Genomic DNA, 72089 nt, shown 5'->3' on the forward strand with positions numbered 1-72089 from the left:
ATCATTTCACGATATTTTTCAACAGTTAAAGCATAAAATACGTTCAGGAAAAAAAAAAAATGTGATTCATGTCTAAAAGGAGACTATACTACACATTATGGTGTTGTACTTCCATTATGTTCATGTATGTTTTTGGGGGACAAGTGGGGGGGCAAATAATCTTGATGCCATTATAAATAATATTAGACAGTCAGTCTCCTCATCAAGTGTAACAAAGAAAACACTAGTATAAAAGAACCGAAATTTGTGAAAGAAAGTATGCTAAATAATAAATAATAAATGCTAGTATGCAGACTTCTAAATGACATTGTAATTAATTGCATTACAGGGTTACACGACTCAGAGTTATGGATGGGCTCAGAGCGGTGGATCCTTTGGGGTCAATCGTGCGTGGACTGAAGGAACGAGTCATACCAATACGACAATACAACGTTGCTGGTCCTCTCTTACTTTGGCATATCGATGGAAACCACAAATTAATCCGGTAAGCAGCTTATAGTCTCTGTTATCAAGTATTGAAACGTGTCTGCTTTGATGAGCCTGCATAATTGAGAATTCCACCCTCCATACAGTAAAGAAAGGGGGGGGAGTTGCATCACTCGGTTCACACAGGTGTGATTTTTTTTATTTCTGTTCCTCTGTTGGAAAAATGTGTCTTTTTCTCTTTTTCTTTCAGACGAGGGGATAGATCAGGAAAGTTTCTTTCTGTTAGATGATTCCACCATCAAACAGCTGATCCCGAGAGCAGGCCCTAGGTTGAAGTTTCTAAAACATTTTAGAGAACTTGTAAGTAAATAGTTTATTTCGGGAAGATGGCATACACTTGCTTCAAATGCCAAAAGCTAATTTCAGGGGGTATCAAGGGTCTTCTCATGCATTTACGGTCTGTACACCATGTCAACTCTGTATCAACACATTTTCAGTGTAGTGAAAGTGGTTGTGGTCGGACATTTGGTTACATATGGTCTTATAGAAGACACTTGGAAAAGGAGCATGGAGATAGAAATACTCTTGATGACCCCCTTGAAGGCCCAGCCCCACGGCCCCCACCTGTAGGTCCAGCCCCACCTGTTGAAATGCTGAATGCTGACATGGAGCCAGAACAGGGAGATGAGGAAGTTGGTGAGGATTGGGATGAACTAGAACCAGAGTCCATTACTAATCGTGTGGCCCTCTTTTTAGCCCATCTTAGATCTAAATCTTCTATGACATTCTCAAACATAAACTTTGTGGTTCAGCATACCTCTAATTTAATTGGCGATATTGTCAGCCGACTGCAATCAAAGACCATGTCTGTATTTCGTACGTTACGAATATCACCTGTTTAGGCTAGTATAAAAGAACAGCATCTCGTGGTACTTCTTTCTTTCATGATGGATCCGTATATGCAGATAGCAAACAGTCGGGGTGGCAGTGTGCTGGTAATTGGGGAATTCCGTTACCTTAGGAATAAGGTACGGAACGACCGAATGTACTGGCGGTGTGGGAGAACAGGGTGCCGGGTGTATTTAACCACCAATGCCTTCGACGTTGATGCGGATGACCCCCAAATCCGCGTTATCAACGGACGGAGAGGAGACGGGCCAGCCTCATGCCCCCTATCCCACATACCCTCGAAGACGTGGCCGTTGTGGGAGAATGGGCTGTGAGCTGGGGGGGGGATGAGTTTCTCTCCAAGCACAACATCCCCCACGGCTATATTGTCTTCGGGACCGAAGACAATTTCGGGAAGCTTGCCCAGTGCCGCCAGGTTAGAAACCCTCCGTCCGTCATGAAACTTTGTATCCGTCACAGTTAAATCTATATAAGGTTAATGGAAATAATAGACTAATTTATATATATAGTCTTTGCATGTATATGAATTAAACATTTGAATTTTGTTTTAGATCTATATGGACGGGACTTTTAAAACGTGTCCTAGGCCGTTTTATACGATACACGATACATGGCCTGTACATGGGGAGGGCCGTGCCTTTCTGCATGGTCCTCATGAGCGGAAAGACCGAAGCCATGTACCGTAGCGTCCTACGGCACATCAAGCGCCGAGTCCGCCGAGTCACTGGACAAGAGTAGGTTATTGAGTGTCTGTCTGTCAGTCTGTTTGCACATACACTGTATCCTTAATTGCTTTATATTTTCTGGGAAATAAGAGTAACCCATTTTTCTGTCTGTCTGTTTCTATCCTTCATCACTCCTGTCATAAATCTACAGATGGATGCCAGACAGAGTGGTGACGGACTTTGAATTGGCAGCAATGAATGCTCTTGAAGCTGAGCTGCCAGGGGTCCGCACCTATGGGTGTTATTTCCATTTTTGCCAGAGCTTATGGCGGAAAATTCAGGAGCTTGGGTTGTCAGGTCAGTGGCAGTGTATTAACACAACAGCACACAACAAGTTAACGAGTCATTTAAATTAATGTTCCATTCTATTTCCATAAAACATGATCCTGCACCTGCATGCAGGCATAGACTGTTATGTGATCTTTATGAAAGCCTATCAACTTGTCCCAGTACACACAATAATATATCTGGAAAAAATGCACTGTGCCTCCAGCAGAATGGTTACATTTTAACTAAAAACGTTATTTCATATTTCTTCACATCTTTTGCAGGTCCATATCGGCTGAACCGTCACTTGAAGAAGTGGATTAGGAAGGCCATGGCCCTTGGTTTCCTGCCGCTGGCCGTTGTCAGGAATAATTTCACTCTCCTGGTGGCGTCCCGAGAGACCAGACGGCTGATGCGTGTCCACCCACAACTGGACGACTTAATCCAGTACCTGGAGCGCACGTACGTGGGGACAGTGGGGGCAAATGCCACCTTCCCCCCACGCACCTGGAACGTTTTTCTCCGTGGGTCTGACAATAGGACAAATAACCGCGTTGAAGGTAACTAAACTTAAAACTTATTACAAAAGAAATCCAAAAATGCCCCTTCACTCAATCTTTAAGGAATGCAAAAAATAAATATTTCTCTGACAAATTCATCCATGCATCTAATGACATTAAGTCCACGTGGAGTGTCATTAATCAACTGTTACAACGAAAAAAACAACAATTAATTGCTCCAGTTGAGGTACTAGGAAATGAAGGTTCTCCTCTCAATCAGGGAGAGATTGCAAATGGTTTAAATGATTTCTTTGTCAATATTGGCCTCTCGCTGGCTGCGAACATAAATGATTCTGATGAAATACCAGCTAGTTTGATTAAGGGTCACTTTTCTCCCCTCTGCAGTTTTGAGCCCCCCAGTATTGCTGAAGTGAGAAGCATTGTCTTAAACTTAAAGAATTCTGCTGAAGGGCATGATGGGTTCAGAAGTAGTTTCATTAAAGAAATAATAGATTTTATTATTCAACCTTTAACTCATATTTTTGGTTTATCTTTACAATCTGGTGTCGTTCCGCATGAACTCAAAATAGCAAAAGTTGTGCCGCTACACAAATCAGGAGACTCGAATAATTTTAGCAATTATCGTCCTATATCAATTCTTCCCTGTTTTTCAAAGATTTTGGAAAAACTTATTTACTCCAGAATCTCAGCTCACTTACTTCAGAACAACATCCTCTATTGCCACCAATATGGATTTCGCAAGAAATACTCAACTGAACAAGCTCTGTTACAGCTTGCCAACAATATCTCTTCTGCTCTAGAAGACGAGAAATTTGCTCTTGGGGTTTTCTTGGATTTAACCAAAGCTTTCGATACCGTAAATCATCAAATTCTTGTTTCTAAACTTAATAGATACGGCCTACAGGATGTTGCTCTCAAGTGGTTTTCTAATTATCTAGAAGACAGAGAACAATATGTATGTATCAATGGTTGTATATCTGCAAAGCTGAAAATATCAGTCGGAGTGCCACAGGGCTCCATACTTGGTCCTTTATTATTTTTTATTTATATTAATGATTTAACCATGAACTGCAATACGCTTCTTCCTATTTTATTTGCAGATGATACTAATCTAATTGCCTCACACAGGGATTTAAACACCCTCGTTAAACATGTTAATGATGAATTGTTGGATGTCTTCAAATGGTTTCAATTGAATAAGCTTACTCTCAATATAAAAAAATGCAACTTCATGATTTTTAGTAATATAAACAAAACATTTCCCAAAGAAAAACCTGGCTCTGAAATTTGCCAGGTTCCCCAAACTAAATTCTTGGGTGTCATTATAGACGAACATTTAAATTGGAAACAACATATTGATGCTGTATGTATGAAGTCTATGAAGATGCTTGGTATATTGAGAAAAATCTGCCCTTTTGTTCTTCCTTCATGTCATTTAACACTCTATTATAGCTTAATTTTCCCTCATATTAATTACTGTAATATTGTCTGGGCTGCTTCATATTCAACACATCTCACAAAATTACTGATCATTCAAAAAAGGTTTCTGAGAATGATTTCACATTCAAATCGGTATGAGCCGTCTGCCCCGCTCTTTATTAAATACTCGCTATTACCCATCGACAAAGTAAATGTTTTTCAGACCTGTTTATTTATGTTTAAATTTAAAAAATGCATACAAGACCTTCCGTCTTCTTTTCACAATTTCTTCCGTATTACTTCGGACATTCACTCCTACCCCACAAGGCAAAGAGATCATTTTGAATTACCCTATTGTCGCACGTCCAAATATCAATCTTTCATCAAATTTAGAGGCCCTCATCTATGGAACTCCCTAGATGCCTCACTTAAATCCTCATTATCCTTACCAATATTCAAAAAACATCTTAAGAAATATCTTATTTTTTCGTCTCTGTAGATTTCATGTTTTACTTTGATGTGTTATATTTTCTTTTGTGTATTTGTTGTTGTATTGTTTATTTCTGTTTTCTGTGCAGTCTGTGTTTTTATTTTCTTTACTGCACAGCTGCCCCCCTTTGACAACTTCTAGATTTACGTACTGTTCTTAATGAACTTTTAATCTTTTAAACCAATAACCACTTCCTTTAGGAAAGGATTCCATATAAGCCGATAGGCTTCTTCCTTTCCTTGCATTATATTTTTGTTTCTTTTATATGTTATTGTCATTTATTTGTATTATATGCTAAATAAACAAACCTAAACCTAAAACCTAAGGGAAATGTACAGAAACGGGGGGGGGGGGGGGGGGCTTAAGTAAGTATGTCATGATCTTATTCGGTTTCTTTGGCCTGCTACAGAAAATTCCCCCTAACTTCTGCTCAGCCTTATTCATGATGAGTGCGTAATTGTGCGTCTCCACCTGCATGTGAAAAATAGCACAAAATAAGAATGCATAAAAAACAGGCTTATCACTGACCCATATCCCGTGGATATGGGGGATTTGTGTGTTTTAGGAAATGGGCTGTGCATGCATCATTCTACGCCTATACGATTCAATGTATAATAATAAGGTATTAATGCCGTCACCAAGGCATGAGTTTACTGGTCACTGACAAGCTCGATCAGCTCAATAACGGACATACTGTATAGCCTATAACGTTGGTTGGTCAAAGACGCAGGAGTAGGCTATAGACAAGTTGACAGTGTTAAAATGTGACAATGACATTTATTTGTGTGTGTGTGTGTGTGTGTGTGTGTGTGTGTTCGATGGATGAGCGCGCCATGCAAGCCCGACAGTTCGTTATGGTACAGAGTCAGAGATAATTGTATATATAATATACAATTGTAATAAATAATCATTGTTGGTTTATTATTGGTTTGAATTATCAGTTCAGTTCAGTTTATTTATTTATTAAGGTAAGGAAATGTAAAGTACCGCCATTCCGACAATTAGACGTCAATGTCGGAATGGCGGTATGTCGGAATGGGAGGCGGTTACCCTTCTAACCATCTATCCCGCTGTTCCTCCACCCTTCCCTCTCTCTGTGTTGTCTGTCCAGGTGATGACCAAGGCAGAGATGATTATTGAGAATGAGTGTGATGTTGACTCACTCGACTGCTACCATGGGCCATGGGCCGTTGGCATCTGGAAGACCATCAGCACCTTCAGCACCTTCAACAAGTGGATTGAGGAGCTGGGAGTGGAGAACTACACCTTCGGAAAGTTTGTGCCCCAGGATGCCCTTCAGTGTATGAGGCAGACTGTGTCTGAGGCAGACTTTACCTCAAAGGTAAGCAAGGCTGGGTTGAAAGTAAACGACATCTTTTCATAGCCGTGGGAAGTACTTTACACTAGGGGGCGCTGCGTTCCCATGCACGCGCAAAGCGCGTCCATGGGAGAAATAAATGCGCGTGCACATGTTAAAATGTGCGTGCACGTGCAAAGAATGACCTTTTTTTTTCTCCCAACGGCGCCGGCGCGCCGCATAACAATGACAATATCATCCCTTAATTTATAAGACTATACATATAGATTTGATCATGACCAGACATACAGTGACGAATGTATATAGAACAACTCTGTAGCCTAAGGCAACTTTAGGAGGATGAAAGACATGATAATGAAAGTACTACAAGTTACAACTTCTCACTTTGGGTCCCAATTTATTTTTCGCACTCTGCACTCACTGACAACACATGAACACAACAACACTCACAGTTAACAGTCTTTGTATTGAGTTTGTGCTTGAAATGTAATGTAATTCTGCAAACTGAAATAATTTCAATCAATCAATCACAAGTTTCACAACTGCTCGGCAGCAGCATGGCAATTTCTTATAATATTATGCTTATAAGTAACATTAAACTTTTTTTTTTACATACCGTGAGGTGACGTGAGCAGCTACAAGTGATCTCGTATAGTATTCCATCACGCATAGTATCACCTCTGAAGGCGACTCCCTTCCTGCCCAGGATTCGAATTGTTCTGAAAAGTAGCTCCAGAACGTTTCTTGCTGTTTGTTGTTGTTTTGCGCAGGCATCAGACAAGATAGCACTGATGGGCACTTGCTTAAGTGCAACATGCTTCTCCACGGCGTGACAATGCAACCCTGATTTCTCATGTTCGTTGAACTTTACTTGTGCTTTACGCCAGTTTACAAATCCCCCATTAACAAATGTATTTCCTCCCCTCACACTGTCGTCTTTTATCAGCTTATTTTCCACTGCTTTCACGCATGCAAAGCATAGGACACGATCACTCTCCGCCACATAATGTATCCATTGCCATGTTTTAAACCAAGCTGGTTGAAAAGACCGTTTGTGTTTGTGTTTTTCTTTGCCAAAATGCCGGCCTGGGAAATCGAACTCTGGTGGCTGGAACGGCTCCTCAAATGGTATTAGGCTGACAACCATAGGTATGGCTGGCGGCGGTGGCTGTGGTGGATCCACATCGTTGTTGATGTTGGTGGCGGCGGCCGCGGGACCAACATTATTCTCTGCGGGAGCAGAGGTGCTGTTGTGGGGGGCAGCGGTGGCACTGAAACCGTGACAGGAGGGGCCGGGTCGGGGAAGATCATCAACAGCGCCAGCACCACTACTAGTAGCTTGAGCTTCTCCTTCTCTTCTAAGACTCTTTGGAGGCTTTGGAATTGGAGCCGGTTTTACAAACCAATCGGAAATGCGTTTTTGAGACATTAATAAACGGTTACTTTTAGTAGTGAGTTGCCGACATTTGAATATTGCCCAACTTGATCTACAATGATGCCCGGATGTAAACAGGAAATACACCTGTCTGTCCAGCGTGCACCGCGGCCCGTGATGACGTGAATTAATTATATTTTGTAAATATTGGACTAAATCCCCCACAAATATATTTTTTCCATTCAAAAAAAAAAAAAAAAAAAAAATACAAACAATTCCCCTCCAAACCACTGGGGGTGCTACAGCACCCTCAGCACCCCTACTTCCCACGGCTATGCATCTTTTCCAAGTCTGTTCCTACACAAAATCTCTTTGCTGTCACAGTAAATCTGCTATTTTCATTGAATGGTCACCTCAGGCTCGGATTCAAGGGGTCTATTATAAATGGAGCACTGCACAATAGTCAGGGTGGGTACATTTCAGGACAAATTCCATTCCAATGTGCAAATTGCCTTTGCAGATACCCCAACAACAACCAGTACAATGAAAAATATACTGTATTGGGTGACCTGTCGTATTGGCTTGTTTGTTTAGCAGCATTCTTTTGGGACAATATGATTGGGTGATCTCTTTTGACTTTAATGATGATTTTATCTTGGTTTTACCTTATTTGATTTAGTTTCATATCTTTAAACTCTCCTCTGTGACTGTCCCGTGGGCAGATGTACCCACCAGTGAGAAGGGTCAGTCTCACAAACATAGTCGTATACTACATGAAGGCAGACATGGAGCCGGATGATCAGTGTGAAATATCAAAATGATTTCATGTTTCCTCCTCTTGTTTCAGACATATACCCACTCTTCTCCAAATGGCTCGAAAACGGGACCAAAAACCTGCCCTTCAAAGTGAACCAGTGGACCGACTTTGTGGTCAGTGTCTGTTCACGCTCTTTCATGTTGTTTAACCCATTCTAACCTGAGATCAGATTCTAAAAATGTCTTCTACATCCTGACAGTTTTCTGAAAAAGCTATGTTGCTAAAAATAGCAGACATACAAGCTCGTAGCACGCCACTCGGTGGCGCGCTACGAGCTTGTAGATCTGCTATTTTTCAATAGCTAAAGCATAACATCAAAAGGGGTCCCCGCCCAAAATGGGTTAACTAATTTCAAACCGGGAAAGGTTCCGTGTTTTATTCAAAAACAGTAGTATTTGTAGTATTTTTTGACAAATCTTTGAATATGTATATATATTTTTTTAAGCAACATTTGAACTCAAATCTTTGCTTCTAGGAGTCCCTGGAATTAAATATTATGAGATGGGGAGATCCACAGCCAAATGCATATCATTTTGGGGGTCCTTGGACATGCACAAGTTTGAGAACCACTGAGCAACATATGTTGTTCAGATGGGGCATTTTCAGAATCTGCATCAGGCCTTAATTGGCTGAACAAAATAACACTTGTGTGAAGTGAGGAGCGCCTGACTTTTAGAAGCCTACCTATTTATGGCTGTAAACAAACATTAAAAGTCCATAGACTTGGCTGCCATGTGACGTAATTTCAAAAGCCAAACGTTGGCCCGGGCTAGTGCCCCTCAAAAAGAATCGGTGCACATTACTTGTCTCCTCTCTCCTCAGCAAGAGGCACACACAGCCTTCGAAACGGAGGCCGAAGCATTGAAGGAGGTTTGAAAATCATTACTTCTTCTTTTCCATTTCATATACTGTACCTTAATCTTAATCTCTACCGTTCTCTCCGTCATTTTGCAGACATGCTTTTAAAAATCTTCACATTCATTCTAACAGGCCTATGTTTAGCTTTGTGGGAACTCAATTTAATCACTTTTTTATAGAAACAGAAGTGGATGACGAAGCCTGATCACACAGAACTGGATGTGACAAAGCATGATTTTTTTCCAACACAATGTGTAGATAGACCTTCAAGATTTGTTGTCCCTGCGCAAACAAGGTTTTTCCTGCATTACGACAACACTATCAAATCATCAGACAATACAACATCTCATTCCACTGCTACGCAGATGACACCCAACTATATCTCCCTCTGAAACGCAACGATCAATCCACACTAAACAACTTAAATTTCTCTCCACACACGACCTCGAAATTGTCATTCATGCACTCATTTCATCCCGTCTAGATTACTGCAACTCCCTCTACACCGGAATCTCCCAGTCATCCCTATCCCGTCTCCAAATGGTGCAAAACGCGGCTGCCAGACTCCTGACTGGCACCAGGAGACGAGACCATATCACCCCTGTCCTTGCCTCTCTCCACTGGTTGCCGGTCCGGTTCAGAATACAATTCAAAACACTTCTCTTCACATACAAAGCACTAAACGGACTGGCCCCCTCCTACATCTCTGACCTCCTCTCATATTCCACCTCCATCAGGACCCTCAGGTCAGCAGACAGTAGACTCCTAAATGTCCCAGCGACAAGGAAGAGGCTCAGGGGCGACCGAGCCTTTGCTGTCGCAGCCCCCAAAATTTGGAACAGCATCCCACTCGCTGTTAGATCTGCCCCCTCCACTGAGAGTTTTAAGTCTAGGCTCAAAACTTTCCTCTACTCTCAAGCCTTCCAGTCCCCCTAATTTTACTCTTGCACTTTATACATAGGATGTTTTTTATTATTTTATTGTTTCACTGATGTATTGTATTGCACTGTATTGTACTGTTTTCTTTGACCTGTGAAGCACTTTGGTACGATGAGAGTCGTTTTTAAATGTGCTATACAAATAAATTTGATTTGATTTGATTTGATTTGATTTGTAGTCACCAACCTGGGTGTAAAAATGGACCCCCACCTTCGACCCCCATATTAAACACCTCTGCAAAACCTCCTTCTTCCACCTCCGAAACATAGCCAGACTCCGGCCCACACTCACACTCCCTGATGCAGAAAAACTCGTCCATGCCTTTATCTCCTCAAGGCTCGACTACTGTAACGCACTTCTCACCGGGATCCCTAGCAAGAGCATCCAGAGCATACATTCAGAACAGTGCTGCTAGGATCCTGGTGAGAGTGTGAAAATACGACCACATCACACCCATACTCCACTCCCTTCACTGGCTTCCCGTCTCCTCCTAAAGGAGCCTCCACCCGCTCCGGTACATCAAACACACTCAAATGCACAAGAACCAAACTCTGCACCATGGGGGACCGGGCCTTCTGCTCAGCTGCCCCTCGGCTGTGGAACACCCTCCCCGACCACCTGAGAGCACCACAGTCCGTGGACGCTTTTAAAAAGGGACTAAAGACCTTCCTCTTTAGTAAGGCAGTTGCCCAGTCAGACTTTTAAGCTGCCCTATGTGCTGTTTTAACTGTTTTATTCTTATTTCTATTTTACATTTTTTCTGCCTGTAGCACTTTGAGATTTGTTTCAAATGTAAAGTGCGTTATAAATAAAATGTATTATTATTATTGTAGTTGGAGTGTGCTGTTTGTCTCGTGTCTCCCGATTCCCCTTTCCCCGTGTCTTGTCGCCATTTTGCGCCATGCCTCGTAGGCGCCCCCCCGCTCCCCTCCCTGGTCAAGCCTCGATAGCGGCCTGGCTTCTGGGGAACAAGGTCGAGGACGAGACTGACTCTGAACCAGAGGCCTCTGGTTTCGAGGAGGAGAAGAACCCTGCCCAGGCTGGGCTCAGCCTGGATCAGGCTTCGTTGTGTGCTGGGACCAGTACAGATGTGGCGGCGGCGCCTCCACCACCGCAGCGTTCTTCTCGCGTTGCAGCGGCTGCTGCTGCTGCTCGTCCGCCGTCTCCCGTCGCTCTCTCCCCGGGAGAAAGTGATCAGGAGGAAGAGGAGCCCGTTGACTTCGAGGACGAGTGGAATCCGACCAGAGAGGACCTCGACGAGTATGCCGATGAAGGCGGTAAGAACCTTCATTTTGCAATTTTACTGTGGACGTTATGCCACGTTAGTTTACTGTGCTACTACTAAGCTAAATACTGAATCGCGTTTTGTTACTGTACTTTCTAATCTACTGTGAGTGAATCCCACTGGGAGAGGAGACCCTGTTGCATCTGAATCAATTATAAGACGAAAATATTGAATGTATTGTTAGCGTGCGTTATACTGTAGCTGCATCATGTCCCATAATGATGAAAGAACGTGTGTAGTCTAGAAGATGAATCAATTATATATATTATGAATACATTGTAATATTGATTATGTTTTCAGGCAGGTCAGACCACGAGTCAGACTCAGACGAGTGGGTTTCAGAGTCAGATAAATCAAATCAAATCAAACTTTATTTATAGAGCACATTTTAAAACAACCAAGGTTGACCAAAGTGCTGTACATCAGTGGCAAAAACAGAGAACAGGCAGGAGGAAACACAGAATATAAACGAGAAAACACAATAATAAAAATGACAAAAATATAAGCATGAAAGCAGAAATGGACTCAGGAGGGATTAAAAGCCAGGGAGAAAAGATGAGTCTTAAGGTGAGTCTTAAAAACACCAATGGAGGGGGCATGGATGAGTCTGCCCAGGCACCCCATGGAGGTATGAGAACAAAATGTTCGCTTCGATTATAGCACTATATATGTACTATATGATATGCATGCGTGTTCCTGCTCATTCTGTCCTTATCGACATAGTGTTATATATTATATGGCCTCAGCTGCCTGACTCAGTGACAACATTTCTGCATAACCATATTGATAACCATGACATGATTGTCTACTGCATCAGAAGGACTGACTATGTACAAGGACTGACTATGTACAATATGATATGATGACATCACTACTGCATCAGGGACTGACTGTATGTTCTGTATGATATGACGACATCACTACTGTATCAGGGACTGACTTAACCCTATATATATATATATATATATATATATATATATATATATATATATATATATATATATATATACCAGTAAGACGCGCAAACGCGGGAAGCGAACGCAGCTGAGACCCTGCAGATCATGCCAGTCTGTCTGTCTGTCTGTGTGTCTGTCCCGCTGTTACTGTATATGTGGACCTGGCCCCTTTTGTGCCCATATATGGAGCTGAGTGGACCTGGCCCCTTTTGGCCCATATATGGAGCTGAGTGATTGCTGATGCAACACACTCCATATTTGGATAGCGGGACAGACACACGGAAACACGGACACACAGACAGACAGACATGATCTGCTAGGTCTCATAGTAAGTGCTCACTGCGTTTGCAATTATATATATATATATATATATATATATATATATATATATATATATATATATATATATATATATATATATAAAGAACACTATACAAATGCTTAAAATCCTATAAATACAATATTAATGTCCATATGTCTTTTAAAAACACATGATTTTGAATAATAATGTCCATATGTCTTTTAAAAACACATGATTTTGAAAATCACCTAATTTAAATATGTCCCTGTGACAGTCACTACCCAGGGCAAGGAAGGACACAACACAGTGCAGCTTCTTAAATACTCTGGTTTATTCCTCTCAGTTCATGGAATAATTCACATTAATATTACTTTACACAGAAGAGCAGATAGCTCTCCATGGACAAAGGTGCACAGCCACACCCACCTCTGAGCCCAATTCTAGTTTGACTCAGGCCAGGTGTGACTGCTTAAATCAGTCATCCTCCATCTCACAGTTCTACTATAAATAACACACCAACTAAGCAACCAACACAGCAAGGACAATGGCGACTGCAGCGAAACGGACCAAATATGACCAAGCAGACACTCAAGCCCAACGATTCATCTTCAACACTTCACCAATAAAAATCAGCCGGAAGAACAGCAAATACTTCAACTTCACACTTCAAACTGGACCGGATCAATACACTGACTGCTGTTCTTTCAACATATCTCACCATCCCATCATATCACAAATGGACCAGGACAAAACCCCAGCAAAAATAACTCAAATTAAAAAGTCTATCAACACCTGTAAGTTGAATTGCCTACATTCACTCATTTAACATTTTCTATTTTAAATGCCTATATACTTACAGTAAAATAACTAACAAATATTACCATAATAAATACAATGTGTGCATTTTGTCTTACAGTCACAAATAAAGTCAACATACTACTCTTCAGCAACAGCAATATCATTTCCACATCAGTCCCCCTCTTCCCAAGAAAGTCCCCATCACTCCAAACAATAACCCTCAAAGAAGTCTCACGTCTTTCAAACCAGCAAAAAGTAAGTAGGCCTACTGAGTTTATTTTTTATTCTAACTACCACAATATAGAATACATTCACATAATGAAATGTAATTCTGAAGGTGGATTCTAACAATAGTTTTTATAGAGTAGGCCTATAAAGTGTTGTTTTTTTTTCTGTTTGAAAAATAAGCACCGCAATTAAGCTAAGATGACTTAATAGCCAATAGGCATAGCTTAACTTGGCCAAGACTGCAGTGCAAATGACAATGAATATGCCTATTCACTTTTTCTTATGGCTTCTTAGGCCTCATTCAAACACCAATCAAACAAATATTTGGTTGTTATTTTTAGGACACCACAATGCTTTTCCAATGGGACACATAGTTTGACCAAACATTTGTGTTTGATTGCTGGTCTGATCGTCTGTACCTTTGTTAAATTGACGTAGAATGATCAACATTTGCGCTACTCTATGCTGAATTGAAGTGGGGTTTGGGTACCCAAGGCTATACAACACTGACCATCATCTATCAAAAGTATAACTAAATAATATACTAACGTCTTTTCTTTTCTCATCAGATTGGACGGATCACCTTCACTGTAATAAAAATTCACCCCTGCACACCCTGACTCACACGCACCAACGGACCCATGGACCTACAACTCATCGACATCGCTGACACCACACACAAATCACAACTGACACTCTGGGACACACAAATAGACACATTGCACATAGACACATCCTACACCATCACCAATGTCACTCACCGCACATTCCCCACTTCATCACTAACCACCACCAAATCCTCCACAATCACACCCCTTCACACACCACTAGTCATTCCCCCCTCAATTCACGCACTTAACATAGACACCTCCCCGGCCCAGGCGGTGGCGTAACCGTCTGGGCACCCGACTGGTAATCCAGTCGCAGTGTGCCGCGGGTTCGACTCCCGAGCCTGACACGGCCTTTACTGCATGTCTTCCCCCATCTCTCTCCCGTTTCCTGCCAGCCTACTGTCTGTCCCTTCAAAAAACCAATAAAAGGCGTAAGCCGCAAAAAAATATCTTAAAAAAAACAAAAAAAATTGACACCCCACCAACGAGCACTATCACGGGAGATCACTATTGAATACACCCCATCACTTACTATTACATCCATCACACACTCCCAAACACCCCCAGAGCACAAGAGCAACAGCAACAGACCAGGGTGCAGCAGAGCCTGTGGCCGAAACTTCCACACAAGCTGGAACATCACATGCATCCAGAGATGAGCTAGCCTGGATCCAGCCCAAAGACCCCGCCCACGCTCTGAGTGGACTGCATCTCTTGAACTCTTACCAAGAGCATCCCCGCTTTTTTACTTCGGAGCAGTACTTTTTGAGACAGTGTGTAAGTATTACTAATAATAGCTTAATAATACCTCTCATATTGTAATGCTTCATACTGCTAAAAACAACAATAAACCTTGCCAGGTCATATCATGTTAGCAAATTGTGGTTTCCATCGTGTTTTTTGCCGATTCTGAACTATACTGTATCTAACCGACGTCTTCCTCTGCCCAGACAAACCAAAATGAACTGGCAACTTCAACCAGCAGTGTCAAGGCCCTTGGCCGCGGGTAAGTTTATTTTTTGTCTTTCACATGTGGCGAGTCACTTAATGGATTAATTGCATGACTTTTGTAGTAAAAGTAAAACTTGGGACAATACATTTCATGAAGGTGATATCCTAAAGATATGAAAAAACGATGTTCCAATTTGTTCTACATCTCAGGGGTATTGATTTAATTTTGAGGGAGACCAATAATACAATATTTTATTATAGAATGAGAATCAAGTGTATATTGTATGCATCAAATGCATTGTGAGCTTGTAGATCGGTTATTTTCAAATCAAATCTCTTGAAGCTTCAAGAAAGCTACAGTCTGATAATCAGGCTAGAGATGAGCAGCTCCTGTCATCAGACTCTGATACAACAGACAGTGATGACTGGGAGGAGGCCAGGGAGAGTCGGTCAGGTGGTCTGAAGAGACATCAGCGTGTCTACAATGGAGAAAAAACATTCGGCTGTCAACATTGTGACAAGAGTTTCCAAAGACTCTAAATAATGGGACCCAGTGCCTCCCTGCTTGACACTCAGCATCAAGGGTTGGATTGGGGGTGGGAAGTGAGGACGCTGGCGTCGACTGTTCGCCGCTTCACCTCCCAATGTATGAATGAATGAACCATTGTAAATCGCTTTGAGCACTTGGAAAAGCGCTATAAAAATGCAATTCATTATTCAGTCAGGTAGTCTGAAGACACACCAGCGTGTCCACACTGGAGAAAAACCATTCGGCTGTCATCATTGTGACAAGAGTTTCACTCAGTCAGGTAGTCTGAAGACACACCAGCGTGTCCACACTGGAGAAAAACCATTCGGCTGTCAACATTGTGACAAGAGTTTCACTCAGTCAGGTAGTCTGAAGATACACCAGCGTGTCCACACTGGATAAAAACGTAAAGATGGAGTGCTGAGGGTTTTCTTTTTATTTATTTATTGAGTGGCAAAGTGAGTTTAAGGTTACTTAATGCCAATATTCTTCCACTCACCTTGAGCTGAGACGTGGATACCTTGCCACTCTTCTCTACATCCCTCATTAGAAAAGCTATGCCAGTACCCCCATAAGACAAGATTTTTACAGCTCTAGCAGTGATTTTCAACTATATTAATTTCAAGGACCCCCAGTTTGACATGCATTAGTCCACACGGACCCTACAACATCTAGTGCCAGGGACCCTCCATACCAGATTTGTGTCATTAAAATGTTTCAAAAATATTCCACATTTGTCACTATTAAACTTATATTTACAGAATACTTGTTCTGGAAACCCAAACTAGTATGAAACTTAAGCAGCTAGAAGATGCCTGAGCCTATCTCACTCTTATTTCCTATTGTAAAGTTGCCCGAACGGCCAAGGCTCCAAGAATCGACACAGTCCAAGAATGTACATCTTTTGTTGTATTTATTTACCTCCAAAACTGATGAACAGCCCATATGACGGATTGTCACAGCCCGGGTCTGAGGCAAAACAAAATACTGCACGAATGATACTGGCCACGATACACTACACAAACCAAAAGTAATAAATAAACACTTGATAACTAACAAAGACAAAAACAACAAACCAAGAACTAAAGACACTGAAAACAGGCTATGCCTTCCCTGAAGACCCTGGCAGCTCTCCCTTGGTGTTGTCTCTTTGCTGTCTCAAGCCAACTGAGCAATCTCCCCTCAACATTTCCAGCCTCCCTTATATACCAGGTGAGACCCACCCACAATGATTAGTAATTGGACCAATCTACTCAAACCAGGTAAACCATGACCCATGAGTTAGACCAACTATACAATTACACATTTAGAGTCTGAATGTTTTCCAAGGCATCACATCACACAAAACAATTACAATAGAATTAGGCAACACAGATAAGGGTATATGATGCTACACATGGCCACCCCTCCAAGGAGCTTGATGACAGTCAATTAATGGAAGCATCTGTGCAGTGTGTGTTTGTCATGACCAGTTTTATATTGTAGAGTCTTCTAGGCCCTCATTTATCAATCGAGTGTAAAATCTGCCACAGATTCGAGTGCAGGTTTCGTAGTACACCCACGTCGCCACGGCATTTATAAAGTGATCGCAAACAGCTGATCCTTCCTTAATTTCGTCCTGACGTTAATAAATGTGACGGCTGAAATCTATCTGGCACGCCCTATGAAATCAAGCCTCGCCCTCGTTTTTGCGACTGAACACATGTTTACGACCTGTGGGAACCATGGAAACCATGGAAAAAAGGTTTCTCCCGTGCCTTTCCCTCACGCACCTCTCACACACACACACACACACACACACACACACACACACACACACACACACACACACACACGCGCGCGCAGAAGCACACGCAACTTGCAAGCCCACTGGTGTCTTGTTAAATAAAGAACGAACACCTGCATGAATTAAATAAAGTTGTAGGCCTACCCTGTCTGTTTTCCTCTCACCTCGCTTGCTTTGCTGTCATGTCCACGCATGCACGCATATACATGACACATCGACATCGCATCGCCATGAATGGAATTAGTTTGTAGGCTGGCCTATATTAATTTTACCCATTCGTGCGCAGTGCACGGCGAAGGCGTGCATGAGAGATAGGCTATCATGTCGTCAAGGCAGCTCACAATCAACGTTTATGTAGTGATTTGATCATTGATGAACGAATCATAAACATATGGATGAAGGCTTGCCGCTTGCGCTGGTATGTGTTGGCGACGCACGCCGCGGTCCCGTCCTCCCGACCCCCGAAAATGATCTCGCTTTTATCTGAACTGTCAAAACTGTCTAAGCACTTATAAATGGTGAATGATTAAGCCCCTTACGCCTATAGCCTGCTAGTACTTACTACAAATAGGCAAGCTGTATTGTATGCTTGTCATTGTCACTTGGAAATAAAGGCGTGCAGTCCATTCATGCCTTTAAAAAATAATAATATCATAATCGCATATGCCGCATCACCGCGTCCGCATGCGCTCCAAAATCATCTCACAAGTGCGCTCGCATAACAAGTGTTTGATTAAGCACAAACTAATACATTGTAAACATGTTATATTGTTTTTAATTGCGCGATTTTAATTACTTGTAAAGTTGGAAATCTCTCTTTTGTTTTTTACATACACATACCGTTTTATATTAACATTTTAGGAGTGAAAACATATGTTTAGATGCCTGTGACAGTGTCAGCAGTTCAGACAATGCTGCTCCGCTTGTGTAAGACAGAAAAAAATGCGTACACCAGCTGAGGAGCAAACGTGGATTTTGTACGTTGTCACGTTCAATTTCAAGCTTTGGCGGAAATGGTAAATGTCAAAAATGTCGGCAATTTCGGCGTGCACCCATATTTTGTCGTACGCACGGTTGATAAATGAGGGCCCTAGTGTCTATAGGGCACGGGTTGCCCCGTGACACCTATCATTAAATGTTCTACTGTACACGGTACTGTAAGGGGACACTACTGATTTAATAACCAGAGTACCCTAAGCTTTTGCAGCCTACTAAAAGTCTAATAAAAACATTTAAACATCACACAGATGCACATTCTGGCTCCTACAGCCTGTAGCCATGGCCCATGTCTTATGGCCTTTTACACATAATGACACTAACTTCTCCTGTTCTCCCTGACAGAATGCAGAACCAACCAGGCCAACCTCAGGCCCAGTCAGTCCGATCTCTGAAAGCTGTGAAAATCATTGCATTGTTTTGGGCATTAAAATGGGTTTGTCTGTTAGGCAAATAGCATGAATGTTCCTCATGGTAACAACACAGATAGCACAGCATCTGTTAAACATTTTTTGACAAATGTACCTTTGTGTGTTCAAATTAGTTTTAAGCATTTAGCCTGGAATGTACAGACCACCATAAGTGAAGATTTGTGTTCAAATGTCCAGAAGTTTTTAGAATGAGCTGCTACTGTGTTCAGGAAGTCTCAATCCAAACTGTCTTATAAAAACAGTGTGGGACGGATAGCACACTGTAATATATACAGTATCTCAAGGGCATAGTCTAAAATTCTGTTATTGTTTGACAAATAAATAAATAAAGTTTTGTATTTGTTTCTCTAGCTTGGAGTATACTATATCACTGAACCACATACACTAACAAAGGCCTTTCAAAGACGCATCTGATGCCATGAGTGCGACTTGAACACTTAGTCTTAGTCATCATATAGCCTCATTTTTATTTAGTTTAGTTTATCAGTGAAAAAAGGTAGTAGACTAACATTTCGTCGACAAAATCAAACACTGTGGCTGAGTAGCCTGTTGTTGAGGGGACTCGAGAAGTCACTATGAACATTTAGACCAGGAGCCTGTTTCATGAATCTTGGATTAACTAATCCGCGATTTAGGCCAAAGCCAGGCTTTTTAAATCCTGATCTTTACAGCCTGTTTATTCCGTTCCACTAAAGCCAAGCGAGGCTCAGAATTGGCGGATTTGGCGAGCCAGGATCAGCAAGCCTCGCTTACAAGCGCGTACACCAGTGGCGTGCACACGTAGACGCTAAGGGGTGCTTGAGCACCCCTTGGTGGCCCTCTCTGGACCAACATGCCCTTTTGTCAAGTCCATTTGATACACTTTTCTTTCCTTGTTTTGTATTATTTGTACGTGTATAGTATGTGGCCCATGGTGACATCGATCAATTCTGGATTAAAAGCTTATAATATATTTATTTATACATTTGTCATGATGTTGTATGTCTGCAGTTTACATCCAAAATAATGCGTCACTCTCTCGGTTCTGCACTGCTGTACTGGAGAAGTATATCACTGAGGGCAGGCAAATTTGCTTTTTGTAAGCGACTTCTTCATTCTGGGCTTGTGTTGTCTGTAACGTCGCTTGGGCTTGTTTTTCCATACCTGGTTGCTGGTTTCTCTCTCTAAATCTGGCGTGTACTGTGTGTGTGTGCGTGTACTACACGTGGTGACGCGCAAGTTTGTTTACTGTGTGACTAGTGTGAGTGTCATGGCAGAGCCCGCGTTTCAAATGGATATATTCTTCCTTATTTCCTTCAACTGCTCCAATCCAGCACAAAGAATAGTCAGAGTAAGTTGTTGAGTCCAATGCATATTATGATCCCATTCCCACCGCCGCCACGAACGTACGCTTAGCTTGATGCTAACGCGACCCCCCCCCCTCTCTGTCTCTCTCTCTCTCTCTTTAATGCGCGAATGCGCGATAGAGACGCGTCTCTCTCTCTCTCTCTTTAACATGCGATAGAGAGATGCGTCTCTCTCTCTCTCTCTCTCTCTCTCTCTCTCTCTCTCAGCAGGGAATGCTTCAAATTGACATTGGTTGTTCAAGTTAAATTGATGTGTTGATGTTATTATGATGTACCATGTACCATAGGCAATATGCCAATATTGAAAAAAGTTAAAATGACCAGAGAGCAGGCTCATCAAAAATGTAGGTTAGGCTGTTTCTGCTGTGCAGATCTGTTTTTGACCCGAAAATAATGACTTTATAATCGGAAATAACCGATTTTTTTTTATGTTGGCAATTGGACCCCTCCATCTGTGAAGTACTGGTACTGGTGCATGGTTCCACGCGCCAGATAAGGTGCCCTTTTGTTTCACTTGAGCACCTGCCCCTCAAAGTGTCTGTGCACGCCACTGGCGTACACGATTTCCTTGAAAAGCCATGATGCCGATTGTTGAGAATTTCCCCAGACAATCCAAATGGCAGCCTCTGGTGGACAACCCTTCACAACTCGCCTTCCACACCACCACTGCACCAATCACCCACAGGTGTCTGCCATCAGCACTCTGGGCTGATTGCCATTGTCAGCTCAGGTGTGCTCCCCTACAAACACTCACACTCACTCCACACACAGTTCACTCACACAGCTCTCCACTCCAGACCCATGCGTCCATGACAAAATAGCATGGTTTCTGGAATTATGGAGAAATAAAATGCAACAAGTCACAGATCCTGCAGTAAATCACATTTACCGGGCAGCTTCTCTCCAAAGCAACATCAACATCCTTGACCTGTAGTAGGCCCTACAGGTTATAGGCTACAGTACTGACTGAGGAACAAACCTTTTTAACAAAGATTGAACGGTGGCTTTGAGGTTCATTTTCTGCTCCAGTGCTCGCTCTGCCTCCCTTCGTTGGGTTTGTGAACATCATGGCCCCACCTGAACGTTCAACTTTATAAACAGAACGGCGCTGATTGAGCCCCCTCCATTATCTCAGAGTGGAGGATCTAAAGGACCTCGAAGTATTTATCGATCACTACTTCGATCACTACTTCGATTTGCAAAACAACATGCCGGCGGCGGACCCGGCTAAATCTGTAGCGAGCGATGCCAGTGCCAACAAACCAAAGAAAAAGGACCAGACCAACCCGGGGACAAGCAATGCGAACCCGTCAAAGAGGCAAAAGACGCATTCATCGCAATCATCGGCCTCCGAGGATGTCATGATGGAGATTGAAATATCTCTAATGAGATCAATAAACGAGAGGCTGGGCAAACTGGATATACTGGTCGAGTTGCAGACGGACCTCCGTGAGTTGAGGAAAAGCTTGGAATTCAGCCAGGCTCAAATCGAGGGACTGATGAAGGAGAACGACTCACTCAAAGGTACTGTGAACACTATTCAGAAGGAAATGAAGAATGTCGTGAGAGAAAACAGACAGTTCAAGGAAACATTACTTGATATGCAAAGTAGGTCTATGCGGGAGAATGTGATTTTTTCTGGGCTCCATGAGAGTGATAACGAAAGCCCAGAGCAGGCTGAGCAGATCATACGGGATTTCATATGCCAGAAATTAGAACTACCCCAGGAATCCGTTCAGGGCATTCCCTTTGTAAGAGTCCACAGAATGGGCAGGAAGGGGTTAAATAAAACGCGCCCCATCATCGCTCGTTTTGAACACTTCAAACAGAAGGAACTTGTGAAATCCCGATGGAAGTTTCTTAAAGGTACCAACTTCTGGATGAACGATCAATTCCCGACAGAGATTAATGACAGGAGACGGAAGCTAACTCCCATCCTTAAAGAATATAGAGCCAAAGAGCACAAAGCTGTCATAGCGGTGGACAGGCTATATATTGATGGCCAGCTGTTCAAGGATTCAGAGATCACTCCATGGCTGTTCTAATCTGCTGTGTATGATGATCTATGAAATGAAACAGTCATACAGATTATGAATTTACACCTGTCAAGGAAGGGATTGCATATAGCCCATGTTAATATCAATAGTTTGGTGAACAAGATGAATGATATATCAAATGTTGTACAGGGAAATGATCTGCATGTGCTAGACATTACTGAGACTCATCTTGATGAAACTATAACAGATGGACAAATTGATCTTAAAGGATACAATGTTATTAGGCGGGACAGAAATAGGAATGGGGGAGGAGTTGCCCTATATTTACAAGAGCACTTGCTGTTTAAGGTGAGGGAGGATCTGTGTGTGAATGGACTAGAGATCCTATGGATCCAAGTTCACCTACCCTTTCAACAACCAACATTAATTGGATGTGTTTATAGACCCCCAAAATCAAACATCCTGTATATGGACAAAATATTGGAAAGCATTGATTTGGCTTTGGCTGAAAGGTTTGATTTATACTGTCTTGGTGATTTTAACTTGGACTGGAAACATACTAACTCTGATGTAAATAAGATTAGGTTTGAACAATTTATTGAAAGTTGCAATTTATCACAAATGGTACAAGATATCACACGATCCTCAATAAATAGGTATGGGCATAGAACGGAAAGTACTATTGACCTGATATTGTGTAATGTGCCGAAAAAATGCTCAAAGGCAAAATCTACTCCTGTATCCTGGACAGATCATAATATTGTGAGCATCACAAAACATACTAAGGTGCCAAAAAGGCCACCTAGAGTGACTATAAGGCGTAGCCTTAAACATTTTAAACTGGAGGACTACAGAAGAAATCTGGGCATTGTTCCATGGGATCTGGTGTATCTTGAGAATGATCTAGATGATGCTGTTGATTGTTTTAATAAGCTGCTAACTGAGGTCGTTGACCATCATGCCCCTATAAGGAAAAGTACAATCAAAGCTAAACCATCCCCCTGGATTGATCAACAATTAAGAGAAGCAATGTCTCAGAGGGATGAGGCAAAAGCTACTGCATCCAGGTCATGTCTGGTTTCTGACCTTATGCTATACAGGAAATGCAGAAACTTTGTTGTAAAATTAAATCGTCAGAAAAAATCACTTTATTATAAAGTAGCATTTGAGAAATGTAAAAGCGACCCAAAACAGACATGGAACACAATAAATGGTTTGCTGGGTAGATCAAACAATACAAATCCTGTTAGTGTGGAGGTTGATGGAATGATCAAGACAAAACCAATAGACATCGCCAATCATTTTGCTGACCATTATGAAAGCAAGGTAAACGATCTCAGGTCCAATATGCATGTAAATGCCTCAAACGAAGAACTGGTGGGAAATATAGATGCACAGATTATGCAGGGGAAAGAATGCAGTTTTGTTCTACCACCAGACATATCTTTTGTCGAAATTGAGAAAATGTTGTTGTTGCTCCCTGAAAACAAATCTCCAGGGCATGACCTCATTGATAATAAATTACTAAAATATGCTGCCCCATTTATCACTAGACCTGTGAAATACCTATTTGATATTTCTCTGCAACAAGGCAAGTTTCCGACAATATGGAAGCATGCAAAAATTTGCCCTATTCCTAAGGATAGTAAATCCGCTTTTACTGCCCCAAATAGCCGACCAATCAGCCTACTTTCCTCTCTAAGTAAAATCCTGGAGAAAGTAGTTAGTGATTTATATATGGAAATACATGGAAACAAATAACCTATTAACTCATGCCCAACATGCATATCGTAAAAACCATTCCACTGAAACAGCTCTCATTGAGATGACGGATACCTGGCTGAATGCTCTCGACCAAGGTAAACTTGCATCCATTTTACTTTTAGATTTCACTGCCGCTTTCGATCTGATTGATCACACAATTCTTCTAAAAAAATTAAATCATTATGGCTTCAGTCAGAATTCTATCAATTGGATGAAATCCTATCTGTATGGCAGAAAGCAGTCTGTATATGTCAACGGCTCATTTTCCTCACCTCGTTCCACTTCCTGTGGAATTCCACAGGGGAGTTGTCTTGGTCCTCTATTATATATCATATACACAAATGATCTTCCATTAGTACTAACCAACTCAAATGCACACATGTTCGCTGACGACACAACCATCACTGCAGTAGCTGAATCACAAACTCAGTTGCATGAGCACCTGGCGAATGATTTTAAACACGTTGTTAAATGGGTTGAGAATAACAAATTAGTACTGAACACTAATAAAACTAAGAATATGGTCATATGCACCAACAGAAAAAGGAATAGGTTAGGGCCATGGAACTTATCTTATGGAGGGGTACAGATAAATGAGGTCACAGAAGTCAAACTACTAGGAATTAAAATACAAAACAATTTATCATGGACAGCTCATACCACAGATATCTCTAAAAAGGTAATGCAAATGGCAGGAATGGTTGGGCGAATTACAGGGCTTTTATCTGAAGAGACGTTGAGGTTAATATCCAGTAGTCTGATTTATAGTCACGTTAACTATTGCTGTGCAGTATGGGGCAACGCAGCTCAGACTGATATGAGAAAACTACAGATCACACTAAACAAGGCAGCTAGAATGGTCTTAAGATGCATAACAGAATGGGTTGGCCCACAGCACTTGAATGCATAAGAAAACAGTCTCTTGCATTGATTTCTAAAATAAAAACATCTAATAAACCAGTAAACATAAAGAATAAATTAACATTAGTTCGAGATAAACATCAGGTCAACACAAGATCAAGACACAAAGATACTTATGTTCTACCAAAAATAAAAACTAGTATGGGAGGCCGATCTTTTATTTCTAGGGCAGTTAAATTATGGAACTCATCACTATAGCTGAGATTGATTTTATTGATGCACTACATGTTGTGATTTCTGTTAAGCTTTGTTCTTTTTAGTTGTAGTTTCTGTGTTGGTATGCGGTCAGGTTTTCAGCTGGCTCAGGGAAGAGGACGACCCTGCCATGCATAGTCCACCATAGATAGGTGAATGAACTGTATCTGTCTGTGGGCAGGCATATGCTGTGCCTGTGTGTGCGTGAGTGTGTGCGGCTGTATGAGTAGAGGACTAGAGGTATAGGTATTTTTATTATGTTGTAACATTTAACTCACTTACTGTTGTAATTTGAAATGTAATTTTGAAATGAAATGTACTATTTTGTAATGTAATATAATGTATTGTGTTATGTTTTAATTTATTTCTGGACTCTTGGAAGATTAGCCGAAAGGCTAAAAGAGATCCAAATAAAAATCAAATCAAAAAACAAGTCAATGTCAATGGTCTTTAATTTGAACATTTTGGGTGGTCAGCAATGTCACATGAACAACAAACTTTTAATACCGATCATAGATTTCTTGAGCCTGACCAATCATGACCGATGAGAGCAAATCTGCAGGGAGAGCTGCGGCTTTCACCATTGAGGAGCAGGAACATTGAATGATCTATTATGAGGAAGCCAAGGATATTATTAAAAAAAGGGAAACACAAGCGTTATTAACAAGGCGAGGGAGAGAGCGTGGCAAACTATTGCCGACAGATTGAACGCTTAAATTGTAAAGCATATTATATATATAGGCCTATAGTCGAAGTCCATATAAATATATAATTCAGTAAACCTATAGCCCCGAGTTGTGGAGGGTGAGCTATAGTTCCAAACGGGCTTAAACTTTAAGGGCACTTTCTCGAAATAGCGCACAGATGCAAATGCAAACGCCAAACTAATAGGCGAGTGCGCTCCGGATTCGGTACGGTATGGAATTATATCCTACTAAGCTACATGTATTGTGCGCCATGAAATGTTGACATCACATTAAGTCTGTCTGTCTATCTGTCTGCATGCACTGTAGTGTCACGATTGCATGGCATGGCAATACCAATTTTTCAGAATGTGTTATTCCATCATACAGCCGACATGGCTGTAATGGATTGCATTTTGGGAAGTCATTCACTATTTAATTCATATGAACTTATTAATGTACAGCACAAACAAAAGAGGTGTAAGGAGAACTTGGGAGCAGTGCAAAGTGAAACATAAGGACATCTTACAGAATGGTAAGTGCCTGCAGTCTCAATATAAAATGTACAATTGAAGGATAAATCACTTATTCACTTATATGCTGCTCACTTTAATTATTTTTAGCAATAAAAAAGAAAAACTATGTTTGTGGCACGGGCGGTGGCCCTTCCACACAAGAGTACACCCCAGCAGAGGACCTGGCCCTATCCTTAAATAAAGGCAGGCCTGTGGTGGAAGGGATCCAGCCACAGACTCTGTGCCCCCCGAGCAGTCTACCTCTTTTGTAGCAGGTTGGTATATACATTTGTTCAGTACCCTACTGCTGCACATGCAGAACATAATCAACACCATTCAGTGGTATTATGTGGACTGGCTGATGCAAAGGTCTGACATTATTGTCTTGCAGTGTCCGGAAGGGGCATGATACTTATTGAGCCTCCAGAAGGAGTATTCAAAATTAATGACAAGCACCTGTCAAGACTAGGTCAATACCCTAAATTCCACTGTTCTATTGAATCTGCAGATTGAGGGCTTTTCTGAAGAGGAGGACCGGGGGGGGGGGGGGCAGATGAGGAGACTGTGTCGGTGGTGGAGGTATCATGTCAGATTGTCTATCATCTATTAGATAAATATATTTTTAGAAGTCAGTGATGTGGTTGTCATATAAAATATAATTTCCTAACAGGAGGAACCTGCATTCCTGCAGCCTTTTGACAGCCAGCGGGCCAATGCAGTGAGTTGGCCTATATAACTTAAGGACATTCACCTCCAATTCCTGCTGCATGCTGTACTAATTGATATGTGTTTAGCAGACTTCACAGACTGTGAGGAACCTATATGCGAAACACCTCAGAACGCAAATAGAGCTTGGTGAGGTCGAAATAGAGTACAAGAGGAAAAAAATGAGGAAGTTGGACCTCGAAATTGAGGCAATGGAGACAGCAAGTATGGTCATCATTTCAATGCACACTGAAACCATGACTGTAACACAATGTATTAATCATATTTTCTCCTCTCTCCTATAGGATACAACAGCTGAATAAAATCAAATTAATAAATGCATGTCATCTCTTTCAGTATTTATTGGTGCAAATAAGGATAACATAAAGTATGCTTTAGGCCTATACTGAAAGGTTTGTGACATTCAAATGCATAAAATAACAAAAAGGAAAAAGAAAACAGGCATGAAGAAGAGGGGGGAATCATAGAAAATGATGATGTGCAATTCGTTCCCTGACAACTGACCCCTCAGTTGTCAGGGAACGAATGCTACTATATACCTAGTTCAAGTCTCTGTCCCAGAGTGCAGGATCTAAATATCCTGGCGTCATGTGCCGACCCTGGCCACAGTGCCACAACATTGCTAACTAGAAAGGCAGTTCCTGTAGAAACTGCGTGGGCTCGCATAAATTGCAATGTATAAAGTTTTTGCCGTGTCAAGTTTGAAACTCGGGGACCGGAGTAATAGTTTTCCCATTGGTGGTCTAAATCCATAATCAAAATTTCGGGACTGTAGCATATTGTAAACAAAAGTAGAAAATGTATTAAAGCTGAAGTAAAAGTAAAAAAAAAGTATGAACATTTGGAAAAACTAGTTTAAGCATAAATAACTGCATAAAGCGGAATAAAGTATGTGGAAGCTGTAGAAGTGTTTTTAAAAGTTTTTCTTTAAATGTAAAAAAAAAAATCTTTATTAAAAAAATTCAAGTTTTTTCTTTTTAAGTAAAAAAAATATATATATATTTTTTTCATAAGTAAAAAAAAAAAAGGTTAAAGTTCATTTTTTTCAAAAAATTTCATTTTTTTCAAAAAATTTCATTTTTTTCAAAAAATTTCATTTTTTTCAAAAAATTTCATTTTTTTCAAAAAAATTCATTTTTTTCAAAAAATTTCATTTTTTTTCAAAAAAATACTTTTTTTTTCAAAAAAATACTTTTTTTTCAAAAAAATACTTTTTTTTCAAAAAAATACTTCTTTTTCCAAAAAATACTTCTTTTTCCAAAAAATACTTTCTTTTCAAAAAAATACTTTTTTTCAAAAAATTACTTTTGTTTTATTTTTTTGCGTGCGTGCGTGCGTGCGTGCGTGCGTGCGCTTGCGAGAGCTGTGTAAAGGCCAGCCAATAGGAAGACAGGGTGTGTGTGTGCGTGTGTGCGTGCTCTTGCGAGAGCTGTGTAAAGGCCAGCCAATTGCACAAATAGCAGACCTACAAGCTCACAAGGTATCGCAGAGCAACTCATTGAGATCTTGTAACTTTAATGTCAGCCCTGTAATTAAGCCCTTATATGTCTCAGCTGTGGACGTAAAAGACTTCCAAGTTCTATGCCAGTACTATGACTGGGAGATTATAATGGCCGTGAATGGGGGGAAACTATGCCCCGAAACAAATTGCTCTATCGCAAAAAGTAAAAGTCGAATGCAAATATTTTTTTCGCTGTGAGTGGCCTGAGATATTGAGGTACACCATGTGCGATTGTGGTGTTGGTACGATTGAAAATGTGGTTATAAGAGCGAGTTAAGAATTGTCAGCGCGATAATTTCCTCGTAAGAATTATACAATGGAGGTCAATGAGCAGATTGACTGTTTTTGTGTCACTTAAAAGGCCGTAGTTCACATTCTGTATGTCTCTGTGCTTTGGTGGTCACATTGTGTGAAAGAGGACATGTGTGGCTACAAAATGACCAAAGAACATGCGTGTAAAATGAATACTTTGGCCGGGACGACAATTTGTTTGGTACATTTTCAAGGAAAGAATTTCAGTTTCCACACTCTAGTCAAAGAGGCCCCGCACTCTAAGATGGCACTAATTAGCCGAAACGGCCTGCGATTGAACTGCGATTTCGGAAAAACCGTTCAACGTATTCGAATACGGTTTGAACCGTCCAGAGTCCAGAGTCGTGTGAGCGTTCTAAAGTTTAAATCACGTTTCTACGACAAAGTATGCCAGAGTAATGAGGCTGCAAAAGTGAGGTTGATTTAGAGATAAATCCCATTCATTGTCTATGGGAGGCAAAAACTATAAATAAAGTTAAATATTTTAAAAAGTATAAACTTTTTCAAAACAACTTTTTCACCAATGAAAGTTCAAAGATAGATGAACATTATAAAGTTTGAATGAAGTTTCAAAGTGAAAGTATGACGGAGTAATAAGAGCTCAAAAAAGTTAACTGTGAAAAATGGGACCTTTCTTCCATCGACTCTCATTATAAAGGATGTAAAAAAAAGTTAAAAAGTTAAAAAGTATAAAACTTTGTAAAAAGTTGTATGCAAGCCACAATCACTTCAAAGAGCTGAACAGTTTGAAGTTTGAACAAAATTTCTAGCATAAAGTATGTGGAAGTAGTAGTGTGTCAAAAAAAAGGGTGGAATAAATAAATAAATATAGGCTGGCAATAACTAGTGTGTGCTCGCTGTAGCGAGCCCACAATGATAAGGTCTGCATCACATATCATCTGAAACGGTAAAATAAGATGTGTTAAGTTAGTTGAATGTATAGCCTATGTAATTCATGTATATTTAACATGAACAATGAGTCATTCTTACTTGAACATTGATGCTGTGGTACCACTTGCGATTAACAAAATCCCCCTCATGGTCACCTGCAGGCTTTTTTATTTTAATGTGGGTGCAGTCTATAGCCCCAATGACATTTGGAAAGTCTGCAAAACGATATCAAATAAATAGTTAATTTCGAAAGTTACACATACACAACATTATACAAGAGTATCTGGAATTAAATTCAAGTTACCGCCAATTTGGTAGAAGTCCTCCTTAATGATGTTGAGGTTTCTATGGCCAGGGAAGGTGATGTTAGTTATGTGCCAATTCCTTAAGGGCAAGGTAGACTCTACTCTGCGGATTGTAATGCAGTGTAATCAAAATGAGTCCATATAGAACATATACGTTGAATTAACTGTGGAAAAAGTAATTGGTTTAAGATTGGAGTCATTGGATTTAGAGCCGTTTCACAAAACATGGCTTAATGATGAGTAAAGACATCAGGATTAGGTTAAACCTGGCTGTTAGCCTGGTCCGGAGCAGGCTAAATCCAAAGCATTAGTTTCCATGGTAACCTGGAATGGCCTCAACATATAAATTAATCTGGCAAGATCAACCAGCTTTCATGAAACCGGGATAGCACTGACCCAGGATATATTAAGGCAGGATATGCGTTAAAGCCTGGCTTAATCTCTAATCCAAGTTTCGTGGAACGGGCCCCAGGGAATACTGTTGCTTTAAGAGTGACTATCCAGAATGTTTATTTTTAGAGTTGCTTTAGTCTGTCCCCCCAGGACTAAAATTACCACAATGATAAGTGACTTGAAATGTTAATTTTTTGTTGTGATTATTTGTTGGATTATGTCCAACACACTGCTCTGCTAACTAAAGTGTGTATACTACTTTATAAGACTTTGACCACACTGGTCCAGCATACTACAGTACTTTAACCCATTCAAACCGGGAAAGCATCTGTCTTTTGGGATTTTAGCAATATAGCAACATATGATTTTCTGAAAACTCTTTACAACAGTGCATGGCTCTGAAAAAATAGCAACTGGTTACTGCACTGAAATTAAGGCTGTAGATCAGCCATTGTTGTGTATGTGGCCTATCAACACAACTAATAACAAAATAAAACACTGGAGAAGGGAGCTCAGGTTTATATAGTACTTTACTGGTCAAAGCCAGAACTAACACACACCAATCAAGGGTATACAATGCAGCTGCGCAGGACCTAAGAGCACCGAGCACACGGCAGAGTGGTCTGCCACATAAAGTAGTCCCTGGAGAAGCAATACACTATACAGCCATTATTTAACTTTTCTTTCAAACTATGTTGAATATTGAATCAATGTTCACTTCTGGGGGGTCCCTGGCACAAATCTTCAGATGGGGGTCCACAGCCATACATATCATTTTGGGGGTTCCTTGGCACTAAAGTTTGAGAACTATTACTGAAGGCATTGGTAGAATCAGGACAGCACAATTAGACAACTGGAAGCACCTGCCAGTGACTTGCACTGCTCTGATTCACTCCCCACTGCAATCTTGAGTTTACCAAAAAACTAATGCCAATACATAGATTTCATGGATTTAATTAACAAGCAGAGCGTGCAAGTACTTTCGACCACTGTAAACTGTGGAATCTCAGTATCTCTGTGAAGGATACACTTTTGATGCGTATGCAAATAAAACAGTACATTTGTGCCTGATTTGCTGGGACCAGATTACATAAATGACCATATTTATTACGTTATCATTGAGAGCTAGTCATACATATACACACACCATGTACTCTGGTCCCAGCAAATCAGGCACAATTTGCCATTTTATTTTACAGATTATATGTATGACTAGCTCTCAATGATGACATAAGAAATATGGTCATTTATGTAATCTGGTCCCAGCAAATCAGGCACAAATGTGCTGTTTTATTTGCATACGCATCAAAAGTGGCGGGTTGGCTGGGTCGGTGCATACGGACCGGGCAAAATTATGACTTGTGCGCTCTGCTTGCGCAAGTAAATATGTCTTAGTCACTCTCATGACATGCACTTCATTCAGAATGACTCATTTTAAAGTAGAATTTAAACTCAGGGGTAAATCAGAAGAATAACCAAAATTGGATATGTCAGCCAAAATGGAAGAGAAAAGAAAGGAGAGGAGCTAGGCAAGTCCCACATAGGACCATTCTAACCACTCTCAACTAAAAACATCTAAACTAAAAATCTAATAACTAACAGGACAATGAGGACATGCCGCTGTTCTGTGCTGCATTGACTGACTGAGTGAGAATTTGAGAAAACAGGAGTGTGGTACTGGAAGGCTTTTATAGGGGTGTTGGGCGGGGCAACACCTGCAATCAGGAATGAACAGCAGGTGTGCTTTTAATTTAACCCTAGCATGATCTGTCAGTTTCAATGTTTACAAGTTTCAAAGGGTTAGTTTTGTATTTGTTTCTCCGGCTTGGAGTATACTATAGCATTGAACCACATACACTAAGAAAGGCCTTTCAAAGACGCATCTGATGCCATGAGTGTGATTTCATATGGACTTGAACAACTTTGTCAAAAATTCAACAAAGGCCACAATCACATGGTCAGAATGTGACCAAAAGTAATATTTCTCTGCGTAACACCACTATTAACCATAGGGTTAGCTAGCTTATTTAAAATTAAAGGTCTGAAACACGTGCTTCTAAAGGTGCAAGCAAAATATTTCTCCGACATTTGGTTCAAGAGGTCTTTGTTTAATGTTAAAACCTTTTTATCCAAATGGGATTTCCTTTTTTCAATGTCCACAAGTCTCAGAAACTGTTCCTAAACCCCCAAACAGGTGTCTGTGAAGTTTGAACACCCTTTATATTGGAAACTTTGGCCTCTGACCACTAGAAGTGGGTGAAAGTTTGATTTTATTTTATTTAAAAAACTGCCTGTAGTTCCGTCCAGGGGCCTATTTCACGAATCTTGGATTAACTAATCCAGGATATAGGCCAAAGCGAGGCTTTTTAAATCCTGATCTTTACAGCCTGGTTTATTCCGTTCCACTAAAGCCAAGCGAGGCTCAGAATTGGCGGATTTGGCGAGCCGGGCTCAGCAAGCCTCGCTTACAAGCGCATGCACGCATTCCTTGAAAAGCCATAATGCCGATCATAGATTCCTTGAGCGAAACCAATCATGAACCAATCTACAGGGAGAGCTGCGGCGTTCACAGATGAGGAGCAAGAGAGTTTAATGATCTACTACGAGGAAGCTAAAGAAATCATAAAAAAGAAAGGAAACACAAGTGCTATTAACAAGGGGAGGGAGAGAGCGTGGCAAAATATTGCCGACAGATTGAACGCGTAAGTTGTAAAGCATATTATATATATAGACCGTGGAGGGTGAGCTATAGTTCCAAACGAGCTTAAAGGTATTGTAGACAAGTTTCCAGTGTTTGTACACAGCATTGATCGAGTGTTTCCAAACAAATTAAAATCTAGCTCCACCCCCCTCCCCCCGTCATTCTATTGGCTGAGCCAGGTCACTTCAGGCTATGGGGTTGTTGTTGCTGCTGGGAGGGACGCTATGGATATTGCGCTCGTATGGCTAAATATGACATTAAAAAATTATGAATTTCTATCGATATCATAGTTACAACAATGACATTGAGTTGACATGTTTTTTTAAGGGTAACTGTAGCGTAATCACAATATCACAAGACTGACACGACGAGTCCCGCAAATGAGGAAGTAGGAAGTAGTGGAGCAGACTCACTGGCTCTCAATTCAATTATCTTTCATTTGTAATCGTGCATATAAAACATATTGCCCCTCAAATGCCCCAGCCACTACAGCATCGTTCATGTGAACTACTTTGTCCACGGTTATTCATTGCAATGAAGAAAAATTGCTATGATGAGCGACGGCTTGTCACCGTTGGCGAGCACGGGTTGAATGCAAGCTTCAAGCCGGCCGGACCACCCAACCATGCGCTATACATAGCGATTCTCATAATTTCAACAGGCTTACATATTACATCATAAACATACTATTTCACATGAACAATGGTGAAACTAAGATATGGGGATAATATTATACTTGCAATGAAATCGCATTGCGTTTTCATTATAATACTGCTGGGTCGAACACACAGTCAGACCCTCGCGCTGTGATTGGCTAAGACTCCGCGTCACCCCCCACACAGACCCTCCTCCCAACACACTTCCTGACGTCCCGAGACAAAAACAACAGTGGATATAAACAGATACAAACACATAGAGGGAGACAAAGGGAGAGTGTATGTCTACAGGGCAGCAGCTCAGCATCAAAATATAGGGGAAGATAGAGGGAATAAGGCCACAAATATAGATAGATAAATATTTTGATTTTTGGCTGAAAACCTGCCTATATCACCTTTAAACTTTAAGGGCACTTTCTCGAAATAGCGCACTGAGCTCATTTGCGCAATGCAAACGCCAAACTAATAGGCGAGTGCGCTCCGGATTCGGTACGGTATGGAATTATATCCTACTAATCTACATGTATTGTGCGCCATGAAATGTTACATTACATTAAGTCTGTCTGTCTATCTGTCTATCTGTCTGCATGCACTGTAGTGTCACGATTGCATGGCATGGCAATACCGATTTTTCAGAATGTATTATTCCATCATAATTTGAGACTGAGTGGAAGGCACATAACCTACAGGCCTACAGCCGACATGGCTGTAATGGATTGCATTTTGGGAAGTCATTCACTATTTAATTCATATGAACTTATTAATGTACAGCACAAACACAAGAGGTGTAAGGAGAACATGGGAGCAGTGCAAGGTCAAACATAAAAACATTTTACAGAATGGTAAGTGCCTGCAGTCTCAATATAAAATGTACAATTGAAGGATAAATCACTTATTCACTTATATGCTGCTCATTTTTATTATTTTTAGCAATAAAGAAAAAAAACTATGTGTGTGGCACGGGCGGTGGCCCTTCCACCCAGGACTATACCCCCGCTGAGGACCTGGCCCTAGCCTTAAATCAAGGCAGGCCCTTGGTGGAAGGGGTCCAGGGGGGGTCAGCCACTGACATTTGTCCTCCCGAGGGGTGTTCATCCTTTTTTGCAGGTTGGTATATACATTTGTTCAGTACCATACTGCTGCACATGCAGAACATAATCAACACCATTCAGTGGTATTATGTGGACTGGCTGATGCAAAGGTCTGACATTATTGTCTTGCAGTGTCCGGAAGGGCCATGAATCTTGTGATGCCTCCAGAAGGAGCCCCAGTGAGTATTCAAAATGAATGACAAGCACCTGTCAAGACTAGGTCAATACCCTAAATTCCACTGTTCTATTGAATCTGCAGATTGAGGGCTTTTCTGAAGAGGAGGAGGAGGACGGGGGGGGGGGGCCCAGATGAGGAGACTGTGTCGGTGGTGGAGGTATCATGTCAGATTGTCTATCATCTATTAAATAAATATATTTTTAGAAGTCAATGATGTGGTTGTCATATAAAATATAATTTCCTAACAGGAGGAACCTGCATTCCTGCCTCCTTTAGACCACCAGCGGGCCAATGCAGTGAGTTGGCCTATATAACTTAAAGGACCACTTCGCCACTATTCAACCTAATCTGTGTGTTTTTTATCATTAGCATATATACTAAAATACCCCGGAGTATTATCATTGGTAGTCTGTAGCTCCGTGGGCGCACTTTCAAAGCTGTCGTCCACTTACGTATTTGTCCCAAAGTGACGTAAGTGGATGACCCTCGGTAGGCTCTCAGAAACTACAAGGGACTGGACAGGTAGGGTTGCCGTAGCTAGCCTAGCCGCGAAGGACACGGTCTCTCGCCTACACAACAACAACGAGTTGTGGCTACTAGTCTCCACAACAACAAGTCAGTATGGCTACTCCATGGGAGTTTTTGGACGAGATAATTTTAAATACATATTGGCAGAATCTGCGTTAGGGTCGTTATATTATGAACCAGAAATATACGGAGGAAGGAATGCATTGACGGGGACAACACTGCTAGTTGCTGTGGATGGACTGATGCCTGCTGGAGCGACCTAGCTATAGTAGCTAGTAGCTTTCCCTGAACCAGTACGTCGCACACACAAACTTTTCTGCCCAGGAAAAGCCCAGATAGTGTTGACTGTTTTACTGAGAAGTGGGGACATGCGTTCAGGATGCCTCAAACTGGAAGTTGCAACCGAAGCCCGATGGACCAAGAGGGACATTCAGATTTAAGTAAGTGTTCAATGTATTTACAGCTTATATGTGTGTGTGTGTCGCCACACCGTATTGTTTACATAAGTGTCAGAGGATATAGGCACGGCTTCAGCCTACAACTTTTCGGTCCAAACATCTTCTATTCATTCATTCAATTCAAAACTGTATGTATGGCATGCCATCTGAAGCAATGTACAGTATTAGCCATGGGCTCGTATGTTTCAGGGTTAGCAATGTAAACATTCAAGTGTTATACCTGTGTCCGTTCATTCACTTAGGTCAGCCCAGATGGTACTACAGAAGGCTGATGAAGCTGAAGATGTCTTTGATGGACTGATGGTGAGCCATACATACTCAACTCAAACTTCATACATAAAGCACATTACTGTATTTGCTGTATTTAGTTTGACCCCCTAGAAAACTAGAGGGAATATCATTTTCAATAAAGGTTCACATATTTATATATGCTTTTACAAAGACCAGTGGTCAACCAAAGTCCCGTAAAATGTAGTAAATATACTGTCATTTATACTATAGGCCTACTGTGTCTCACACACTGTTTCACACTGTAGTATTGAATTGTATCTGTAAATCACAACAGATGACAGCAAATTGACTTTTAACCTTTTGTAATATCTCAAAAGAAGAAATAAAGATCATTATCAAAAGTAAGCAACAAACTATACTATAAAACTGATGACAACATTGTGCAAATTGAAATTACTCAAGCAAAGTGCCTTGCACTGATTCATAATTAAACTATTTGTATAGCACCTTTTATGACATGCAATGCAGCTCAAAGTGCTTTACAGAGCAATGGAGAGAAAAACGCAAGGCATAAAACATTGAAATAGAAGGCAGTCATGTAGGTTGGAAGGTCACAGATTCCGTTGTTTTCTTTGGCAGTATTCTGCAGTCCAGAATTGCAGTAATCAAGCCCAGAAAAAACAAAGGCATGGATCAGTGTTTTTGCATCATCTACTGACTGACAGGCTCTGATTCATGCAATATTTCTAAAGGTAAAAAAAGGCAATCTTGGTAACATGATTGTGTGAATACTTTCTACAAGTCAGGTTGCCAAGTCTGCTTATTATTATCATTGATATTTGATATAGTTGTAGCCTACCTACTAATTTGGTCGGTAATCTTAACAGTCCAATACCCAAGTGTACATCACATGAAACATACTGCACATAGCCTACACACTCAGTCGTCCATTCCAGTAATCATTTAGTGCTTTCACCATTACTGACTCTTGTCTTGTCTCACCTCAGCATGTGCGTCTCCTGTCCTGGCCAGAAGCTGCTCCAGCGACATGTCATCATGCAGAACCACCTGCCTCAGTGACCTCTGACTAATGCACTTGTATGATTGTACATGTAGTTTGTTAGTTTCCAGTTCAACCATAGACCCCTGTTTTTATAGATTTATGTAAATCAGTACTATTAAAAGATAGTTGATTTGATGTCAAGTTTGTTTTATTTTTTCTCATGTAGGCCTATTGTATTTATACATTTTGACCAATTCCTAATACTCTGAGGCTCAAACTGTCAATATTGCATCAAAGGCCACCGTGATACAAATCATTCACATGTCTGTTTATACAAACAAGACCACAATGGAAATAAGTGTGACTTTATGTCAGTGAATGTGTTTTATTGTACTGTAACATAAGGTTTAAAAAACAAGGCCACACAGGCAAAGTTTGTCCTCCTACTCAGATTACAAAAATCGGACAGTGCAAGAATCCCAGAAGAAAAAGGATCTAATCAATATTGCTATATAAAAATACTCTGTTACAAGTAAAAGTCCAGAATTAAAATTGTACTTGCACAACAATATTGGTAAAGGCTTAGGAGTAGTACATGTCTAATATTTGAAAATGAGATCACATTCTTTTATCAATCCAGATTGTGTTCAATAGCAACATACAAAGTAAATTGTATCTATATAATATACTGTATACTTGGGAGTTCCTTGAAAGCCACTTATTCATCTCTTGAGTTGAAGACAGCCACCGAGACCTCAGCTCCTGCAACAAATAAAGTATTATGCAATTATGGGCCTCTGACCAATCATGAGACAATATGGTAAACAATAAGGTTTTTTATTTTAGCAAAACATTTGAAAAATAGCAAATGTACAAGCTCGCAGCACGGCACCAACTCCAAGTGACGCACTGAGCTTGTATATCTGCTATTTTTGAATAGCCAATGCAAATACAGATGCTTTCCCGGTTTTAAATGCTTTTATGTTTGGTTTGTAGTTTGCAGCTTGATATGGAAAAATTTAGCTCTGTTCCATAGCCTTACTCTGAGGCTATGGACCAGAGCTAGGAAAAATGGTGGCGTTTATGTGGAGGGTGTTCCAGTTACAAACAGCAACAAAATCTTTATAATGCTGTAAGCATCAGAGACACTCAGTATGTCAAATTAATTTATAGACATCACAACAACAACCACGTGTAACAACAACCATGTATTTTGAAAGGAAATGCATGTGGTCTCCTCCTGTAATGCAATCGCCATTCATTCAGTGTCTGGTGTACTGTACACAGCATTGTAGCTTTAGTTTATTATGACAATAATGACATACCTCTGTTCTGCAACTTCTGCTTCGATGATGATGATGCTCCGCGTCAATTCTTCCATTAGATTGCGGTTGAACTGGAAGATATCTGCTTTGGTGAAATGTTCACTGCACACCCAAAGTGGTTCACACAGCTGGGATTGCATCTGTACTTCATAACGATTTCTAAAAACAAAGCCAGCCAGTGGAATTTCGAGTCCGACGCTGCGCACGTTCGAAATCACTACTATTACGCTACTTACTATCAGAGACTACTAACTACTATACCACCACTACTGCTGTTACTATTACAACCGCTAAATATTAGCTATTATTATTACTTCTATCGCTTTCAAGTCAACTCTAAACACGAGAAACTTTCAGCTGACAGCTTCCTGGGGGCTGCCCATAGAGAGGGGCTCACTGCCTGTCTGTCTGTCGCGCAATGCACTGTGGGTATTGTAGGAAATGATATTACCGTGCCTCAGCTCATTACATGACTCGTTCTCCGCAGCGGTTTCGCCAAATGTAAATATTTTTATTGTTTTCATGAACGGATATCATACTAAAGCATGACAAAGGCCATATAATAGTGGCGAACCGATCCTTTAAGGACATTCACCTCCAATTCCTGCTGCATGCTGTACTAATTGATATGTGTTTAACAGACTTCACAGACTGTGAGGAATTTATACGCCAAACACCTGAGGACCCAAATTGAATTGGGTGAGGTCAACATTGCCTACAAGAGGAAGAAGATGAGGAAGGTGGACCTCGAAATTGAGGCACTGGAGATAGCAAGTATGGTCATCATTTCAATGCACACTGAAACCATGACTGTAACACAATGTATTAATCATATTTTCTCCTCTCTCCTATAGGAGAAAACAGACAAACAGCTGAATAAAATGAAATAAATAAATGCATGTCATCTCTCTCAGTATTTATTGGTGCAAATAAGGATAACATAAAGTATGCTTTAGGGCATAGGCCTATACTGAAAGGTTTGTGACATTCAAATACATAAAATAACAAAAAGGAAAAAGAAAACATGCATGAAGAGGGGGGGGGGGGGGAAATCATAGAAAATGATTAAGTGCAATTCGTTCCCTGACAACTGACCCCTCGGGGTTGTCAGGGTAATGGTGTGGGATGTCATCCCAGTCCCTGTCCTCCACCACTGTGGGAACCCTCTCCTTTCGGATTCTGGCAATGTTGTGGAGGACAGAGCATGCCATAATTATGTCACATGCCCTGTCCGGGGTGACTCTGAGGTGGGTGAGAGAATTAAACCGGGCCTTCAGCACCCCAAAGGTCATCTCAATCCGTGCCCAATTGTTTTTGCATGAGCATAGTTATATTTCTGTTCTGTAGGGGTCTGAGGATTTGGGAATGGGGTCAGGAGGTAGGGTTCACACGGATAGCCCTTATCTCCTAGGAGGTAGCCTGGGAATTCACCTGAGAACAAAAATGCAATAATTAGGACTGCATATATAGCAGGATAAAACGTTGGAAACTAATTGTGTGAGGTAGGCCTATACTATATACCTAGTTCAAGTCTCTGTCCCAGAGTGCAGGATCTAAATATCCTGGCGTCATGTGCCGACCCTGGCCACAGTGCCACAACATTGCTGATTATAAGGTCTGCATCACATATCATCTGAAACGGTAAAATAAGATGTGTTAAGTTAGTTGAATGTATAGCCTATGTAATTCATGTACCGTATATTTAACATGAACAATGAGTCATTGGCCACGTTTACATGCAGGCTGATCATTCAGAATAAATACTTCCGAATAAAATACATCCGATGTAATGTTTTTGCGTGCGTGTTTACATTGGAAATGGTCATTCCGAATGATTGTTTACATGGACGAAACTTTTAGATCCCATCATTTCATTCCGCATTAGCGTCGGGGCAGGGAAGGCTGCTGGTTGGATAGGGGCGGCGCGGGCATATATGTTTAGTGTTTACCGTCTTTTTTTCCCCACCCGCTGCGGCTCCGCTTCTCCCCTGGGAAGGCGATCATCTCGTTTTTATTTGTACTACTACTTTGTATCTACAGCACGGCCAGGGCACGCAACGCAACACTGATGATTATTATTGTATCGGGTCGCTCGTTATTTTTGAGAGAGAGAGAGAGAGAGAGACCGTTGAACACACACACACACACACACACACACACACACTGTGACACACACACACACAGATCATCTGCTGCTGCTCCACGTTTTTTTTGTCGATTTCGGATCTGAAAAAAGGAACGAAATAACGCGCTCTATGTGCAAACTCCTCGGCGCCGACGGCGCGCCTTATATGAGCGCCTTATTGGAGCATGCTCAGAAAGACCAGAATGAATTTACATCCGAAGCAGTGTATACATGAGTCAAATTTCTTTCAATCGCATTGAAAATCTGAGTAATCCGGCCAGTGACATCGGAATGGTTTTTAGATCGCATCGAGCGTTTTCATTCGGATGTAAGTTTTTGTAGGTGTTTACATAACAACGTTTAATAGGATTGAACTTCTATTCGGAATGAAAAGGGGATTTAACTGCTCATGTAAACGTAGCCATTCTTACTTGAACATTGATGCTGTGCTACCACTTGCGATTTACAAAATCCCCCTCATGGTCACATGCAGGCTTTTTTATTTTAATGTGGGTGCAGTCTATAGCCCCAATGACATTTGGAAAGTCTGCAAAATGATATCAAATAAATAGTTAATTATAAAAGTTACACATACACATCATTATACAAGAGTATCTGGAATTAAATTCATGTTACCGCCAATTTGGTAGAAGTCCTCCTTAATGATGTTGAGGTTTCTATGGCCAGGGAAGGTGATGAAGTTATGTGCCAATTCCTTAAGGGCAAGGTAGACTTTGTGGATTGTCCTGCACACAGTGGCTTTGCTAAGCTTTTCTGCATCACCACCTGTGTACAGGAACGAACCACTGGCAAAGAACCTCATAGCAATACACACCATCTGTGGTACTGTCAAGGCTTGGCTCCTTGCAGTTCGGTGAGAAATTCGGGGGGCGAGCAGTTTACAAATGTAACGTAGCCCGTCCCCCGAAAATCTGTATCACTCATATAACCTTTCATCATTGAAAGCAAAGGGGTCAGACCTGTCAAAAAACACCCTTTCCCTTCTCAGTGCCCTACGTAAGATCAGCGCCTCTTCGTCTTGAACATCCAGCAAAAAAGGACATGCCATCCTGAAGCTCTAGAAGAATCAAGCCTACACAGGCTTTTATTTTGCTCTCCTCGCTAACTTAATTGAAAACACCCTTGCAACCTTGTCAGCCATTTTTTATAATATCAAGAATTTATATAGCCCATTATCAAACATCTAACAATCTGTGTTATAACAGAGTAACAATGACATATCACATGAGTCATTCTGAAACAATTATGATTCATGGTCACACTATTTCAGTAATATAATTACATTTATTATATCTTATTGTATTGATTTCATTTTATTTGAATGCAGTGTAATCAAAATGAGTCCATATAAGAACATATGTGTTGAATTAACTGTGGAAAAAGTAATTGGTTTAAGATTGGGGTCATTGGATTTAGAGCTGTTTCACAAAACATGGCATAATGGTGAGTAAAGACATCAGGATTAGGTTAAACATGGCTGTTAGCCTGGTCCGGAGCAGGCTAAATCCAAAGCATTAGTTTCCATGGTAATTTATGTAGCATCACTTTCTTGAAACCGAATCAAGCCTCAACATATCCAGGTTAACTGGTTAAGTTAATCTGGCAAGATCAACCAGCTTTCATGAAACCGGTTAAGCACTGATCCAGGATATATTAAACCAGGATATGTGTTAAAGCCCGGCTTAATCTCTAATCCAAGTTTCGTGGAACGGGCCCCAGGGAATATACTGTTGCTTTAAGAGTGACTATCCAGAATGTTTATTTGCTTAATGAGTTGCTTTAGTCTGTCCCCCCAGGACTAAAATGACCACAATGATAAGTGACTTGAAATGTTACATTTTTGTTGTGATTATGACATGTCCAACACACTGCTCTGCTAACTAAAGTGTGTATACTACTTTATAAGACTTTGACCACACTGGTCCAGCATACTACTTTAACCCATTCAAACCGGGAAAGCATCTGTCTTTTGGGATTTTAGCAATATAGCAACATTCTTCTTTCTGAAAACTCTTTACAACAGTGCATGGCTCTGAAAAAATAGCAACTGGTTACTGCACTGAAATTAAGGCTGTAGATCAGCCATTGTTGTGTATGTGGCCTATCAACACAACTAATAACAAAATAAAACACTGGAGAAGGGAGCTCAGGTTTATAGTACTTTACTGGTCAAAGCCAGAACTAACACACACCAATCAAGGGTATACAATGCAGCTGCGCAGGACCTAAGAGCACCGAGCACACGGCAGAGTGGTCTGCCACATAAAGTAGTCCCTGGAGAAGCAATACACTATACAGCCATTATTTAACTTTTCTTTCAAACTATGTTGAATATTGAATCAATGTTCACTTCTGGGGGGTCCCTGGCACAAATCTTCAGATGGGGGTCCACAGCCATACATATCATTTTGGGGGTTCCTTGGCACTAAAGTTTGAGAACTATTACTGAAGGCATTGGTAGAATCAGGACAGCACAATTAGACAACTGGAAGCACCTGCCAGTGACTTGCACTGCTCTGATTCACTCCCCACTGCAATCTTGAGTTTACCAAAAAACTAATGCCAATACATAGATTTCATGGATTTAATTAACAAGCAGAGCGTGCAAGTACTTTCGACCACTGTAAACTGTGGAATCTCAGTATCTCTGTGAAGGATACACTTTTGATGCGTATGCAAATAAAACAGTACATTTGTGCCTGATTTGCTGGGACCAGATTACATAAATGACCATATTTATTACGTTATCATTGAGAGCTAGTCATACATATACACACACCATGTACTCTGGTCCCAGCAAATCAGGCACAATTTGCCATTTTATTTTACAGATTATATATATATTATTATGTATGACTAGCTCTCAATGATGACATAAGAAATATGGTCATTTATGTAATCTGGTCCCAGCAAATCAGGCACAAATGTGCTGTTTTATTTGCATACGCATCAAAAGTGGCGGGTTGGCTGGGACGGTGCATACGGACCGGGCGAAATTATGACTTGTGCGCTCTGCTTGCGCAAGTAAATATGTCTTAGTCACTCTCATGACATGCACTTCATTCAGAATGACTCATTTTAAAGTAGAATTTAAACTCAGGGGTAAATCAGAAGAATAACCAAAATTGGATATGTCAGCCAAAATGGAAGAGAAAAGAAAGGAGAGGAGCTAGGCAAGTCCCACATAGGACCATTCTAACCACTCTCAACTAAAAACATCTAAACTAAAAATCTAATAACTAACAGGACAATGAGGACATGCCGCTGTTCTGTGCTGCATTGACTGACTGAGTGAGAATTTGAGAAAACAGGAGTGTGGTACTGGAAGGCTTTTATAGGGGTGTTGGGCGGGGCAACACCTGCAATCAGGAATGAACAGCAGGTGTGCTTTTAATTTAACCCTAGCATGATCTGTCAGTTTCAATGTTTACCAGTTTCAAAGGGTTAGTTTTGTATTTGTTTCTCCGGCTTGGAGTATACTATAGCACTGAACCACATACACTAAGAAAGGCCTTTCAAAGACGCATCTGATGCCATGAGTGTGATTTCATATGGACTTGAACAACTTTGTCAAAAATTCAACAAAGGCCACAATCACATGGTCAGAATGTGACCAAAAGTAATATTTCTCTGCGTAACTTAAGCAATAAGCCACGAGAGGTCTCAGGTTACCGGGTATTTTACACTGGCTGGGGGCGTAGGAAGACCCGAGGCGCAGCCGAGGGTCTTCTACCCCGCAGCCAGTGTAAAATACCCGGTAAGCTGGGGCCTCGAGTGGCTTATTGCTTTTCTAAAACGGTTACAAACATATGTACCATATTAACCTAATAAAACTATTTAATTCACAAAAGTAGCTACGCTTTGCGCTATCAGAGCGAGCCACATAACTTCCTTGTTGTGCTCGGCAAGTAGACTATGTGACGGGAGAATAGTGCTTGATGTTTTTACGGGGCTGCCTGGAGCCACACATTCACAGTCATTATGAGCCGGGCGGTGCTTAGACGCCCGCACGGCATGTGTTTGTAATTCAATCAAGCGCTCTCCTTCCCCAGTTCAGCTACAAGGCTGCAAGATGATACAAAGTGATTGAAGGAGTGGGTTATCGGTGAAATTTACACCGGTCACGTGATGGTAACCAGCCAATCAGAATGAAGTATTGGGACTACCCGTTTTAGAAACTACCATTAACCATAGGGTTAGCTAGCTTATTTAAAATTAAAGGTCTGAAACACGTGCTTCTAAAGGTGCAAGCAAAATATTTCTCCGACATTTGGTTCAAGAGGTCTTTGTTTAATGTTAAAACCTTTTTATCCAAATGGGATTTCCTTTTTTCAATGTCCACAAGTCTCAGAAACTGTTCCTAAACCCCCAAACAGGTGTCTGTGAAGTTTGAACACCCTTTATATTGGAAACTTTGGCCTCTGACCACTAGAAGTGGGTGAAAGTTTGATTTTATTTTATTTAAAAAACTGCCTGTAGTTCCGTCCAGGAGGGAGCGGATAAACATGTTTTTAAAACAAACATTGAACTAAAAACAAACATTAAACCTGCATATAGGAGGGGCTAGCGCCCATCAAAAATCACACCAGTGTGAAGTGAGGGGCAATGTTGTCATTACACAATTACATTACACAATGGTTGTGTTTACACAAACACTGTCCATCCATTGTCAATGGCATTCAATGTTTGTGTTTGCACAAACACTCAAAACTGGCCATTCATTGTCAGTGGCATTCAATTGTGTTTTGAATGTTTGTGTTTACACGCAATCCTGCCAGTTCTGTTACATGAGTCAATAATATCACTATGAAGTGACGTTGGTGTTCTCATCAGAATCACTCAACCATCATGAAGATGTAGCAGAAATGTAAACTCTGAGGTCTTATTTATAAATGGGCAAACATTTGCACACGTAAACTACAATAAGGGAGCAGAAAAAAGAAGCAGCAGTTCTTCGTGGGTCCTTACATAATAGAAAACAGTAACAGGTGCTCTTTGGAGGTTTTTTGTTTGTTTTAGGATAATTTTACAAGTTGGCTGAGCAGGGTTGATTTTGACAGCAAATTTTGATTTAGTTTTAGTCATAGTCTTGAGTAAAATGTAATTTAGTTTTAGTCGTCTGAAATGTTTTAGTGCTAGTCTAGTTTTAGTCGACTAAATATCGCAATATTCTAGTCGACTAAATCTACAGTTGACAAATGTGTTTGACGGTGCCTTGATGGTGTCGCAATGGCTGATTTTACACTTGGTTGCATGCTGAAAATTGATCTACAAACTGAGCTTGAAGATCTGCTATTTTCAGAGCGCAACACCCGAGGTGCAACCAAACATAAAATGACTTGTCTTTTAGTTCTACTGGATCTCTTCTCCACTAGTCCCTCCCTAACATTTTAGTCTAGTTAATATTTGTTGACGAAATTGTATACACAGTACTAACTAGAAAGGTCGCAATTTTTCAAAATTGCAGAGTGTGGTTGCCGTAATCGTTATGTTGTTTATGGGCTGAACTCGCATAATGTGTTTTATTGTATTGGTATCGTGACAGTAAGATTGCTAGCCAATTATAAGGTCACATCACTCTGAATTTTCTTTTATATCAATCAATTACGGTACCTGTCTTGTGTTGCACAACGTGTACAAGCAGAGATGACGACGTGCTGTAATAATATGCTTTATTCCAGACTGGTGGATCACATTAACAACATGTATACGGAAGGCGGACTTCACACAAACTGCCTGTGTAGTGTAGAATACTCCCAGCATGCAATAGCATTGACCAATCACAGTGGCTATAACTAACAGACGCTAGGTGGAGATAGAGTATCAATAAGAGCATATTCTGTGAGAATATTACAGTACCCATTATTGTACACAACCTTGAACCTTGTTTTATTTTTAAGATTTGTTTTTTGCGTCATAAATGGGACACTCGAACAAATGACACGCTGTCAGGCCAGAGCTTATTAGGACTATATGTGGCCTGCCTGCGGTATTTATGTTATATATATAAGCTGGTATGCATAGAGATAATATGGGACCACGAAGCAAGAAGCTGCTTAAGCTAATGATTAGTCATTAACTATTATACATTGTGTTAAAATGTTTGCAACATAATTGTATCATTATTGATTTAAACCGCTTTTGTCTGCTTCTGACTGCAGGTGGAATTGTAAACTTCAGCCCTGTCAATGTAAAGGCGCCATCAAGTGGTCAATAGTAACATTGCATTAAGTCAGACAAGAATATCAGAATCTGATGTTATTAATTGTTTAATGTCAAATATGACAATGGATGCTGAAATAAAATTATATGAAATAAAAAAATGATTTACTGCTTATTAAGGGCAGCACAGATAAATCTCCCTGCAATGTTTAGTTTCTGCAGGTCCCTTGAGACACAAAGCACAAAGTTGTCGATTTTTTTGAATAAATGTAAAAACAAGATGTGACATATGATGTTATGAAAGAGTCTGAGTAGGTGTTGAACATTACAGTGTGAATTCCTTGTGCATGCAGCATCCGCCCAGTCCAGCCACTGATGCGTCCACTACACTGACACCTCCATCTGTTGGTGAAAATATCAATGTTATATGACTTTTATGCGTATCCATGAAAGTAGTTACATTTTACAGTTTTTGTCTAGAATGAAATGCCCAAAGTAAAGTCATTAGTTGATGTCAAAACAGTTTTTGGAATTATATCTTTTTGAAATATTGCTAATAATCAAGGGAGGTCGAAGTCTTGTGTATGGATTTAATCTATCTTTTCATAGCGACCTCTGAAAAATTGAAAGATGGAAGAGGCTTGATTTGTGCTACATTTATTCTTTAAAAACAAGTGTTAAAATGTAGCTTTATTGATTGTGAGAATCACAGCAGTTTGGATTCCCTTGAGGTTCGGAGTGAAGACTGCGTAGTAGATTCCTGGTTATTGTGCGACAGCCCAGTTTCTGATAACATGTTAATGAAGATGATTTTTGTTTCATTTGTTTCATTCTGTGGGGGGGGGGGCAGTCAGTGTAGAGAAGATGATGAGTTTGGAAATAAAAAAAGTGTCATTTTGCACAGCTACACAATGTATAACAAATAAATATAAATGAGGTTACTTGCATCAACACTTATGGAACATTTAGTTCTATACTGAAGTGATGATATTGAATTTGTGTGTGTGTGTGTGTGTGTGTGTGTGTGTGTGTGTGAAGGTATATTTTCGCCAGCTTTCCTAAATATCACTATTGCAAAGCTATGTAGGCTAATTCATTAATTGTAGTCTAGACATTTATAAAGAATAAGCTAAGCTTCTAAGCATAGAAGGATCCCCATTGTAAAATATGTGGGAACCACTGGCCTAATTAATGAATTAATTGTAGTTTCCTGGATATCACTAATTAACAAACGCCTTAGCACTGTGATTGTAGTTGCATTCAGTAGCGTGAGTCCGGTAGAGATGATTCGGTCATGAACGAACGAATCAAAATAACTAGTTATTTTTGGTGAACGAAACCGATCCGTTCACTTCCGTGAACGATCCGTTCTTCGTCCGTTCGCATTACGGGGATTCGCCCGGCGGGGCCGTGCTCAACAACTGAGAATGCAGGGTAATCATTTCAAAATTTCGCGCATTTGATAGGTAGGTCAAATTGATGTAATGCCATTGGTTGTAAAATGTTGAACCTTATGAATGCGTAGAGGGGTTTGGGGGTGGGTTATTTGCTACGCAACGTAACGTAAGCACGTAATACGGTATTTTGAAATGAACAGCTTATACTAGTGTCCTAGTGTAGTTTGCGCACAACAAAATATACTTCAACGAATCAACATGTCCTCTCCATTGTCTCCGACCAAAATCCCCCGGGCCAACTCCGTCATAGGCGATAAGTTTCGTGACCAAATGTCTTTGATTTATGTAAGTAATTATCATTCACACATCCACAGAAAAAGATTAAATGAAGAAATACATACATGTGTTCTTGCATCCTGTTAATACATGCAGGTCGACTTAATGTTATTGTTTTTTATTATAAGTATCGATGTCAGACCGCCGAGAGATCTGCACTGGCAGACAAAATTGCAGAGGTGGGCCGCGAGGTGACGGCCGAGGTTGAGGGGTTGGAACAGCAGCGTGGGCGGCTTCGGGAGAAGCTCGCCTCCCTCGAGATCCGCAATGTTGAGCTGAGGCGACAGAAAAGTTTGCTGGAGTTACCTCCATGTCCTTCCTGTAGCGGTCATGGTGAGTCATTCATTTAGTTTAGGTAGACTATATTATTGAAATATAATGACTATATGTATTTGTATGCGAGCGATCCTACAATGATGTCTGAAAACGTTCTTTCTTTTATTCACTCTTACAGGATCAAGAGATGCTGGGAATGCAACTTAATTATTAAATATTAAATAAAGTGGGGGGGGGGGGGAAATCTTACCAGTGTGTTCTGTCTGTTATTTCTCTCACACACCCATGTTCAACTACACTAATTAGTATATTATGTATTTGTGTGTATTAAATGAGCATCATAATATACTCTCCCGAATAATTATACTGCTGTTTGTGATTGTTGTATAAACGTTTGTTTTACTGGGCACAGAGTAAATCTTTTCCAGAAAAAATGCAGTCCAGATATTGTGAGTTTTGTGCAGGTGTAGAGATAGTTTAATCGTTATACATGTGAAAAAGCTAGAAACAGGCTTACAAGTTTATTATTATATAATTTATTCCAGCCTTTTCAGTCATTTACTCTCAGGCACATTTATTTTGCCTATCCAGTATTTGATCCATGGACTAGCATTTGATGAGATTAGCCTCTGTTTTGTTTTCATAAACTTTGGTCCACAATTCCATGATGTGTAACCAGCCCAATCTGGCAACACGGATTTTGGTTCAGCCCAATGTTGCGTGCGCATTATTTCATGTTTGACGTATGACACAAACAACCAATAGCATTCTCTGACACTCCCATAAGCTGTTTGGTTTAAAATCAACCGCGCACCAGTCTACTGTCTCTTACAACTCTCTAACAAAGTAACAATATGACTACCGGCAGCACCCCCGTGAACGATCCTCCATTTTAGGAGATGAGTTCGAGCTATTGACGGTAAGTTTTAACAGTAAATGTCGAGTCCAAATATTTTTCTAATTCTCACGACCCCTTGTATCTGGTGGTTTAATATATTTGTGTTTTGGTTAGTTTGTTTCTTTTACAGCATAGAGTTAACGACATGGCTGTGAGCCGGGCCGATCTGGCACATACTGTTGTGTCAGTCGGCAAGGCTGTTGTTGTGGCTCACAGCAGCCTCACATGCCAAGTCCAATTTTTGGGGAAAAAAATAAAAGATTTGGGGGGTGCTAATTCTGTTGTGCAGAAGAGTGTGACCTTTTTGCAGAGAAGGCCACCTGTTATGGCCGTGACATGTGCCTCCTGCATGTCCATCTTTGAAAGTAAGATGCATTTATAATTCCTAGAATAGGTTGATTCTTAATTGGGTATAATATAACACGATTTTATTTTATGATTATTAAACTTTAGCCCTGGACGCAGATTTTGAGGAGGGAATCGAAGGAGGTAAGCTGATACTTAGAGAGGTTATATGTATAATAATTATCATAGGTTTATTGATTTATTGATAGATTTCTATTTTCTGAATATCTAGCCATGGACGATGTTGTTGTTGGTGGTGATGCGGCGGCTGAGGAGGGAATGGAAGGAGGTAAGCTGATACTTAGCAGAGGTTATATGTATAATAATTATCATAGGTTTATTGATTTATTGATAGATTTCTATTTTCTGAATATCTAGCCATGGACGATGTTGTTGGTGGTGGTGATGCGGCGGCTGAGGAGGGAATGGAAGGAGGTAAGCTGATAATTAGCAGAGGTTATATGTATAATAATTATCATAGGTTTATTGATTTATTGATATATTTCTATTTTCTGAATATCTAGCCATGGACGATGTTGTTGGTGGTGGTGATGGTGATGCGGCGGCTGAAGTCGAAGCAGGTATATTCAATGAAGACATAGACATTTTTAATAAACGCAATTGACATCTTTAATAAAACAAAATGTGATTTTATATTTCTATGACTATTTAGCCACCAATCCTAACCAGCAGGATTCTGGAAGTGAGTTGGAGGAGTTGGCATTTCGAGAAGGTATTAGCAGAGGTCCGACTTGTAATTATCGGCAAAAATGTAATTGCTGTATTGTAACCGTAATCTTTTTTTTTGTATTTATTTAGATATGGAGTTGGAGGACTGAATGTCAAATGTATATATTTTTTTTGTAATTGTAATTTGTCTTGTTAAATATTTTTTAATAAATATGTATACACTATGAAGTTGTTTGTCCAATTTCTAGTATCTTAATCAAACATTTGTTCATGTACTAATGATTTATTGTTATAACTACATATTTACATTCTGCAGTATCAAATGCCATAATTTGTTAAAAGAAATTAGGCATGTAGACGTAATGGGAAATATGTAAATGTATTGGGCAGATGTTTCATCGATTTGCGTCTGAGTTTATATTGTGTATACACACACTGATGTGTTTTTCTGTATTTATTATTTATGTATTTAGCGTAATTCATTTAAGATTGTAAATGTTCGAGGGCACTGGTACACTTGGTACGAATTTAATCAATACATCCAAACCATCTTTGTTGCCGTGATTGACGATATTTTGCGATATTTTGGGCTTTATTATGACAAATATGATGTAGCTTAGCATCCCGGACAGCTAATAGTGTGACTCGGGGTCATGTTTATGCTGTTGAACCGGAAGTGATATCGTCAGAGTCGATTTCAGCAGAAGAACAATGAAAACATTGTAAGATTATTTCACCATAACGTGCTTATTATTAGTTGCTTTGGAATGTATTTGCCATGAAAATTAAGGTCATAATAATGCAGATCGCATCGATATGTAATATAGTGCGATAATGTACTTGTTTTAGTTACAGAATTGACGATTGATGTCAATATAACGCTAACTGCTATCGTTGCCAGGTTCTGCGAGAGAAATAAGCAACCCGGTATATGAAAACAAGGCCAAAATAAGCGAAAATAGCCGATCTAAAAGCATTTAACAAAACCAATCCTGTCCCTGGCATACATTCTTTGTTCTGCAGACTAATAATAATAATAACAGGCTAATATAGCTATCATATTTGTACTAATCTGGAGCATTTACATAGGCCTAATTTATTTGCCACTGTTTTTTGCATACTACAAAATGCCAAATAAATACAGTAGTCTATTTAAAAAAAGAGAGATAACAGGCAAACTATCAAGATAACAACATTTTCTAATTGTGTAGACGTATTGGTACAGTAGGCCTATGCATTATTTTTATTTAGAAACAAGGCCATTTAATTATAATAAGCAGACATGGCAACACTGCTGGTTGAGGAATGAAGGGAAAACAGTGCCCACTAAAGTCACAGATCACTGCTGAAATGCTCTAATTTGGGATTCTGGTTATTATGATAACCTATAACAGTAATTGATAATACATAACGATATGATGGTGTTCCCTACAGTAAAGGTACCAACAATACATGGTGTTAATAAACAATTTAAACTATACGCTATACTTGGTCTCTACTTATTTTTACCATGGGTTTGAAAAGTGCATATGTTTGGTTATGTTTAATTACTAATGTCCAGAATCAGAAGGGTTGGTCACCACTTTTAGTGTAAGCTGCAGCATCTTAATGATCTCCCATCTAGAACTGGAAAAACAACATTCCTCACCTATAGGCCATCTTTGAGGTGGGGAGGGGTGCTAATGTAATTGTTGCAGTGGTCAGGATGGTTAAGTGGGCAGCTACTGCATGTAACTAGCCTATTCAAAGAAGTAAGGATGCATCATTAATTTCATGCAATGATCTATAGATGGGGAGGGGTGTTAATGTCATTGTGCTGGGTGTGGTCAGGGTGCTTAAATGGGCAGCTTAGCTACTTACTATTTTGCCTTCTTTGGGGGGGGGGGGGGGCAGTCATGATTTAACAGCTTTTCCCTCTGTGTATCTTCATGTGTGTTTTTAGTGTCTTTACCAGTATGAGTAAAGCCCTTTTTGCAAATTTCACACTCAAAGGGTTTATCCCCTGTATGAGTCCTCATGTGTACTTTTAACAGTGTGATGGCAACCCTTGCCACAAACTGTAGCCTACACGTAAAGGGCTGAGTAATTGTGTGTGTTTTTAGACTACCCCTTTGACTAAAGCATGTGCCACAAACTGTACATGTAAAGGGTTTCCCCCCTGTGTGAGTCATCATATATCGTTTTAGATATCCCTTTTCACTACATTATTTGCCACACTGTACATGTAAAGGGCTTTTCCCCTGTGTGAATCCTCATGTGTGCTTTTAAATCCCAATTATGAATACAGCCCTTGCCACAATCTGCGCAACTAAAGCATTTCTTACCTGTGTGACTCCTCATGGAGTGACTTTATTTTGGTGATTTGGAGCAGCTTGTTGCTCAAAGACAAACTATGTCCTCTTATGTGTATGTAGTGTTGAACATTAACAACTAGTGATTGACAACATTTTGCAAATGTCATGTCATAGTACGATGCACACTATAATTTATTCAACAATCACTATCATCAAACTGGGAAAATTGTGAATCTTATATTTGCAAATGATACAATAATGTTGTATTGATGTGGAATAACAGTATATTCTGTAAAAACAGATGTATGTAGCGTATTGGCTTGAATATAAGACTAAGTACTATACTTTTAAATGGGTTGTTTTTGGATTGGAATTTCTAGCTCACACCAATGACAGTGTGCCAATGTTTTCAACCATGTGTTAAAGGGATTGTGACATTTAAAACACATTTTTGTAGATATTTTGTGTTCTTTGGCTTTTCTTGACATCAATTTCACCAAAAAAAAACCAAATTTGAACATTCAGTGTATTCTCCGCTGTCTGGACTTTTGTGAATAATTATGCAAATATGACTCGTGGCTTGGACGGCGGAGGCCTACGTAATGTAACGCTAAACCGCGCCCCCTCTCCTCTGCTCCCTGCCTGCCAATTCTACTACCCGCCCCCCTCCTCTCTTCCCCGCCCCTCTCCTCTCCTCCACCTAATGCTCTCCTCTCTTCTTCCTCATTCTGACCGCGACTTTGTTTCAGTATAATAATAATAATAATAATAATAATGGCTTCTAGAGAAAAAGCAATCTGCTCCGTTGTCGGCTGTGTCAATCAACACAAGTCCTTGCACTTTCCACCAACTGGCCTAGATGAAGATTCACGCTCTAGGTGGATGCATTTTATTTTTGACGGTAACGTTCCAACCAAGTTGTCAAAGAATCGACTCTTGTGCGCACATCATTTCACCCCAGAACGTTTTTCAAATCTCGGACAAGTTCAGAGTGGATTTGCAACCAAACTTTTTATGAACCCAGGAGCAATACCAAGCATTCGTGTCCCAATCCCAACTATAAGTATTTATACTGCAATGATTTGTGTTAAATTGTTGTGCAGTACTATTTGAGTGGACTCACAATAAAAAATCAATCGCCTGCAGCAGCACCCCGAAGTGCTTCATGGTAGCCTACTTTTAATTTATAGTCAATCACTGCCACTACCCGCATTAGCTGTGTGTTTGACTATTATTAATCTTTGATTCGTGGCGTGCACCAGCTGTTGTAGATTGCATGTGCTCATTATTGTTCTTGTAATGCGATACAGTGGAATAGCAACGCAGCCAACGCTCGTGTGATATAATCCACGTTAAAAGTATGGCGAATAATGATAGGCTATAGTCATTGAGTATGATATCGATGACATTACACAAGTTTATGTCGACGTGGTCGTGGGGTGAGATATTGCAGGAGTTTCATAGGCGCGTTCGGAAATAGCGCACTGAGCCCACACTGGCACTGTGCAATGCAAACTAATAGGCGAGTGCGCTCCGGTGCGGTATTTCCGAACGTGCCTTATTTGTTTACCAACTGTTGCTCGTACGATGACGTTGAATAGAGAATACATGTTACAAAGGGAGTCTACCAACGCGCCTCAAGCCTAAAACGGCTGATCCGGTGCTTCACAGGTGCAGGGACATCAAAGTTGCAAAAGGAGAGGAGACTGGAGCAACACGGACATTTAGAGCCTTTTACGTTTCGACCTTGCGGTCTTCATCAGAGTGGACTCTGATGAAGACCGCAAGGTCGAAACGTTAGTCGTTTTGTATACTCAGCACCTTAATAAAAGGCTCTAAATGTCCGTGTTGCTCCAGTCTCCTCTCCTTTTGCAGCAGAGAATACATGTTGTTGTCCATCCCCTCAGTACATACATGCAGTGATAGTCTTATTATAAATAACATTTTATATAAACTATAAACAAATAGTTATAAAAGGAGAAGAAGTTGCGTGCGTTGGCACTGGCAGCGTTGCTATGGCTGAGATGCTGTGAACTTGTAAAGGGAAAAAAAAGAACAGTCCCTTTCTCTGAGGGGGGCGGAGAGGTATGGAGGGCTTGAGGGGTGGGGGGGGCGGAGCTGGGTAGTGATTGACAGGAAAGGGGGAATTACCGACATCTACAGGCTAAAATAATGTGTTTTTCTATGCCTTCTCAGGATGCATATTACATACACACAAAAACTCCTGGCAAGAAATACTGGAGTGGAGATTTCTGTTCAAACTTTTTAGACACGTTTGAAGGACCATGGCCAAGACTTTTAATGTTGTTAAAATTATGTTAAAAATAACGTCACGATCACTTTAAGGGTGCTGGCCAATCTGAAGATGTACTAGTCCTTAAAGTTACAATAAGTATGGGTTAAGAAAAGACAATTTTACTGTAGTAGCCTGCATTTTTATTTAAAACAGGACTGAAGTCCCCTTTTCAAATTGTCAATGAAAATGTAATTTCCCTTTGTCGTGAAGTGTACTCCATCTGGCAGGAAATGACTGTCATCAAGTGTACTGATGCTTTTGTGGAGTACAATTTCGCCATGGTAGGAATGGTAGGAATTTCTCAATCTGTTTGTTGACATATATTCTCGCTTTGTTAAGCCGTGTCGGTTTGTTACCACCCCTCCATGCTCTTCTTGGTGCTAGGGCGGAGAAAATCAACTTGGTGGCTGGGCAAGTTTTTCGTATGTACAGGAGATCGGTCTTTATCTCCTGGAAGAGAGCCCATTTTTTGGTCTTTCCTAAGTCATTGGCTCCCGCGTGTATCACGAGGAACTGTGGCTGTGCTTTTGTGCGGAGTTCCTTCTCAATTTTGGGAACGACGTCCTTCCAACAGAGTCCTCCTTTACCCATCCATTGAATATTTGCTGCTGCTATGCCCAGGTTGATGCCCACCGTAAGTTCAGCTCTGGGCAGAGCCCTTGCCACCAGACTTGACCCGATGATCCATACTGTTAAGTTAAAAAAAAGGGACAATAATAAAATTAGTGAAAGGAAATATGTTTAAATATTTAATGAGCAGGAACACGCATGCATATCATATTGTATATAGTCCATCTGATGCAGTAGTGGTGTCTTTATTTTGTGCATCCTTCTGATGCAGTAGACAATCATAATGTCATGGTTATCAATATGGTATTGCAGATAAATGTCACAGAGTCAGGCAGCTGACTGAGCTGAGGCCATATATTAACAGTAAGTCGATAAGGACAGATCATACATGTGTGCAATAATCTAAGTGTTGAAATTTTAGAAAATAGATTTATTTTCATACCTCCAAGACTAGGTGCCAGCTGGTCTGATGCCTTTGACTCCGACTCTGGCCTCCCTGAAAACATGAATCATACATATTACAATTTATTCATAACTATATATATATATATATATATATGTAACCAAGTGTACCAAAGGATTTACTTTTGTATGACTACGCCACCTTGAGATAGTTCAAGGAATTAAACAGACCAGTAAACTGGGTTCCCCACAAATGCAAGTTTGTCATAAGGACTTGACACTTGAGTTCCAAAACAGGAATTTATTAAACTTTTAAGAACAGTAGGAATAACAAATATTTATTAGACCAATGTCCAATTTCATATATATAGGCTAATGCAGTAAAATGCTAACAATATCTTAAAAAACTAAGAACACAACTAAACACACGCACTGAATCACGCAGCATGCAGCAAAACAAGAGGAAATGGCTCAATTAAATAAAACCAAACACTAAAATCAGTCTAAACGAACAAAACAAAACAGCAGTGGTGACATCTATAAGGAAATGAAAACAAAACATTTAGTACACTATGAAGTTAAACAAATAAATCATTGCAACAACGATTTGATATGATGTATCATTGTATATACCTATTTGAGTCTGTGTTCATTCCCATCGGCCCTCTGGCACATGAGCTCATCGCTTCCAGGCACATGAACTACTGGGTATAGTATAGTAACAAATAATAAAAGTACTTAATTAGAAAACACTTTTTTAGTACAATCTAAATAGCATCTATCCATCAGGTTACTCACCAAGGCAGGGACAGATAAAAACACAATTAAGACATGATCTCTGCAGGACCCACAGCAAACACCAAGAAACCTGTGTTTGTTAGACTGCAGGGCCTTTAAATAGTCACCACTGATTGACAAGGAAGTGGCAGGGCAGCCAGTCTACGGTGGCCCCAAAGGCTCAATTCCAGCCGGCTACATATATACACACACACATACATTATGGCGCATGATGCAGCTACAGTATAACGATTGCCGGGGTTAACTTCAGTAGTCTAGACCAAGTATTTAAAAAATCAGGTGCTTAAGAAAGCCAAGTCCATTTGTACAGACAACTCCCATCCCCTCAGGTCTGAGTTCAAGCTGCTTCTGGCATTCGCCTAAAAGTTCCAGGAGCCATAAGCAACAGGTATAAGTTCTCCTTTGTAGCTAACTAGCTATCCAGGCTCTAAATGCCGATAGGAGGAGGTAACTTGTCACCTGACTCACTCACTTGTATTCATTTTTTATACAACTTTCTGGAAAAGTTATGAATTATAATGTTACATTGATACCTTGAACTGCCATCCTGTTTTAATGTTCTATGTGTACTATGTGCCTTTTTGCTGTGTTTTTTTGTTTCATGTTACCTGCCTGTGTTATGCTTTGCTGTAAACCAAATCGCCCCACGGGGACAAACAAATAAATGAACCTGAACGCACGATAATACATTATATTTTCGTCTTATAACCGATACAGATGTAACCGGGTCTCCTCTTCCAGCGGGAGGGAGTTATCCGAGCGATGTAGGGTGGTGTGTTCCACACTAAGTGTTCCACACTAAGGTGCGGAAAGTTTATTTCTTTGGAAGTTAGAGTACAGTAAAGGCGATTCACAATAAGCTTAGTAGGTAGCACAGTAGCCTAACGTCTACAGTAAAATTGCAAATGGAGGTTCTTAGTTCTTACCGGCTTCTACAGAGTATTGAGCCAGGTGTTCCCTGTTCGGTTCCTTCTCATCCTCACTTTCTCCCGGGAGGAGAGCAGCTGATATGGCCGCTGTTGTTGCAGCCTCACCACCTCGGCTGGGTGCGAGCGGTGCACTGGTGCCAGGCACACACAAGGCTCAATCCAGGCTGAAAGCCTCTGGTTCTTCCATGAGTGGAAGGGCCGGGCGCTTACCGGAGTGAGACATATGTCCCAAAATGGCGACAAGACGCGGGGGCAGGGAAACAGACAAACACTAAACTAGACAATAACACTAAACTGACGAAACACTGAACACTGAATGTACTAAATGATAAAAACTGATCTAACGAAATCCTATATCTAAATGATAAAACTGATCTAACTAAATCCTATATCCTATATGTACTACTAAACCTAACCCTGCCCTGAAATAAAACTAACTAAATTGATTAAACTAAAATGAACTATACACTAAAACGGACGGCTATAAACTAACTAAATGGATTAAACTAAAACGAACTATACACTAAAAGGGACGGCTATAAACTAACTATATATGAAACTAAAACGGACGGCTATAAACTAACTAAATTGATTAAACTAAAACAAACTATACACTAAAAGGGACGGCTATAAACTAACTAAATATTAAACTAAAACGGACGGCTATAAACTAAATCGCTACTGGCTCTCTATATTGCTGTTGTCTTGTCTCTGAAATACTCCCAACTCCTACAGTGACAAATGGGTATCCGGGAGTTTTTATATGTTTTGGGTTGATCACATGACCGGGACTTTCTAGCAGCGATCGGAGCAGCTTTGCTGTTTCACAGTATATCCAATAGGCGGCGGTGCTGCCTCGGTCAACACAAAACCTCATATTTTAACAGTACGCTGTTGACGTAAGAATTCACCGTACTGAGCAGCGTACACTAATTGCGCAAAGAACGTAAAGGGCCACCGCCCGCCCTGTGTTTACCGTTCTTTGCGTACCGTCCGTGCGCAAATATTCCCCTTTTTTGTACACAATCGTTTTTGAAGATAATACTAGTCTTTTGCTAAGTGGCTAACAGAAATAGCAGAGAAAGAAGTATTAACCATCGTATCTCGGTCCGCCTAAAGCTAATGTTCCAGAAGGGGCACTGGTGAATCAGAACATGGCTTCCTGTTTCCAATAGTAGAAGAAGACTTGGATTCATTTAATGTAAATATTGTCACCATAACGTGGCTATTATTAGTTGCTTTGGAATGTACCTGCCATGAAAATGAAGGTCATAATAACGCTGATCACATCGATATGTAATATAGCGCGATATGTACTTGTTTTAGCTACAGGATTGATATCAATATAATGCTACACGTAGATAAAAGCTATCGTTGCGGGTTGCCAGGTTCTGAGAAATAAGCAACCCGGTATATGAAAACAAGCCCAAAATACTACAAAATGCCAAATAAATACAGTAGCCTATTTAAAAAAGGAGAGATAACAACACATTCTCTAATTGTGTAGACTTTTTGGTACAGTAGGCCTATGCATTCTTTTTCTTTATAAACAACTAATTATAATAAGCGGACATGGCAACACTGCTTGTTGACTAATGGAGGAATGAAGGGAAAACAGCGCCTCCTAAAGGTTTCAAATGGTCATATCTTCTTCATTTCCCCCCCAATTACATCATATGAAAGGTTACAGTGTGCAGTTTCATAATATGTAAAGAACTGAAAATGACCAGGGCTCCCTTGTATATCAAACTACTGTCCCACACATTAAAGTAGTTGCCAATTATTTCTGGCTTCTATAATATGTTTATTTACACACTTATCCACATAACAGTTTGATCCTTTAAAGATTCTAAGCTTGTAATTGAAGGTGTTTTTTGTGCCTGCTGGATGGACTGCACTTCAGACCCTATACTGTGTGCAAGATGGTGAAGCGATCAACAATAAATATGGATTTATCCATAACTCATGCCTGGTGAAGGCACACACTTTACACAAAGTAGTCAATTAGTACACTCTTTAGTTACAGACAAAACAATGGTACATTTCCATGCATTCAATTAAATTCCATTGCTTGAAAGGAAGGATGTAATGACGCATCTTAATATAGGAAGCAGCAGCATCTTAATGATCTCCCATATACATATATCTAGAACTGGAAAAACAACATTCCTCACCTATGCCTACGCCTTCTTTGAGGTGGGGAGGGGTGCTAATGCAATTGTTGCAGTGGTCAGGATGGTTAAGTGGGCTACTGCATGTAACTAGCCTATTCAAAGAAGTAAGGACGCATCATTCATTTTATGCAATGATCTATAGATGGGGAGGGGTGTTAATGTCATTGTGCTGGGTGTGGTCAGGGTACTTAAATACTTACTATTTTGCCTTCTTTGGGGGGGGAGCAGTCATGATTTAACAGCTTTTCCCTCTGTGTATCTTCATGTGTGTTTTTAGATTACCAGTATGAGTAAAGCCCTTTTTGCAAATTTTACACTCAAAGGGTTTATCCCGTGTATGAGTCCTCATGTGTACTTTTAACTACCCAGTGTGATGGTGACCCTTGCCACAAACTGTACACGTAAAGGGCTTTTCCTCACTGTGAGTAATCGTGTGTTTTTAGACTATCCTTTTGACTAAAGCATGTGCCACAAACTGTACATGTAAAGGGCTTTTCCCCTGTGTGAGTCCTCATGTGTGCTTGTAAATCCCCATTATGAATACAGCCCTTGCCACAAACTGTACACGTAAAGGGCTTTTCCCCACTGTGAGTAATCATGTTTTTAGACTACCCTTTTGACTAAAGCCTTTGCCACACACTGTGCAAGCAAATGGCCTTTCCCCGGAATGAATCATTGCATGCTTCTTCAGATTTCCCTTTAGGCTAAACATTTTGCCACAATCTGCACAACTAAAACATTTCTTACCTGTGTGACTCTTCATGGAGTGACTTTCTTTTGGTGATTTGAGGTCATGGAGCAGCTTTTTTGCTCAAAGACAAACTATGTCCTCCCATGTGTTGTGTATGTAGTGTTGAACATTAACGTAGAAACTGTTACTGAATCTGTTGGTCTTTGACTTGATCACTCTGTACCATCTGCCTGATGGCAACTAATAAATGTCATGTTATCATGTAGGCTAATACAAGTTCACGCGTGCACAGTCTCAGCATGTAGGCACAGTGACATGCAGTCAAAGTCAATGGGCTGCATGGCTTATCCTTACCATGTCTCTATTTCATTTGATAAAAGCATATTAAAAACCTGACTTGTACACCCAATGAAAATATAAACTTCACAGAATATATAGCACTTTGAATTATAATAATCAGTTGAAGATTATCTGAATATCACACAAGTAAAAACTCAAATTATTTGCGCAGAGGCCCATTGCACTGAGTTTTACTTATAATTGTGAGGACCTCTGCTTGGATTCATGGCGAGTGGTGCACTGGACTAGTAGTTTGCGGATATATTTATTATTGGATGCAGCAGAGCCTTTGCTCGCTGCAGTTGATGCAAGTTGTTAAAGTTGTTAACAGTGATATATATATATGAACAATGATGGATAGATATGTTTAGTTTCAATGCCGGGCCAATGCTGCATTTCTCACTTAATTATTGTAAAAATCATATGTGCTAATAAGCGGTGACATCATCGCTTCTCAAAAGCTCTGTTTCGCATGACTACACATGACTAGACAAACGATTAACAAACATATAGATTCACATTTCAAACACATAGTAGAAATAAGTAGAGACAAAGCACAGCAGATATAGTTTAAGCTGTTTATTAACAAGAATGTATTATTTGTACCTTTAATGAAAAAAAAACACTATTTTATATATATATTAAGTAATTTTGTTATATATAATGTTAAGTATTATGCCAGTAAACAGTTTGTTTTATTATCGATATATTATGTTATTGACTTTATAATGATTAATATTACTACTATTATCCAAAGTTATATTCTAACATTTACTAAATTAAACATTTTCCAGAGTGAAGCAAAAAACCTGCCTCCTATTTCAGCCGATTTAGGAGTGCACAGGGAAAAATTCTTGCACAGACCCCTTTGTTAAAAGGCGATCAAGCGAGCTCCTGGAAAATATATTCTACAAACAAGCTAATAAATTTAACTTTCTGAAAGATAGGTAAAAATTATAGGGTTGCAACTATATTGAGAAAATGTATTAGTATAATTCAGCACTTAAGCCTATTTAAAGGTAATTTATTTGTCTACAATTTTCAAATAGGACTTTTAAAAAGAAACAAGTATGTATTCTGTTACGCCATTATTTTATTAATAAATTATTTAAAGTTTAGAATTATTTTAACCATGTTATTATGATTAATCTCAAATTACTTTAGTGTTACAGCCCTAAAAACAAATGGTGAGTAAAAACATTATGACATGAACATGCAAATAGAAGGTAGCGGCTCATGAACAAGCAGTATACAATGCAAAATGCAAAAGTATTTGTTAGAGATAATCATTTTATGTTAGTGTGTATGTGTGTTATTAAATTCAGGGATGGCCAATATTATGAGACCTTATACAAATTACAAATTGACTACTACAGGTTCATGAGCTGCAACCTAAATGGAATGCAATTAACAATAAAAAATCCTGAAAAGTATAAAAGGTTAAAGGCAAAAAAGTTAAAAAATCTGTCAGCACTGCAGACTCACTCAACAGCTTCTGAAAAACAAAGAAAGAAGTGTTAGTTTTCTAACAAATGCAAACGATTCAGCACATAAATATAAATGCATTACTTACTATCTACACCTGAAAAGCAAAAGTGTTAAACACAAAACAAGGCCATACTATGAATTATAATCTCAAGTCAAATATTTATTGATATAGCACATTTAACATCACAAGGTCATCACAAGGTCAAACCTGTAAAGATCAGGATTTAAAAAAGCCTTGCTTTGGCCTATATCCTGGATTAGTTAATCCAAGATTCGTGAAATAGGCCCCGGGTGCACTGTTGACATATCATACCATGGCCAGACTGACATCAAGACCCAAAAATAAATCTTGGCAGATTTCACTGGGGCCAACAGCACAATCCGCTGTGTCATAGAGCGTCGCAGTCCCTCCCCCTTTCAGAACGGCGAGTGGCCCAGGAAATGAAAAGCAATGCATTATTCCCATAGCCGTTTCTGAAAGTATTTATTTAAAGACTGTTACGCCGCGGACAAAGCCAACTCGGATCGTGACAAATCATGACAATGAACACTATTTTGGGCCGATCAAATAATTTAAGAAGAAAAACAAAACAAATAGTCTTGTCTCCTGCCTTTATTTTCTTCTTTCTAATGATTTGATCGGCCCAAAATATTGTGTTCATTGTCATGATTATTATTTAAAGATATTTAATTTGGCCTTTTTGTGTTCAGGCCAGGTTTTTCCTTTTAGTTCATGAAACCCCATGAATGATGATGATGAACACGATGGCGAGCTAAGTCCCAGAACGACAACCTGTTTTTTCTGATTCACTCAAACACCCCCCCCCCCCCCCCCCCCTCCGGAAAGCCCAAAATACCTTCTTAGAAATAAGAGTGCGGGATACAGGCCCCAAATTGGCCCTGATAACCAGTTATTCAACACAGAGCACACTAGCAACAACAGAATAAAAAGGAATTTTGAGAACCGAACAGACGATCTTCTAAAAGATTATAAAATTATATCGGCCTACAGAAAAAATAAAAACCTTAAAGATTATCTAGTACACAGCAAGCTAAAAGAAATCAACACACCAGCACGCCAGGGACCAGAATACTTCAAACCCAAACAATTAGTAAAAAATAGAACCACAAAACGCGTTTTAGAGATTAAACAACAAATAACAGCCAGAACCAGCAACTGCATTTATTTAATCACATGTGAAAAATGTGGTTTACAATATGTCGGAGAGACAGGTAAAACAATAGGTACTAGGCTGGGACGACACAGATACAATATTAACAATGCCAAAAAGACAACCACAAGATTGGTGCAACATTTCATGGCTCACGGCATTGAAGCTCTAAAATGCACTGGACTTCAACACAATCCTAACTGGACAGTAGGACAAAGACGTTTTAATTAAAAACAGTGGATTAAGAACCTCAACACGGATTTTCCTGGAGGCTTAAACATGCCTAAAATCAGATCTTGAACACGACAAAACTTAAACTCAGGATTAGGATCAGGACTGCGGTCGCAACATGTGTTGGCACAGTGCACTGAAGTCTTTTAATTCCCCCCATAACCACTCCATACCCTTAGAAGGGCAATCACTCCAAAAGTCGTGAAGTAATTGGATTCCGTGTGTGGTCAATAACGCCAAAAGTCGTGATGTTGTTTTTTGATTAAAACGGGTAGATTAATCATCTACCCGACCCTGGTTAAAATCCTGAGGTTATATTCCAACTACAATACCCAGAAAACCCGTGTCACGTGACACACATGTCTGTTTTGCCATTGGGAACTGACGCCCATGTGACTCATTCGTGGGAAAAGGAAGATAGCACTGCAGGCGGCAGCAGAGGAAGCTTTTGGAGTCCCGCGGCGCAGGGAAATATATATATATTTGAGTAAAACATGAGTTTTTATTGAGTAGCGAGTAGTAGTAATGATCCATCCGTGTCCAGTGGCCTTTTCCAGTCCCAGGCAGCCCGGTGGCCGGCTGCAACATCCACCATCACATGTCATCCCACATCGTCCTTCGCTAAAAGGTAATTTGATTGTGACATCGAGCCTACCTAGTGCTGATATCAGATAGATGTCGTAGAACCATATATAGATAGCCCCTCTCGGAACCCTCCGAAAGCTTTTATGATTGGACTTAGCTTTGGTAAAGTCTTAAACATGTCAGAAACTTTACTACAATTGGGTTCTGCTTGTGGGGCTAATATTATAGATAGATCTAACTGGCTTAGTCATCGTGACAGGCATAGTCGGAGAATAGGGTATATAACAAAATACTACTACTGATCAACGTGGCTAACAAACATCTGATCAAATTAATTTATTGTGCCGTGTCTTTGTGGGCCGAGTCGTGGCATGATCGCTAATATGGCGAAGTTAGAATGACACCAATGAGTGAGCACAAAGGGAAATAGCCATATTATTTGATCGTGATACTAATTATGCATTACTATACTTAATAGTATATAATATTATTGTATATTAATACTATTATTAAGCATGAAGCATCCATTTATAGCCATCATGCCACGACTCGGCCCACAAACACACGGCACAATAAAATCATTTGATCGCTAGCAGTCATCGGAGAATATATAAGCGTCGGTATTAGCCCAAACCGACCATGTAGCTGCTAATTAGTTAGCAGCTACATTACTATTAGCTATTTGTAGCATCATGCTCTCGGCCCACAAAGACACAGCGGCACAATAAATGTATTTGATCGCTAGCAGCCGGGTAAAAAACACCATGCAATGGACATAGTAGCGTGCACTGACTACAGCTAAATGTTTATTTATTTTTATATATTTAGAACTGGCATCAGATGAGGAGGAGGAGGACGATGATGATGAAGAAGAAGAGTCAAGGATCCATAGAGTATTTCGCATCATCATAACATGAAAAGAACATCCGGGTAAGCCACTACTATCTGACCTGTAACCCACAGCACAGCCCCAAGATGGTCCGTTGCTGCCCTCTAAAGGCCTGGCTGCATTGTCAGTTATTGGAATGTCAGCTAAACCCAATATCACACCTACACAGTACAGTGGTTTGGGGACACTGGGGAGGCGTAACTGTTTTGTATGTAGGCCTATTTCTTTTCTGTAATATGTATTATAATTTTATTATGTTGGTAGTCAGAAGAAATAAAAATGCACTTTTCCAATCCGAGATACATGTCATGTCTATTTTGTACACTATTCTGAGGTTTATGGTCTGACTAAGCGAGTTTAAACTGTGATTTGCTCTGTAACGGTAGATGGTAAGAACCCAATTTTTTTATAATACAGTATACATTCAAATCTATATTTTGATACATATCATAGGCACCAAGTCATATCGAAACAATTTCCTTGGATGTGTTTTTTATCAAAACTGTGTTTCTTCATAACAGGTTTTTGAGATACATGCATTAATAGACAAGGTACTGGTAAGACTATGTACACATGGTATATTATCAAAAGAAAACTTTGAGTTTCTATCGTCTTCCAGTTCAAGGCTATCAGCAGTTTTAGCTGGATTGGTCAGTTTGGTCATGACTGACCATGCTATATATAGATGGCAAAATATCTACAGTGGTACATGTGGGAAACTTTTTTATTTTTTTATTATTTAACTAGACAACTCACCCTTTAAAATGAGATATGTCATAGCTATGTACTCCCTGTAGAAAAAAAGTTATTAGGAAAATAAAACTTAAAACAGCCATAACTTTTTTCGTTGTTCTAGAAACACTACATGGTGTAAATGCAGGCTCTTTTAAATGGCTTCCAACACAAAAACTATTGCCAAACATTGTATCAACTCAGTTCATTTTTTTCCTGGAAGCAGACAAGTCAAGCTTTCTCTGAAGGTATTTTGTTGTCGCACAACAACAGAGAATAACAGATTCAATAAATCATTCAAAAACGCTGTTTACCCATAGAGAAGTCTAACAACAAAATGGATTTGACTTGAAACCCTGAAAGTTAACTGCCTCACATTACCCCTCTGACCTTGAAATGACTTTTGGACAATTGAACAATTGACTCTGACTGCAACTTTTGGGTTGAATTTACTTTGTTTTATTAATTGCTCAGGCTCATACGAAAGGAACAAAGAGAATAGTATCAAAATTATATAAAAGTATTTCAGACTCCAGAAAACATACAACCGATTACATCAAAGAGAAATGGGAGAAAGAACTGAATGCCCAAATCACGAGTGAACAATGGTTAAATATTTGCAGAACACAACACACAACTTCAAGTTCCAACACCTGGCGTGAATTCTGCTGGAAAAACACCTCCCGCTTTTTTATCACTCCAAAACTTAAATCAAAACAGCTTGGAATATCCCAGTTGTGCTGGAGAAACTGTGGAGAGTTAGATGTAAACCACTATCATGTTTTCTGGGGTTGCTCTGAAATTCTCACCTTTTGGAAAAATGTCACAGAGAAATTACAGGAGATTCTGGGCTTTCAAATATTAGATTCTTGTTTGATGCTGTATTTGGGAGATTTACCAGAAGAAATTATGGGAAGTGACAGGTATCTGATGAAAATCTTGTTGGCTGCAGGAAAGAAAGCCATTACTCGGAAATGGCTACAGGTAGATCCTCCTTCCATAGATGAATGGTTCCAGATAGTCTCAGAAATATTCGACATGGAGAGAATGACTGCTAATTTGAGATTGAAGAGAGAGTATTTTGAAAACAAATGGGAAAAATGGTTTGATTATACTACTGAACAACAGGTGAGCTAGGAACCAGAATGTTTGGCTTATATTTTTTGCTTCGTTTCTTGTTATTTTTCTCTGAATGTAAACAAAAGATATGACTGATAGATATAAATCTGTAAAATATATCTAGAGACTGGGAAGGACTGTATAATTACTGTAAACTATGCCGATTATCATATCGAGGACCACATGACATCTCCTCCACCAAACAACAAATCAAAATTACACAACAATGATCCTTGAATCCTTGACACAAATACTCATGTTTATGATACATAGATGCTTATATTTCTAGAGGGTGACCCCATAGATGGGATGGTAACCAATGTTATTTATTTTCTTTATATACGGTATTTTACTGTCCAATATTATTGTATGTGGGTGTGTGTATGACTGTGAGAGTGTGTGGGGATGTATGCGTGTGTGTGAGTGTGAGTGTGTGTGTGTGTGTGTATGTACGCGTACGCTCACATAATGTTTTAATTTTATTATTATCCTGTCTGTGTGTGATCTCCTACAAGCATTTATAGCATTTATCTACTGTTTTTACTTTTTATTTACTGAGTTGGCAACACATATTGTATTGTTCGATTGTTTGTCTTTTTGCTTTCTGTATGTCCTTGTATGTCATTTCTGTTCATGAAAAATGAATAAAATTTAAGTTGACTTTGTTTTATATCTGAATTGTTGTTGTTTATTTTACTTTTGTTTTCTTCAATGATAATATCATATTAAGCATAACTTTCAGTCTCTTGGGTTCTTTATGTTTTCAATGCAAACTCCTTTCACCATAACGCCTACCTCTGACAGCAGTACTGGTCCAACCATACTCTTATATCACTAAGCATATGCTACATCATGGTCTTACCTCTTCTACGCCGCAGAATCATATCCCACTTGTCTATATCGACGCAGAAGTGCTTCATTTTTTCCTCCATTGGTTCCTCTATTTTTGTACTGTAGGTGAAGTCCTCAAAGCCGTGGTGGCTTCTTCCTGGCTGATGCTCAAAGAGCCCATCACCAGAGAACTCCTCAACAAATGTAGCCACATCCTTCACTACATGCGCCGACATGGCTGAATGTCTGGTGGTGGTGCTGTAGTGCCCTAGTTGGGAAGATGTCATGATCTTTGCCAATTCCTTTCCAAAGGCACCAGACATTTGCGCACATCGGTCAATTTGTTTGGGGGTGTATTGGCCCTTAGATCGTCGGAGCATGTCTTCAAGAAAGAATAAGTTGTTATTAGAAAGAATGTTTTGCTTTACATTTATGTGCTGATGTTTTTGATTTAATATTAATAACATATGTTCCACATACCTTTGAATTCCCCATTCAATAATTCATTCACTAGGTCCAAGGGAACATTCCCGCCAGGTTTTCCCTGGAGGTTCGCCACCCGGTTACAAATGAGGTCATTCCTTTGTGCCTTGGGAAGATGGCCTGCTACCCCTGTCAATAGAAATATGGGCAAGTCTCTTGACTAGGATAAAGAGTAGCCTATATTAATGGTCATTAACTTGGACAGCACAAACCAGTCCGCATCCTGTGTCCAAATTTGAAATACTGTTTTTTGTTCCAGAAATGGACCAGGTCAATCTTCAAGCAATCCATGATTGCTGGTCCATCTCCTTCACGGACACAATCACGTCTGGCCATGTCCCTCCCACATTAAGGCCTTCAAATAGTTCCGCAGGTAGTCTTCTGCCTTAGGTCCAGAGGCACATGCCTCCGAACAGAACCACTCGTCTAGAAAGCAAAGACATCAGCTAAGTACATAACATTTTTATGTTGTTTTTTTTAAATATAAATTATTTCTGCCATCAAAGCATAGGGCAAATGCCATGTTTACCATCTGTGAGGCCGCAGTCACACCTATCAGACAAGCCTCTTATGGTTGTCTGATGAAAAGCATCAGACAAGACAGCTCCCAATGCATTTCTAATGGGAGTCACGTGGTTTCATCAGACAAACGTGTTTCATGGGGGGGGGGGGCAAGACACAAGACACAAAACATTTTGTAGGCGACAAACTGAAGAACAGGGTGGGACTTCAGACAAGACAAAAAGGGTTGGGTTTACCCGCCAACCAATAGGAGAGAAGGTCTGTTTGTTACGCTGCACTGGGCGGTCTTTTCACTCTGTTGTTTTTTTTCTGCAGAGTGCAGACACGGAAGAGGAAAGAGCCTTTCGTAACGAAAATTATTTTATTGTTAAGTAAAGTAGTTTGGTCTGTTCCAGTAAGCAATTCAACAGGAAAATATAATCCCTGCCCGTCGTGGCCGAACAGAAAATTAAAACAAACGTTATAATTCAAGGTGCATGCATTTTATCATTCACTCCTAATGCTTATATGATTCTGCCCTGTGTTATGATCTGAGTGCCTATGCTGTGTAGCCTACTTGTACGACTGTACGTGAATATACAAATGTACTAGATATTTATCGTGTACACACGCACACGCACACCCTGCATTGACAGAATGGACCGGAAATACTTCTAAACTGCAGAAACAGTACAGTAGCATATCAAAAGAGATTGCATGCAAGCTATCAAATAATTCAGGTGTCACGTCGACTCCGTGAAGTTTCTTCAAACCATTCCATATGATTTGGTTGTTAAAATAAAATAAAACTGTTAATATGAATGAACATGTTTTCAGTTTGCATGGGCAGTGCGCATTGGACTGGAGATTATGAAAGAGTCGTAGCCATGACTTATATTTCTGAAAATGCTACTGCTCCCAAACAATCATTTTGGGCATGAAATGTTATGATTCCCCCCCCTTTTTTTCTCTCATTTTTTAAAATAACATTAACATCGAGGTGTCCACTGGCAATGCCAAAGCAGTGGCATGCACTCTTCAATCTGTCGTCTCCTCTCCTGAAGTAACGCTGAACGGTCTGACTGCAGATAGGAGAGAGCCGTGCGCCCAGGCGCCCCATGGCTAACAGCCTGAAATGCAGCAAGTCGTGTGTTGTGGTCAAATGGATGCGCTTTATTAAAAATAATGGAGTCGTTGCTAAGCTCTCTCTGGCGCGTCTCCCTTTCCCTCTTTCTCCTCGCCACCAACATCGCCAGGACAAGAGCCCTCTTTCTCCTCCAAAAAAACATTTTGTCACCACAAACACGTTGACACAACCAACAAGCTACTAGCTACTGTGTCCCGCAGCTAACAGCGTAAGGACAACAACAGGCAACACGTGGATCTGTTTCCGCATGTCCTCGCACCACCCACGCACCGACCAGATTACGCAAAGCATTGTGGTACATTGATGCGACAAACGACAAGACAGATGAAACCATAAAACATTGATAAGACGCTTGTCTGATAGGTGTGACTGGCGCCTGAGAAGGCATTGCTGTTGAAGCAGGCAGTCGCCATGATACCATTCGTATCTGAGACAGATCCCCCTTGGCACACTGTACCATTTCCCCACCTCTCTGATACAATAAATGTAGCCGCCAGCATTTGTGCAAATGGTGCTGCAGAACCAGTCCTCCTTTGGCGCGCTGGGCAGTCCCACACACGAGAGGTGGAACCAGGACCCTCTGCAGAGTGCGTTACAGCACTGCACCTTTATCTAAGGGATGACAGACTTGTTTACCATGTTGTTATAGTTTAGAGTGTAATTTCAAAACATTTAGCCAATTCCCAATCCAATGTCATTATTTATACTTTCAAAGCAGATGCAGTGTGGAAAGGTTGAAAGGGAAGCCGCCTTCTTAACGTCATCCACATTGGTGGGCATCCAGCAAAAGTAGACCACCGCCATTGCAAGTCTGTGGACACGTTTGATGTTATCCTCCACTGGCACCAGATCTGTCAGGAATACAGTCTGAGCCTTGGGTCTGGGCTTGCCTGTGGGTGTGACTATACTTTAGTTGTTGCCATATGTGCTTCTGCCCTGACTAATTGTAATTTCTTGTCATTCCAGTGCCGTCACTCCCACTCATCTGCTCACTCTCTATCAGCCAATCTGAGTGGAGCTTCACACCTGCACTCTGTTCGTTTGGCACAGTCAGTGTACTTAACAGACATGCAAAAGTGTAGCTTTTCGGCGAAAATCGCCGTTTTTATCCCAAATATAGGACCTGTGTGATTCATGCAAATCCGTTAAAAAAATGTTTGGGGGGGGTGAGGGGGTCTGTGGAGCCCGAGCTCGCTGCCCGGAGAATTATCTGACAGACTACTCTCGTGAGTCACTAATGATTCTGAGCGATATTTCTGCTTGCATCTGGGCGGCATGATGTGCGCAGCCGCTGGTCGCTCCGCGGAAAAAAAACCTGTTTGTGTGGACTCGGCATGAATTTTGACACACTGTCTGTGACTCGCCAGTCGATCCATTAGTTTAGCTGCTACAGTTAGCATTAGCAACGTTAGCACTTTGCGTTATACTGTCTGTGGTGTGGACGCGCCGGCGTCAGTTTCTCTCGCTGTGTGTGTGTGTGTGTGTGTGTCTGTCTGTGTGCTCGTGTGTGTG

General features: G+C 40.3%; 1 long non-coding RNA gene across 1 annotated transcript; it reads left to right on the plus strand.

Moving 5' to 3' along the window:
* The first annotated feature begins 35752 nt into the window (after positions 1-35752).
* LOC308335041 lies at positions 35753-37410 on the plus strand. The gene is made up of 3 exons (XR_013965961.1): positions 35753-36079; positions 36340-36400; positions 37336-37410. It is a non-coding gene; the product is annotated as an uncharacterized lncRNA (long non-coding RNA).
* Positions 37411-72089: the final 34679 nt, after the last annotated feature.

Source organism: Protomyctophum bolini (genome assembly GCF_963924005.1).
Source record: "Protomyctophum bolini genome assembly, chromosome: 20".
NCBI lineage: Eukaryota > Metazoa > Chordata > Actinopteri > Myctophiformes > Myctophidae > Protomyctophum > Protomyctophum bolini.